General features: G+C 43.8%; 2 protein-coding genes across 3 annotated transcripts; both read left to right on the top strand.

Annotated features, from left to right (window-relative positions):
- Window positions 1-16,399: 16,399 nt before the first annotated feature.
- fam171a2b (family with sequence similarity 171 member A2b) lies at window positions 16,400-26,225 on the top strand (the record flags this gene model as incomplete). Its single annotated transcript, XM_080542587.1, is given in 9 exon segments — window positions 16,400-16,426; window positions 16,428-16,566; window positions 19,015-19,242; window positions 20,014-20,106; window positions 20,917-21,075; window positions 21,730-21,909; window positions 22,831-22,944; window positions 24,221-24,347; window positions 24,695-26,225. Coding segments are annotated over 9 exon segments (2,598 nt in total).
- Window positions 26,226-33,844: 7,619 nt separating this feature from the next.
- On the top strand, window positions 33,845-53,134 carry grnb (granulin b). Of its 2 annotated transcripts, XM_080542027.1 has the most exons (23): window positions 33,845-33,926; window positions 34,484-34,601; window positions 35,328-35,471; window positions 36,929-37,066; window positions 37,557-37,670; window positions 39,169-39,316; window positions 41,529-41,638; window positions 41,960-42,140; window positions 42,370-42,482; window positions 42,781-42,961; window positions 43,166-43,278; window positions 43,570-43,747; window positions 43,984-44,096; window positions 44,647-44,827; window positions 45,468-45,559; window positions 45,880-46,027; window positions 46,514-46,611; window positions 47,158-47,397; window positions 47,987-48,214; window positions 48,664-48,930; window positions 49,269-49,505; window positions 50,140-50,397; window positions 51,273-53,134. In XM_080542027.1, exons 2-23 carry the CDS (start codon window positions 34,599-34,601, stop codon window positions 51,402-51,404), a joined length of 3,417 nt encoding a protein of 1,138 aa, XP_080398153.1. In that variant the 5' UTR covers window positions 33,845-33,926; window positions 34,484-34,598; the 3' UTR covers window positions 51,405-53,134. The 2 variants fall into 2 exon arrangements, with proteins under 2 accessions (XP_080398153.1, XP_080398154.1); XM_080542028.1 differs by lacking the exons at window positions 41,529-41,638; window positions 41,960-42,140; window positions 42,370-42,482; window positions 42,781-42,961.
- The last annotated feature ends 18,955 nt before the right edge of the window (window positions 53,135-72,089 follow it).

Below are 72,089 nucleotides of genomic sequence, written 5' to 3'. Positions count from 1 at the left end.
ATACACACACACAAACACACATACAATGCGCTGACAGTGTAATTTATATTATTTTACATTTATTCTAATTCGTAGTGTACCGTACATGCCCCATCCCACTTCACAGCCTCTACCTCATTGATTTGATTGATTAGGATCCCCATTAGCTGAATAGCCCCCAAAGCTAGAAAAAAGCCCTTCATCAATGATAAGCAAAGAAGAGCCAGACTGAGATTAGCAAAAGACCATAAGGATTGGACCATAGAGGACTGGTGTAAGGTCATCTTCTCTGATGAGTCAAATGTTCAGCTTTGCCCAACACCTGGTCGTCTAATGGTTAGACAGAGACCTGGAGAGGCCTACATCCGCTGTGCAGGATGGAGGATGGGTGGTGATCTGAGGGTGCTTCAGCTGGAATCGGGCAGATTTGTCTTTGTGGAGGACGCATAAATCAAGCCACGTACAAGGTTGTCCTGGAAGAAAACGTACATCCTTCTGCTCTGACCATGTTCCCCAACTCTGAGGTTTGTTTTTTCCAGCAGGACAATGCTCAATGCCCACAGGTCAATCAAGGTGTGGATGGAGGACCACCAGATCAAGACCCTGTCACGGCCCGTCCAATCTCCAGACCTGAATATTATGTTTGTGTTGTGCTAATAAATGTAGATCCACACAGGTATACAAACTGAGCTCCGTTTACTGTCAACTGCCATTCATTCTGACAACACACACACACCGTCGTAAAGCTCTAACGGACGTACAGAACGTGACGTCGTAAAGGGCAACAAAGTGCTGCAATGACAATGACACTGTCGTACATAACATTTCCCCCCCCTTTCCAAAACTCAAACAACTAAAGTAACAGTCAAACAGGAGTAGGGCCTGAAGGCCTATGTGTGAAATTTAGTGACATAGTCCTGGAGGTGTGCAGGGCGAGCCCGTTCCCGCTGTGGCCTATCGACCTCCCCCCTGGGCTGTGACCCTGCGAGGAAGCCAGGGTTAGGTGGAGGAGGGTGAGGAAGAGGAACAGCAGGTAGAGGCTGAGCGGGTGGAGGCCACATAGGCAGTGGCTGCGGCAGAGCCTGGGGCGGCCTAGCTGCCCTTAGCAGTACAGGACTCGAGGCCTTTGAGACAGTTCTATCTGTCTCTGCTGCACCGGCTGCTGGTAGCAGTGTGGCCATGGCAGGCCCAGGAGGACCAGGCACCCTCCGCAGTCGGCTGGCGTGCCAGCGGGATCCGTCGCTCAGCAGGAACGTGGCTGGCCCCAGCTGACGTGTCACCTGAAGGGGCTGAGACCAGAAAGATGCCATCTTGTTCATCTCCCCCTGATGTGTGGCCACTGTTGCTTGAGCAGCATCTCGGGTGCTGCCTGCTGCAGGTGTCACTGCATCCCGGGACCTGAGTCTGTTCAGTGGCAAGTCCATCTCACGGCCAAGCATGAGGGATGCTGGAGAGGTCTGCGTTGTTGCATGCTGACTAGCTCTGTAGTGCAACAGTGTTTGGTTGAGTGCGGCCTGGAATGTGCACCCCTGGAACAGATGTGCTCGGATCCCATTTTTAAGGCTGTGGTTGAATATCTTCAAAAATCTAAATCAAACTCCAACCCTCCATCCACCCCCACCCTTATAAACCCACAATCCCTAATAAACAACTTCTCAAAATCTTTTTGCCCTGTCTTGTGCATCAGTCCCACATTCTTCCTGACCAATCCCTCAAAGACGTTCCACACCGTTATCCACTTTCCCTCAAATCTTGCTAAATTTCTCCTCAAATAAATTGCATACCTAGCCTGTGATAATACATAATTTAAACACCATATATTCACTCCCCTCCTCTTTCCCTCTACCCCAAAAACCACCATCCTCCTCCACTCCTGCATCCCCACCACCTCCACCCCCCAGTGCTTCTTCACTAGTCCTTTCAACCTTTCTTCGAATCCCTTAATTTCTCTACATTCAAAAAGCATATGCATTAAGTTCTCATCCTGTATCCCACACACATCACACTCCCTCGAAACTGTTCTGTCTACCTGATGCAACACCACCTTAGTATAAACCATGTTATGCCTGAGCATAAAATCTAAATGTGTACATTCTAAACTATTATATTTTAAAAATAAATTCCTCCATATGTTCTTCACCTCCAATCCTGGGAACACCTGCCTCCACACCTTCTCTGCCGCAGGCTCCTTCACTCTGCTCTCCAACAGTGCCCAGTAGCACTCCTTCACCTTAACAGCTGAGAAGTCCCGCACTGTTTCCCCTTTCCCTAGTCTTAACCTAGGTAACTCTGTTTGCTCCTTCCCTCTTAACTCCCTATCTAACCTACTCACCCACTCCCCTGGTATACTCTGCTTTATTTTATTATACATGCTCACTATTTCTCCCCTTCTCATCTCCTCATCTGTTTCCCTAACAACTTCTATAATTGCCTGCTCTGTGATAGGAACCCTGGCACTACCTCATACCTAAAATCCCTTACTCTAATCAGTCCTGCCCTCCAGAAACTCCTAGATTCTAACATTTTCCCCTCTCTTCTTATTACAGGGTTCAATAAAACTGGAACATTTAGTATCTCCCCTCTCTTCTCACACTGATATCCTACCTCAGGCAAAAAACTACCCCAGGCTTTAAACACCTCTTTATAGAATTCCGGCACCCTATCATACATCCGTGCTTTAAAGCACATCAAGCTGTGGTCACGCTGGTTTATGAAAGAGTTAAGCGGGGGAGGAGCTTTGTTATGCAGAATTTTATGGATGAGACAGATGTTTTTGTATTTGATCTTCACCACAGCTTTACACCAGGAGAGGCAGGAGGAGGTAGACATCAGAAAACGGGCTCATTGTCATGTATGGGATGGAACAGGAAATGGTGTCATACCTTTCCATGCATTACAGCCAGCCCGTCCAACAATTGTGTACACCTGTCCAATCTGCTCAGATCTCAAGAAGTAGATGGGGTCACAGGTTGATGTAGAATTGGGGGAAGTATTTTCTTAACACTAGAAGAGTGAGGGGTCATGGTGACCCCTGTGAGTATTTTTTTTTTTATATCTTTGCACTCGATAAAATTTCAGGACCCTCCTTTCATGGCTTTTACTAGATATCTGTGTTTTACCACCCAGTATCCTTACATTTTCAAAATCACTTCAGGATAAGATAGTAAAGCTGTTTTGCAGTTTTTTTGTGTCGGAGGCAGGCTAAAAAAGAAGCGCCCTCTAATGATCTTTGTGTGTAAATAGCAGATTTACATTCTAAGGCGGCTCTACTAGTTGGTAAAATAGGCACGGCTGTCGTAGTGTTAATTCAGTGGTTCCCAAGGCTGCACCCTGAGGAGCTCCTAGTGTGGTCAGCTGCAGAAGTAGACACAGTGGGGGAAATAAGTATTGAACACATCAACATTTTGTCCAGTAAATGTATCTCCAATGAGCCTATCCAAGTGAAATTTGCACCCAATTGAACATTTGTGGAAGCATCTGAAGATCCAGATTCACAAGAGGGCACCCTGCGATCTTCAAGATTTAAAGACAATCTGTGTAGAGGAATGGGCCAAAATCACACCTGAATACTGCAGGCGATTAGTTACTTCATACAGAAAGCACCTTGAAGCTGTCATTACAAACAAAGGCTTCTCCACTTAGTATTGAATTCATTTCAGTTACCGTGTTCAATACTTTTTTCCTGTTTCATTCCACTTTATTCCACATAACTTTATTTACGGACTTAAATGTTTAGATTTTTTGTCTGGATTGTTTGAGTTAATACCAAAGTCTGGTGCAAAGTTCACTTGAATAGACTCATTGGAAATACATTTGCTGGACAAAATATTGATGTGTTCAATACTGATTTCCCCCATTGTATGTGACACATTCTACTGCTTTGGTCCTCATATCGGCAACCAATCAAAATGTTCAGACTTTTCTTTTGAAACACGGAACTACGTTTCAACGTTGTTTGAGAATCACAACAAAAGAAAAGAAAGGAAAATCATTACGTCGGATCCCGCTATGAGGACCAAAGCATTAGGGCATGTCACATATTGAGCATGAGTTCGTATTAGGGATGGGACGATACATACAACTCACGATACGATGCACCTCTCGATACAGGGGTTCACGATACGATACAGTCACGATACGATATCATAAATAAAACAAGATCAGTGTTTCCCCTAGGTTTGCTGCCTTGGGGGGGTGGCCAGCGTCATGTCCAGGGGTTGGAGGAGACACAGACAGGACTGACAGACAGGTCCATTAGAGGAGGGTCAGACAGACAGACAGGTCCGTTAGAGGAGGGTCAGACAGACAGACAGGTCCATTAGAGGAGGGTCAGACAGACAGACAGGTCCATTAGAGGAAGGTCAGACAGGCAGGTTCATTAGATTAGGGTCAGACAGACAGACAGGTCCATTAGAGGAGGGTCAGACAGACAGACAGACAGGTTCATTAGAGGAGGGTCAGTCAGACAGACAGGTCCGCCTGTCGCCCCCACACTGCAGAACAAGGCTCTACTAATCATGTGTTTAACAGGCAGCATTAACACACACACACACAGACAGTCACACATTCAGACACATGCAGACACACACACACACGCACAGACACACACACACACAGAGACACACACACACAGACACACACACACAGAAACACAGACACACACACATGCACACACACACACACACACACGCACACACTCTGACACTGCTTCTAATAAGAGGGAGACATAGCAAGCAAGACGTGTGTGCATGTGTGTGTGGTTAGGTGTGTGTGTGTGTGTGTGTGTGTGTGGTTAGGTGTGTGGGTGGGTGTCTTGACCATCTTCAAGGAGGCCAATCAATGCCTCTACATCTCAGGATCTTACAGTAACTTGTTAATGTTCACCATGGTAACCAGAGACAGGGGGGGGGGGGGTGAGAGGGAGAGAGGGAGGGGGGGGAGAGGGGTAAACTATTTCTGTATAGAATATTGTATTGCAAAGGCGAGGGAGGCTGGGAGGTGGAAGATAGGTAGGGAGAGAGGGAGAGAGGGAGGGAGGGAGGCTGGGAGGTAGAAGATAGAGAGGGAGAGAGGGAGGGACGCTGGGAGGTGGAAGATAGGGAGGGAGAGAGGGAGGGAGGGGGATAAACTCATATTTCTGCACTCATTTCTATTCTATGGAGTGTGGTATTCAGGGGTAGGTGGATGTGGGAGGGAGGGATGGAGAGAGGGATGTGGCAGGGAGGGGTGGATGGAGGGAAGGAGGGAAGGAGGGAGGGAGGAGGTCAACAGTTTATCTATCCTGGTTTTCAGAAGTGTGTATTACAGGGTTCTGTACATGGCTTTGCTTTGATCCTCCTTATTGGAAAATGATCGCTTAAGACCACAGGGACCAGGGCTGCATATAGGGGGCGCAGAGGCCTGGGGTGTGTGTGTGTGTGTGTGTGTGTGTGTGTGTGTGTGTGTGTGTGTGTGTGTGTGTGTGAGTGTGTGTGTGTGTGTGTGTGTGTGTGTGTGTGTGAGAGAGTGTGTGGTGTGTGAGTGTCTGTGTGTGTGTGTGTGTGTGTGTGTGTCTGTGTGTGCGTGTGCGTGTGTGTCTGTGTGTGCGTGTGCGTGTGTGTGTGTGTGTGTGTGTGTGTGTGTGTGCCCATGGTTTTATTGCATTATGTCTGTGATGGATGTTGATGTGTAGACACTGCCAGTGCTGTGATGCATTATGATGCATATATGTATAAAATCATTATCATTAATTCTAAGACATGTGGTGATTAACCGGTTTGCGTCCTAGAAAGGTGATGTGAGCTTCTCTTCAAATAAGGTAGGCCCAAGCAACAATTGAGTTGTTGGCAGATATTACAATTGGACCACGTTTGGTAGTGCATATGGGTTTTTCCTGCATAGAGAATTATGAGGCGGCCGCCTCCGACAAAACTGCAATTGCGGCACTGCACCGACGTGGTGGCGGGATAAGTTAGCTTTCGTTTTCGCTAGCGAAATAGCTGATAGTTGATGTTGACTGCTCAAGGAGAATACATATTTGAAAGTACAGAATGCCTGAGAGCCTTATATTGCATTATATTACATTATATTTTGATTGGTCATCTGGTGCCTGAATATTCTGTTTTCCTTTTAGGTGGTCCTTTTCTGATATTGTTGGCTTAGGCTATGATAGAGCGTCTCTTCTATCATGTAGCCAATCATTTCATCATTCTTGCATTGTGTTTTTGTTAAAAAATGGCATGGGATATGTGTATTGAGAAAAGTATGTGTGTGTGTGTGTGTGTGTGTGTGTGTGTGTGTGTGTGTGTGTGTGTGTGTGTGTGTGTGTGTGTGTGTGTGTGTGTGTGTGAGAGAGAGAGAGAGAGAAACAAAGAGAGAGCGCTTTTGGCATCAGAAGGTTTTTGTAGGTAGCCTACTTCTCTAAAGAGCATTAGCTGCCAAGTCTCACGCAATCGCCGTGAGACTCACGCATTTCAAACAGTTCTCACGCTCTCACGCCGCATCTCTATTTCTCACGGCGATAAATAACAATTGATTGTTAAGTTGAAGCTTTCGCTCTATTGTTTTGGAAGGACAACGCAGGTGCATTCAAGTGGAAACTTTACGCACCTGCTCGAAAACTTTGTATCTATTGTTTGGAAGGACAACGCAAGTGGATCACAGAACGCGCTATATGACCATCGTTTCGTGAGTAGAACAAAGCTGAAATGCCCACGCTCTGCTCTGCCCTGGGACAAATTGTTTGATACAATGTTTGATGTTTGATGGAAGCGCTTGTGAAGTGTTGATAACGTGGATGTCTGTCAAAGCCGACAATTGAATAATTGGGGCGGGAAGGAATTCAAGCGCTTAGTACCTCAAGCGCTTACGTAAAAGCGCTGCTTTTCACCGTCAATATAAAACTGTCACGTTGTTCCATGCAATAAAACAACATTACGGCTCTATCTATCTAAATAGAGGACTTGTGCGACGTAATGGACGTCGAAAGTAACACAAAACCGGACGAAGGTCCAATTCAAAATGCAAATGAAACATTAACTAAATTAATTGGGACACGCAGAGGGAATCTGAGTGCTGAGAGCCCACAGGTCCACAGAGGACGCCATAGCGACGACTCTCCACGCCACTCTATCCCACCTGGAGAGGGGAAACAGCTACGCGAGACTGCTCTTCGTGGACTTCAGCTCCGCCTTCAACACCATCCTTCCAGACAGGCTAGTGACCAAACTACTAGACCTGGGTCTATCACACTCTATATGTGCGTGGATCAAGGACTTCCTGACCGACCGCCCCCAGAGGGTGCGGGTGGGCCCCCACACCTCCACAGCCCTCAGCCTCAGCACTGGGTCCCCCCAGGGCTGCGTGCTAAGCCCCATCCTCTACAACCTCTACACCCACGACTTCACCCCCGTCCACCCCAGCAACTACATCGTAAAGTTTGCAGACGATACCACCGTGGTGGGATGTATCTCGGGGGGGGACGAGGCGGCGTACAGGGATGAGGTAGAGCAACTGAGCAAGCTGTGCAAGGTTAACAACCTGCTGCTAAACAAGTCAAAGACCCAGGAATTCATCGTAGACTTCAGGAGGAAAAAGTCTGAGATCCAGCCCCTGCTCATCGACGGAGAGAGCGTGGAGAGAGTCTCAACCCTCCGATTCCTGGGACATCACATGCGGGATGACCTGGCCTGGAAGGACAACACAAAAGGCACCATCAAGAGGGCACAACAGCGGCTATACACCCTGAGATGCCTCAGGAAAGAACACAACAAGCAGGAGATACTGGTGGCCTTCTACCGCGGCGCAGTGGAGAGCATCCTCACCTACGGCATCTGCAACTGGTTCTACAGCTGCACAACAGCGGAGAGAAACGCGCTACAGAGAGTCGTGAGAACAGCACAGAAGATCACCGGCGCCCCCCTCCCCTCTCTGGAAGAGCTGTACAACACACGCTGTCTCAGGAAGGCCTCCAAGATCTCCAGGGACCCGACCCACCCTGGGCACGTACACTTTATCAGGCTGCCCTCGAAAAGGAGGTACAGGACCCCGGCCGCTAAGACAAACAGACTGAAGAACTGCTTCTACCACAGGGCCGTCAAGGCCCTGAACACAGCAAAGGCCTAAGTTCTGGGCCCAGGACAGTCTGGACGGATTGTATGGCAGCTAGTGCTGAGGCACAAACATGTACATTTCAAGCCTGCAAACTGTGACACTTTAAATAACGTGAAAAAATACTTTTGTGCAATATGACAACCCTAGTTGACTATCTGTGCAGTATAGTACAGTGGATTGTGTACATAGCCTTTATTTATGTAAACCAGCTCCTTACCTTCTTGTGATTTTATTCTTTTTCTAAAAGTTGTTTTTTTTTCTTTTTTCTTTCCTAACACCAGGGGAGCCACCCCTCCTAAATTTCGTTGTTTGGTACCTGTACTGTAGCAATGACAATAAAGTCCATTCATTCATTCATTCATTCATTCATTCATTCATTCATTTGACAAGAAAAATTAAGGAAATAAAAGCTCTGATGCAAGAGAATGATGTTGAAAATGTTGTCAATCGTATGGATGTGTTCAATACAAATCTCAACGAATTCAAACGACTTCATAAATCAGTGCAAGTGCTTCACCCTGAGGAGGAGAAAGGGTACGACCGGACGGACTGGTATGAACCAAAAATTAAACGTTTTATGGAATTTCAAGATGAACTTGATGTATGGATACAGGCTGCAATGGATGTTCAACCTAAACACACAACTGAATCTCTGCACCATGATACTGTTGGGCCTCATGACAGTGTCTCACACTGTTTTTTGTTTCTCTACTGTAACATAATCAGGTACATTAATAATAATTATTAATAATTACAATTTACAATACAAATACAACAATTGGGGGTCCCTCAAAAATTTTTTGACAAAATCACCCACCAAGCCCTCATTCTGACCCAGGAAAAACCCTGGTATGTACTGTATAACATGATAGCCATCTATGAGCAATGCACTGTATATAAGATGATGACCATGGGTCTTTCTGCTGCTGACCATGGGGCTGAGTCCTGTTGATGGGGCCAATTTTTCTTTTAGAGTCTGTAGGCTACTGTATTTGTTTATTAAGATTTCATAAATATGATATATTGTCTGAATTGTTTTCTTGTTTTATAAAATGTAAATTATTTTCATTTCTTGTGCTGGTTTATTATGAACAACATGTAAAATTGCAGGAAACTAGCACAAATAATTGGGTGGGAGAGAGGGGCTGCCGCTGCCAAAACGTGCACAGTTTTGGGTCGCTCCACCGGCAAAAAATCTCACTCCAAACTTTTGGTGAAACTTGGCAGCCCTGTTAATCATGTAGATGTTCAGTAGATCAGTCAAAACTATCTTTTTGGGAGTTTACAAATATTAACAAACAAAAAAGTAACCCTACATTATGCTGGCTGGCTGTTGATGTCATAATGGGTGATCATAGTGGAGTTAGAGTCTTGGGTGTGCCAACATTCTGGAAGACAGGCAGTTGCAGAAAGATGGCACCTTGGTAAGTACTGTATCCACTTGTCTTCCTTATATATATATATATATATATATATATATATATATATATATAATAACATCTGTGACCAAGCCATTGATTGGATGTTTTTGGGGAAAAAATACAATTCTATCTATTTTGACACTAAACAGAGAATATTCAAGTTGTTCTGTCGGTGTAAATTAACATTCCCAAGACCAAATAATTGGTAAACATGAGTTTCTCATGAGACTTTCCTTAACTTAGGTGGCTGATAAGGTTCAAATGGATAGCTATGTTTTCAGGTTATTTATTATCTGATATGGCCCATACGCAACATTTAGTTTTACTTTAGGCTGACTAGGTAGGATAAGGAGAAGTTTGTATACTTGTTTGGTTACACATGAGTGGATTACTTGAATACTCTTGTTGGCCTCTAATAGTATTTTTTCAACACTGAAAATGTTTATGTATGTAAAGCCTACTGTAGTTGTACTACATAAGCGTCTTTGAGTGTCTAGAAAAGGGCTATTTAAGTCTAATGTATTATTATTATTATTATTATTATTATTATTATTATTATTATTACAATGAATTTGAGGAACTTGTTGCAGTAATGACACTTCCTCCATCTTTTAGCAATAATAACCATGTCATTTTGACAACCCAGAAAATTATAAATTGTGTTTACATTTTGCTGGGTTGTCATGGTAACATTAGGCAGAGTGACATCATTGGAGGGTTCCAAGGGTGCATTGGGTGCAGGAAGGTCCTGACAGAGTGATGATGTCATATAATGGGGTTGCCAGGTGATATTCTAGAAGGTGAGAGTAGAACAACAGATGGTTTTAGCAGTTGGTACAGAGACACTGAAGAGGTTACGTGAGTACGATATCTTTGGATAATGATTATGTAACAGGTTGTAAATAGGCTAACTAGTTTGGTGATGGTGAAATTCCTGCTAAAAATGTGAATGTTAGTCTCAGGAATGTGTTCAAACAGCGACATCTACTGGTAGTAGAACATCTATGAAGTGATAATTTATGAAGTAATAATTTATTACTGTAACTTAGTTGGCACTGTGTCTCGGATGTGATGCTGCTGTTGCTGCAGTGTGAACTATTGATGGGTATATAGGCCCTAGACCTCATGGATTTAAAGATGTTAAAAAAATGGAGTCTGGGTGTGGCTGCGCGGGTGCGTGTGTGTGTGTGTGTGTGTGTGTGTGTGTGTGTGTGTGTGTGCGTGCGTGCGTGCGTGCGTGCGTGCGTGCGTGCGTGCGTGCGTGCGTGCGTGCGTGCGTGTGTGTGTGTGTGTGTGTGTGTGTGTGTGGGGCGGGGGTCTGGATGTGGCTGCGCGGGTGTGTGTGCGCGCGAGCGCTGACTCCGCTGAGTGTCAAAGTCTAGCTCGTTTATTGTTTGAAAGTGATCCAAAGTGTCAATGCCAACAGAGATTCTTATATAAAGAAGCTTTTTCTTTACCACCCGACGTCCTAGACATATTTTTTGAAGGTAGAAATACGAAAAGGAGAATGGCTTTTTGGCACGTTGCAACTGATGCTTCAATCACAATGTCACGCAATATCAACGTCAGTCACTTTGGAAGTTCAAACAGCCTCACAGTCATCCATGAACTCATAGGGGACAAGTCATTCTATAATAATTATATATAAATATAAAATACGTCATTTCACATTCTCTTCCTTGTTCAGATGTTTGTAGAAAGTTATAGAAATGCCAAATAAGAAGAAGAACCAGGGAGATGACTTCAATGTCCAGTCTGCTGACGACATCACCTTAACCGAATCTCTGGCCCACAGAGCAGAACCCAGAGGTGTGTGTGTGTGTGTGTGTGTGTGTGTGTGTGCACGTGTGTGTGTGTGTGTGTGTGTGTGCGTGTGTGTGTGTGTGCATGCGTGTGCGCGTGCGTGTGCGCGTGCGTGTGCGTGTGCGTGTGCGTGTGCGTGTGTGTGTGTGTGTGTGCGCGCGCTGAGTAGAGATCAACGTGAGTCTTGTGTGTAAATTACCGGAGAGTCTTGAATTACAGATTTGCGCTTTAAAAATGTGCCTTGACAAGTAAAAGTCTATGGGCTTGACGGCCCGCCTGTATTAATAGAGTGTTTTAACTTTTTAGGTTAAATTATTCACTTTAATTGGTCCCAGAAGGCCTTGCGGCAAGACGTCATAGAAGTTGACAGTTTAGTTTGTTGGTTTTTGAGAAATGCAAATTGTAACGTCCAGAATTAAAGTGAACATCCAATAACTCGTTTATTGTTTGAAAGTGCTCAAAAGTGTATGCCAACAGATTTTTTAATATAAAGAAGCTTTTGCTTTATAACCCGACGTCCTAGCCATCATTTAGGAAGGTAGAAATACAACAAGGATACAGATTTTTGGCACGTTGGCACGTTACTTACTTACTTACTTACTTACTTACTTACTTACTTACAACTGATGCTTCGATCACAATGTCGCGCAATATCTATACGTCAGTCACTTTTGAAGTTCAAACAGCCTCACAGTCATCCATGAACTCATAGGGGACAAGTCATTCTATAATAATAATATATAAATATAAAATACGTAATTTCATATTCTCTTCCTTCCGTTTCTTATATCGTAGTCATGAGCATGGGCATGAGCATGGGCACTCAGAGGAAGCTGGAGGAGAAGAGGGAGAAATGGAGGGCCCTCCAGAAATGGAGGGCCGTGGCCAAGGACTCTGAGCTGGAGGCCGAGGACTCTGAGCTGGAGGCGGAGAAGGCCAGGAGCACTCAGAGGAAGCTGGAGGAGAAGAGGGAGAAATGGAGGGCCGTGGTGGAGGCCAAGTGGAGGGCCGTGGCCAAGGACTCTGAGCTGGAGGCCAAGGACTCTGAGCTGGAGGCCAAGGACTCTGAGCTGGAGGCGGAGAAGGAGAAATGCAGGGCCGTGGTGGAGGCCAAGGACTCTGAGCTGGAGGCCAAGGACTCTGAGCTGGAGGAGGAGAAGGAGAAATGCAGGGCCGTGGTGGAGGCCAAGGACTCTGAGTGTATGCCAACAGATTTTTTAATATAAAGAAGCTTTTGCTTTATAACCCGACGTCCTAGCCATCATTTAGGAAGGTAGAAATACAACAAGGATACAGATTTTTGGCACGTTGGCACGTTACTTACTTACTTACTTACTTACTTACTTACAACTGATGCTTCGATCACAATGTCGCGCAATATCTATATGTCAGTCACTTTTGAAGTTCAAACAGCCTCACAGTCATCCATGAACTCATAGGGGACAAGTCATTCTATAATAATAATATATAAATATAAAATACGTAATTTCATATTCTCTTCCTTCCGTTTCTTATATCGTAGTCATGAGCATGGGCATGAGCATGGGCACTCAGAGGAAGCTGGAGGAGAAGAGGGAGAAATGGAGGGCCCTCCAGAAATGGAGGGCCGTGGCCAAGGACTCTGAGCTGGAGGCCGAGGACTCTGAGCTGGAGGCGGAGAAGGCCAGGAGCACTCAGAGGAAGCTGGAGGAGAAGAGGGAGAAATGGAGGGCCGTGGTGGAGGCCAAGTGGAGGGCCGTGGCCAAGGACTCTGAGCTGGAGGCCAAGGACTCTGAGCTGGAGGCCAAGGACTCTGAGCTGGAGGCGGAGAAGGAGAAATGCAGGGCCGTGGTGGAGGCCAAGGACTCTGAGCTGGAGGCCAAGGACTCTGAGCTGGAGGAGGAGAAGGAGAAATGCAGGGCCGTGGTGGAGGCCAAGGACTCTGAGCTGGAGGCCAAGGACTCTGAGCTGGAGGCGGAGAAGGCCAGCAGCGCTCTGGCAAAGGCGGAGTTGGAGAGAGCGAGGGAGGAGGTGGAGGAGGGCCGACAGAGAGAGAAAGGCCTCCTCCAAAAGCTCAACGATATGGAGGAAGAAAAGAGGAGCCTCGTCTGTGACAACTCCGACCTGGAGAAGGAGAGGGGCCAGGCCCTCGCTGCCCAGCGAGAGACTGAGGGGAGCCTGGCCGGGGTCAAGGCGACCCTCCTGGAGACCGCCAACGCCACCAGGGAGGCAGAAGACCACATCAAGGCCCTGCAGAAAGAGGCCCTGGAGGACAAGCTGGCGGCAGCTGAGAAGGCTCAGGTGCTTGACAGAAAGGTGGAGAAAAGCAGACAGAGAGAGAGAGACCTCAAAAGAAAAGTCCATGTTACGGAGCGGGAGAGGAGGAGTCTTGTCTTGAGCACAAGAGGAGTCTTGAAGGAGAGGAGCCAGGCCCTCGCTGCCCTGCGAGAGACTTCGGAGATCCTGGCCGGGGTCAAGGCGACCCTCCTGGAGACCGTCAACGCCACCAGGGAGGCAGAGGACCACATCAAGGCCCTGGAGGACAAGCTGGCGGCAGCTGAGAAGGCTCAGGACCTTAAGAAGAGCTCCAGCCAAGAGAGCCTGCTGTCCACCAGCTCTTCAGAGATCTGCAACGACACAGTGGATCAGTTCTCCAGGGCCATCCTATCACTGGGACCCGACACCTCCACAGCCTCGGTCACACAGCCTCAGAGGGATGCTAGTGGGAAGAAGAAGAAAGGGAAATTCAGGACATTCTGTTCAATGGTGAAGCGCAAGGTAAAACAGAAATATACAGTGAATTTATAAGAGAGCCACATTCCACATAATTTCACATTAAGGAAATGTAATGTAAAGGTAAAGTCTTACCAGTTTATCGTAAAACAACAGACAAGCTATGCATTGTTGTTGTAGGAATACTGGGGTTTTAAGAGATATGTTCTGTCATTGATTCTTCTTCTGTAACAACTGATATAGTGCAAGAGGACCAACCAGGCTGGTGTCCAGCCTCCAGCCCCAGGACAGGAGGACATCAATGATGGTGTCCAGCCTCCTGCTGAAGGACAGAAGGACATCAAGGTAGGTGTCCAGCCTCCAGCTCCAAGACAGGAGGATATGAAGGTAAGTATCCCGCCTCCAGCCACAGGACAGGAGGGCATTGAGGTTGCCCACGACGATGGACACAGCAGAGGTAAGTCAACATGTAGAACACATCGACCAAGGACATACTAACCATACTAATGAAGTATTCTATTCTGTAGCTATAGGCCTGGTGAAGCTCATATGAACTCTCTCTCCTCTCTCTAGCGGCCAGCCCAGTGACAGCTGTGACGACGCCTTGTGAGGGGAGCGGAGCTTCAAAGCCCAAGAAGCGTTCCCGCCTCCAGCGGATTCTCAAATCTGTGAGGAGCCTTGGCAGCTGCTGTCCACGCAGACAGTCTCCGTCCAACGAGACCCAGTAACCGTCTTCACGACGATGGACACAGCAGAGGTAAGTCAACACATAGAACACATAGACCAAGGACATACGAACTAAACTAATAAAGTATTCTATTCTGTAGCTATAGGCCTGGTGAAGCTCATATGAACTCTCTCTCCTGTCTCTAGCGCCCGTCCTCCAGAGGACGCTCACAACTGCAAACAGCCTTGGCCGGAGCTGCTGTCCACCGTGAATAAAAAATAATTTGGATTGCATTCCTTTTGCTTGTGCATTTTTCATATCTTATGAACTTGTTATGCTGAAGATTGTGTAACTAGATAAGTGATCTTAAATATCATAGCTAGAAGCAAGTGCGATTACAGCAACAAATATAGTAGGAGGAGAGAAGCGATCTACAGAGAGTCGTGAGAACAGCACAGAGGATCACCGGCGCCCCCCTCCCCTCTCTGGAGGAGCTGTACAAAACACGCTGTCTCAGGAGGGCCTCCAAGATCTCCAAGGACCCGACCCACCCTGGGCACGAACACTTTGTCAAGCTGCCCTCGAACAGGAGGTACAGGACCCCGGCCGCTAAGACAAACAGACTGAAGGACAGCTTCTACCACAGGGCCGTCAAGGCCCTGAACACAGAAAAGGCCTAAGTTCTGGGCCCAGGACAGTCCGGACGGATTGTATGGCAGCTAGTGCTGAGGCACAAACATGTACATTTTCAAGCCTGCAAACTGTGACACTTTAAAATAATGTGAAAAAATACTTTCTTGTGAAATATGACAACCCTAGTTGACTATCTGTGCAGTATAGTACAGTGGATTGTGTACATAGCCTCTATTGATGTAAACCAGCTCCTTACCTTCTTGTGATTTTATGCATCTATGCTTTTTCCAAAATGTGTTTCTTTTTCCTTTCCTAAACACCAGGGGAGCCTCCCCTCCTAAATTTCGTTGTTTGGTACCTGTACTGTAGCAATGACAAATAAAGTCTATCTATCTATCTAAAAGAGGAACTGTCGTTCGGGATGTAGTTTCCGCCTGTGAGCCTTTTTTGACGCGCGTCTTACCATAGCCTGTGTTTTAGCCTGGTCGCGACCAGGCTAATTATATCTGACTCAGAAAAGGAGCTCAACCAAGCAGTGAATTATTTGAGCCACATTGATGGCACCGAACGCAAGCTAACATTTTCGAGGCTTAGAACTTTATCGAGGCTTAGAACTTTATCGAGCTTCGTGGAATACCCCCCAGGTTAGACTACAAAGACGCATTTAAAGTGGCACCACAAAACCAACCGAAACCGTTACAATACCATTGATTGCACCAATATAAACCACCTGCCAATGGAAACCATTAAGAGACCTTTAAGAGCTCGTGGTTTCTAATGTTCAGCAGGGCTTGTATTTATCTGTGCGGTCGTGCGTGTGTTGCACGGCGCATGCACCTTTCCCTTTGTATAATGCCTTATAACAAGGTAGGTGTATAGTATTGTCTCACTGCTTTATTCAGAGTGCCCTCGTATTTTCAGACGTACCATTTTATACCACTAGAGGGCAATGCAAGACAATGCGTTCACAGAAAACAGTCAAAGCGAAGTCAGCAGGGCTGCAGATCATCGAGCATCCTTATGTCAGTGAGGAGTGGGCATCCGAGATTATGTGTGCGACTTGTCAACAGATCCACCCCGCGAGAAATAATGGATGTATGGCCGCCTGCGATTTTTGAATGAGAGATGTAGTTTTTCCAACGATGATGACACCCATCTACATCTCACGTTTGCTCCTCTTTATCTCTCTATCTGCGGTCTGGGTGGAACAAGAGGCAGAGTCCAAATCTCTTCCAGGAGAATTAGATCCAGGAGCGTTTGGTAAGATATGCCATTATGGGATGCGACACAATGAGGAGGGGAGAGACTGGGGAGTGGTTGCCTTTTTATTATTGCTTTTGTTGACAATTGTGACAGCAGGCTAATCGAAAACATTGATTTGTATCTATACATAGCACGCGATCCAATCGTAGTCGTTCGCGCAATCAATTTGATGCAGGGATCGGTGACATTGTAACAACTAAAGAAAGGATTGAAGCGATCGGTGACATTGTAACAACTAAAGAAAGGATTGAAGGCAGCGATCCGCACAAATGGGGGGGGGGAAGCCTGTTCATGTGATATGAAGCCTGCTGGGCCGGGCCATAGCCTAACCCATGATCAGTAAGATTCTCCCAAATAGGCCAATGTTCTTTGGCAGGAAGACAAGATCAGACAAAATCACATAGGGCCTACCCCGAAGTATTTATCTCAACCCCATCTTTTTACAGGCCATCGTTCTGTGATGCTCAAATATGTGTCTCTTGTCTTTAGAACAATGAGTGACTTACTGAAGCCAAGTCTGTTTATATAGACAAGACGATCAGCTGTAGCATCCACAAGGAGAGCGTAGAAAAGGAGATTAAATGTGTTCACATCAGCTCGCTTATTCATAAAAACGTGTCATATCGTGAGCTTAGAATGATACGGTTCTATCTCCGTTTAGAATGATAAGGTTCTATCTCCGTTTAGAATGATACGGTTCTATCTCCGTTTAGAATGATAAGGTTCTATCTCCGTTTCGGGTAGTTCAGAGATATTGAGCATCAAAGTTTTTACATTCCATTATGTTATGTGAGATGGAACCTTTGTATTTTATGAATTACTAACTAAAAAATGTCAACATTTAAAAAATAACACCACACAGGCATCAGATTATGTAAACAACTCAATTTTGACAAAAATGGAGATGGAACCTTATAATTCTAACGTCATGATATGTAATTAGCCTAATTTAACCGACAGTAATGTTGCAGAACCGTACACTCAACTGGACACTGAAGAATTCTGCATTGTGTTTAATGTGTCAGGCTAATACAGATGACATTTAGCCTGATCCACACAGTGTGTAATTCATTTCCACATTCTGATTAATTCTGAAATTGTGTAACTGTTATTTCACCCAGACAGATTCAATGTTTTGTGTAACTTAGCATTTTAGCTGATTCTATGAGGGCCACAGCAAAGGGGGGTAATAGTTATGCATTCATGTCTTCTCGGTTTCTTATAATGTATTTACATTTGTAGAACATTTCTATCAAGTGTCCAGGGAGCTGAGTATCAGTGGAGGAAAACATGCATTAATGTAATAAAATGTCATGCTCTTTCAATTTCAGGCAACAAGATGTGAAAACTGTGTAGGGTGAATGCTTTTGCATGGCAAGCTTAGCACACTGTATCAGACAATAGATAATTGTTTTCAAGTCTTGGTCCTGGGGGTGTAGTGTGTGCAGGCTTTGTACTAACACAGCAACCCACCCACCCGATTCAACTAACCATGGTCACGTTGAGAAGTTGAATCATGTGTGTAGTGTTAGAGTTGGGACAAAAACACACTGTTGCCCTCCAATATCAGGAGTGAAGACCACTGCCTTGATCCGTCATATTGTATGCATCTTTACACACCTAAACTGACCGGCACTTAAACTGACGTTTTGAATTCATGGGAAACATCTCAATGCTAGTGTGAAGTACCATCGATTAGTTCAGTTCCACTGACCGTGTTTGAAAGGTGCGGTAATATTTCACAAGGCCCAAGGGGTTTTATTATTGAACCGATTATCTCAGGGGACAGCACACACACACACACACATTAGCACATTATCTCAATGGCTCTAATCTCATTAACCATATTTGCTGTGATGTAGGCCTATCAGGAGGGTTGAAATAGAGGTTAGAGACTGGGGACGGTTGCTTGTGATTTAATATTGGAAATGTAAATCTAGAGTCTGTTGGTGATTCCTTGTATCCATGGAAACACTCAGGGTCTAGCCAATATAGTACAGTGTTAGCATAACCAAAATGTTCTGAGGGAAGATTTACTGGAGGAGCTAGTGTCTCCTCAGTCCCCAGTGTCTACATTACAATCTTGTCTTAATCCAGAGAACGCTATTTCAAGGGATGCTTGTTCTGTCTGACAGTGGTTGTGTTATGTATGTAGGGAGAGAATAGCAGAATTGCTTAAATTCAATGTAGAACGGCATATGGCCAGGCCTAGCATGTTACAGTAAGTGCCAACACTACTTGGTGGATGACGGCATAGACTGAGGGCAAATATGAACATGCACCAACACCAACCTGTTTTCTCTCTCCTTGCGTGCTTGGGGGGGAAAAACAACCCAAATAAAGTGCTTTGTCATCATACCTCTGCATGTTTATTTGGTCAAGATGATGCTATGGTAATGGAGCCAGGAATTTGACAGATCCAAATGTGTTTTTAATGTCTTACAGAGGTCCAGATTAGAGTTCAGATCTTTGACAATATCGACCTCTCACCTTTGGCGGACGCTGAAGTGGAGGTACATGGGAACCAGTCGGTCTTGGCCTCCAGCAAGGCGGGCAGTGACGGGGTGCTCAGGGTGACCTTTCTGTACCGCCCAGGGACTTTCGTCATCATCACAGCCTCCAAGCAGGATTATGTCACCAACTCTGTCCCCTGGCACGCGAGCCGCATCCCCTGTAAGTGAAACGCTCTAGTATTGAGCTGCATCTGCTTTCAAACAATGTAACCATTGACTTGTTCACTTCCCCTCTCCACTCTGGGTTTACTCCCCACTAGGGGGCGTTATAGCTACCACCTACCCAGTTGTCATTGATCTGCAAGGGCAGAAGAAGGGGATTACTTTTTAGAATGGAATGCTGCCATGCTGTAATCACTGATTATCACTGAATGCTGTTATATTGCTGTAATACTTATTTACTAATGCTGTATACGTACACTATACTACTGTACGGTAATCTAATATTAGGAAAAACTAACCTTTTCAGTACTTGTGTGTCTCTGATGGCCCTACTAACACAGAAACTGTGGAATAAAGTAATTCGGTCAGTTTTTTGTGGGCTGTGTATTTCAGAAAATGTGATTCAACAAGCCATTCAGATTTGCCTCTCGGCCTTACCTCACACTGGGGTAGAGTCTGAAACCGAGGCGGGCTAGAATGCCTTTAGATTAACATCTGAGTGGTGTTTCGGGGACCCCAGAGACCTACATTAACTTGTGGAAAAGACCATAATAGGTTTCCTTTAACATAAATCATTTTGATAGCTGGAAAGATAGTTTGAGAGTAATAGGGTTAGTATGGCTAATACAACACAATTACTTATGGAGCACTCCACAGGGACTCCCTCGGGCAGATACAGGACTTCCATTGCAATCTTTTGGAAATATATGTATAGTTATTAACTGTCATAGTTGATACTGTATTGACTTTGGTGTCATCTCTCTTTCAGTGTACGCATCAGTCAGCCTTTACCTTCTAATCCAGAGGCCAGGCACGCTCATTCTGTACGATGACGTCATCCAGGTGTTGCATGGGTCCCCAGGTAAGGAACCCATTGTTTTTTTGAACAGTGTGTGTCTTATGTTTTGTTTTAAATCCCCACCTCTGTAATATCACCCTATATTCTTATAAGGGCGGTGTCATCCTGTACAATGTACACACTGCAGAGTGTGAGAAGGGAATGTTTTTCAGTACAGCTTTTTGTTTTGGTATTAAATGAACACTGATGTCTAAATTAGGTCTAATGTCCAGGCCACACAGCATTCTTTGCTCAGAATCATTCTCCTGCTAATAAATAGAGTGGTGTTATATTTTCACCTCGCTCCTCTCTCCTGTCTCTTCTTGCACTTTGAGATCTCTAGAGGTTTTCAGCACAACACAAATTATTTCCTGCTGCTGTCACCATAGCAACAACTGCAGTGGAGTACTTTTTTGCAGCGGCCACATTTTCGGAGTTCATTTCAGAAAGTCATAAACTGAAAGCTCTTAATAGCAATATAACATTGTTTTGTACCCCATGCTTTTATGGCTAAATAGTCTCAAAATGGAGGGAGTCAAAGTGGTTGGATAGTGCTTCATGTTTCATATCTCAATATGAGCATAGAGCAAGATACTTACCTGGCAGGGGAGATACCTTGGTCAAGATGGAGGTTCACCCAGGGCGAGGCTTGGCCATTGCACGCCTGGCTACGCTGACCACTGAGAATTCCCCAAATGTGGGAATCTCGACTGCATATTTTGTGTTAGTGGGGGACTGCGTTCGCCCTCTCCCCTGATCATTTAAAATGTCGTTGTACCTGTTACAATGGCAATAAAGATCATTCATTCATGGTGTACATTTGCTCCTCTGTAGGTGCACGGAACCAGCCATTGGTCCAGCTCCAAAGGAAGTCTCTTCAACTTCTGCCCAGTTCCAATTACACCGAGCTGACCGCCGTGCTCACCACGGCCAGGAGCCAGTACGAGATAGGGGGGTTCCCTTATCTACTGGGTCAGGAGACCAACAGCACAGGTTGGCATCAGTGACAGTGTATAGGCCTACAGTACCCCCCCCACACAAGTATTGGAAAGACAAAGCATTTTGTCTTCTTTTAACACTAACGCCAAAAGTTTGGATTTGAAATCAAACCATTACTATGAGGTTAAAGTAGGGATTCTCAGCTTTAATTCAACGTTTTCATTTTTAACCATTTTCGAAATTACAACCCTTTTTATACATATTACAATACATATCCCCCTATTTATACATATCCCCCTATTTATACATATCCCCCTATTTCAGGGCACCAAAGTATTTGAATATTGTCTCAGCGGGTGTTTTCGGTTTGTCTGTCAACATGAGGACCAAAGAGGTATCAATGAAAGTCACGGAAGCCATTAGAAGGCTAAAATATTAGAAAAGTCTATCAGAAACATAGCCAAAACCTTAGACTTACCAAAATCAACAGTTTGTAACATAAAAAAAAGCACTATTGAGTTAATACCAATGTCTGGTCTAAATGTCATGTGAATAGCTGCAATGGAAATATGTTGAATTAAAACAGTTGTTGATGTGTTGAATACTTCATACTACTTCCACCACTGTGAAGGTTCATGGTAGTGGCATGACTCCTAGCTGTGATATGGATGGCGGGGGCAGCACAGAACCATGACGTTTTGTGTTCAGGGGCTGAAACAGGATGGACGGATCTGACAGCCTTGGCCGTGGTCAGCGTGCAACTCTTTGACGGCGATGGCAACGCTATCCAGGTGTCCGACCCGGTCCACGTCTCCGTACCCCTGCCCTCTGACACGCGCTCCAGGATGGCCACCAGCATCCCTGCCTGGGTTTACCAGCCCAAGACAGGTACACAAAACGCGCATCTTCGTTTTTACAGCAAAATGATTGGAGGGTTTGGGGGTTTTAGCAGCACCGCTGATGATCTGCAAGACCTGTTAATACTATACTACTAATATATACTACTATACTACACTACTATACTACTAAAATAATCTCTGACTATTCTGGGCATAGAGAAAGATGCATACCACCCCTGGGTAACCTTATGATACTATTTCACTCTTCACAATACCATCGTGAGGGTTGTTGTGTAACTTAACCGTCTCCATGCTTGCTTAAAGCACAACACAATGTTTTTCTGGTTATTTACTGCAATGAGCCACCCAATTCATCTTTGATTATGTTGCTCCAAAATAATTAAATGCCTCTTAACTGCCAAACAGTTTTTTCCCCTCTGCTATAAGGACTCTCAACACCTGACTCACTGCACTAACCCTGCCAGACGTACTGCACTTTATACATTGTAAATATGTTCTTGTTTTGTGGTTATGTGTGTAGTACATGTCCATGTGATAGTTATGTGCAATGTGTGTATGTTTTTTTGACACTGCTGTATTGAGCTTTCCACCTGTACCGAAAACAAATTCCAACGACCTAGGTTGTGTGGTCATTAAACGATTCATTCATTCATTCATTCATTCATTCATTCAAGGGGATAAATAAAGTTGTATTGCGTGATGTCGGATCATTTACTTACACTAATTTTAGAGCCCACAAATTACAAGTAATGGCTTAAAACGAATACATTTCTTAACTGTTAGTAAACTGTTTATGAATTGTCATATTTCATTAACTAATATATTTATTAACTCCAGTAAATATATGCATTGTATTTATTAGACATTTTATTTCTGAGCAGTTTATCAGCAGTCCCAAGATGTTGCATGATAAAACCTACGCATATTGACTTAGAATTTTGTTTTGCAGGTCTGTGGGTCAGGAATGGGACTGGGTACATAAAGAAGGAAGGCACACAGCTAACTTGGAACGTGGTTGTTCCTCAGTTGGGGTATTGGGTAGCAGCCTTCCCTTCATCTGCAGGTAACTTGTTCTATATGTCTTGGCTCTTGTCTTTTTTAATTTTATGTTATTTGTTCCTTAGTGCCACTATTCTGTTCTGTTCTGTTCTGTTGTAACTATTTCACTCGGTGGTACTCAGGGTTCTCCTTATGAACAGGACAATGTTGTATTGCATTATCAAAACCAGAATTGCGTTTACTCGTGTGAAAATGCGCAAATAGTTTTTACCACTAAAACACTGAATTCCCTGAGGAATAACACTTTGACTTTCGCTACTTTCATTACTAAATATATAGTTTAATTTGCCTTGTAATATTTACATAGTAGCGCCGAAACAGTGTGTTCACAGTGTGGCTCAGCGTCACTGTTTTGGGGAGAACCCTGGTGTTGTAGAGTACCATAAGGAGATACCAGTAAAAGATTATGATGTTCTTCTTCAACATCGCATGCCATGCAGTGCATAAATTAACTATTTGGACTTCTTTGAAAGAAGTAGATGTAATGTAATGTTGATGTAATGTAATTACATGATGTTGATGTAATGTTGACATTTGAATTCATCAAGGGTTTATGCATGCAACAACAATAAGGGCTTCTCACTGATTTGAAATATGCGCATGTAATTAAGTCATGCATTGATGTCAATGGGATATTTGTGCTCCAATTTGAGTTACGCGCACTAATCTCAAATGTCTCAAATTGCCCTAAGTTGGCATTTTCCTGAGACGCATTTATTCTAACTTTTGTGGGGTGACAATATAATGTACGTAATGGACTTATATAGCGCCTTTATCCAAAGCGCTTTACAACGGCCTCTCATTCACCCATTCACACACACATTCACACACCAATGGTGGCAAGTTACCATGCAAGGCGCCGGCCCCGCTCACTGGGAGCAATTTGGGGTTCGACGTGTGGCCGGCTGGGGCTCGAACCGCCGATCAGACGGCGGCTCTACCTCCTGCGCCACAGCCCCGCCCCTACGTTGCATACGTTGCTGATGTCCCAACCTCACCCTAATCAGGGTCAGTCCCTGGCTGTGTTTCACTCCAGAAAGTTGCTCCATTCCTTTACCCGTCATTCACCCCCTGTTCACAGATCTCATAGCATTGTATGTACAGTAGGTGAAAGCAATATGGTAGTACCATGATGGAGCCATAGCTTACATCTACCCAGCTGTCACAGATCCTCAAAGCGGAGGAAACAAGAATAGAGGGGAAGGTGACAACTTTAGAAATGGAACAGAGCCTTTAGAATCATGAGTTCTAAAGTAGCATTGATGTGCTTTGTCTTCCAGGCGTGGGCCTGGGTTACCCGGGCCTGAGGGACATCACGACCTACCACACCCTGTTCCTGCTCTCTATCCTGGGCTCCCTGGCCCTGCTGGTGCTCATCCTGCTCTGTGTGCTGCTCTACTACTGCAGGTGTGGGGAGCGTAGACGCAGGTCTCACCTTTGGGCTTCTACTAACCTTGATGCTACAGTATAGAGATATTAGTGTGGTGATGATAACTGTGACTACGATAACTGTCTGTGACTACCTTGATGCTACAGTATAGTGATATTAGTGTGGTGATGATAACTGGGACTATGAGGATTATGTTGATGATGATGATGATTGTGATATTATTTTAAATTATTTATATGATTACGGTGTCTGGGATGTATCTGTGTTTTAAGGTACTACAAGAAGAAGTAGTAGTATGTTTTATTGTGTTGTTTTGTGTTAATATTGTGTGTAACTGTTTATCTTCATGTGTTTCTGTTTCCAGACGGAAGTGTCTGAAACCGAGGCGGCAGCAGGGTAAGCTCCATTCTTCCACCCTGAACGGGTCCAAGCGAGACCAGGGCACGTCCACCTCCCGTCTCAACCTGATCTGTGGCGGCCACGTCGAGTCCGGCCCCTCCAACAGCGCCGGAAAACCAGACTCGTCCCCGTCGCAAGACTACCAGAGCTCGCGGGAGGAGTTCGCCAAACACGTCCCTGCCCACAAGCTGCGACAGTCGAAGGGAAAAAGGGGCGAAAGTTCGGGACCCCAAAGGGGCGAAAGTTTCCCCATGAAGGTCACACGCGCCACCGACACCAACAACCTGGACCCCCCGCTTCTAAACGAAGGTTACGCCCGAAGCTACAGCCCCATGGACGACAAGGAGTCCGACAGCCACCGCTGCCACAACGCTAACGACAATCGCGGTTACACCTCCGACCCCCCGTCGCCTCCAAGGTGCTTCCAAGAGCACCTGTCAGACAAGTCCGACAAGCCCCCCGAGTACTCCGCGCAAGCTGCGGACCACCTGACCCGGCCCACGTCCCTCAACACCCAACCGGGCCAGATCATCTTCTGCAGCTCCATCGACCAGATGAAGGAGAACATGTACCGAAGCATGGTCCCCACCTTGGTCATACCGGCACATTACATGCGCCTCTCCTCTGAGTTCCAGGGGAAGGATGGGAAGGATCGACAGCAGCAGCTGGATGAGGACGGGAATCCGATGGCCGCAGGTCAGCAGCACCACGCTCAGCAACAGGCCCAGCAGCAACAGGCCGGCTCGCAAGGGGATGACTCCGAAGGGTCTAGCTGGGCCACGGACAGCTCTGGCGGGCCGGTACGGATCCCTGTCCTCTTCAACGACTCCACCATGGCCCAGATGAACGGCGAGCTGAAGGCCCTGACGGAGAAGAAGCTGCTGGAGCTGGGGGTGAAGCAGAACCCGCGGGCCTGGTTCATCTCCCTGGACGGACGCTCCAACGCCCACGTGCGCCACTCCTACATCGACGTGGGCAACGACCTCAGCGGCGGCGGAGGCCTCGGCGGTCCCAACAGCGCCATCCGAGACAACCTCCGAGACGCCATCCGAGACGCCAACCTGGAATCGCCGCAGGACGCCCACGACCGCAAGATCGCCGCTATCCGAAAGGGGAAAGAAGAGGAAAAAAGGTGGGGCACAGGTGGGGGCACAGGCGGGCGCAAGGGGAACAGCAGTGGTGGTGGTGGTGGAAGTAGCGGTGGGAAGACCTACTCCAAGTTGGCGTACGCGGACCACAGCGAACCCAGCAGCAGCGAGGGCCGCCCGGTGTCGCCAGAGGAGAACTCCCTCACGCCTCTGCTGGACGAGGGGCCCTCTTCGCGGGGGTCCACCATCACCAGGAGAGGTCGCAGCCGCATCAACAGCGCGCGAAGCAGCAACAACGATTCCATGACCAGCCCCGAGGACGACCCCGACGACAAGGACGAGAACAAGAAGAGCCCGTGGCAGAAGATCGAAGACAGGCCTCTTATTGTTTTCCACCCCAAAAAGTAAGGTTTTTGAGAGCCCATTCTTTGGAAAATCTTCTCTTTTTTTTTACCTTGAACCTGGCAGTTATATAGCCATCTGAAGAAAAATAATAAATAGAATGAGAAGTATTATTTGATGATCAAAGATACAGTAAGCACAACCATGCTTGATTTAGTATGTACTGTATATGAAAGCCTCTATTGGTGTCCATCGCGATCGTTCATTGTTTCTCATTGTCTAAGCACTCCCCTTTTCTATAATACCTATTGGGTTTCACTGAGAAATATGTACGGTATCTCTCCAAATCTGTTCTTAAGATCGCTGCCATTTAATTCAAATTTTAGGTTTTAACTTGGGAAATAGCCATCTTAAAGAATAAGACACCGTTGGTTGTATCCATAGAGAACTCACCCATTTTGTTGCCATGAATAGAATTTACCCATTATTGTGAATAGACTTGGAATTTTATATGGGAAAGACATTTTGAAGACGGGACTACTTTTCTCCTTCCATGGACTTGAGGTTTGTAAATGTACACGTGTCACCTTGCCCTGGAATTTCATCCCTGGATTTTTTTTTCCATTTATTTTATTGTTTCCTATCGTTATATTAATTGATAGTGTGAAATGTTTTTCTGAGCCGCATTTAATGGGTTGTACGTACTATGAAATGTAAATGTGAAATGTGAATTGCTCCTTCAGGGATGACATTTATTTCCAGTTCTTTATGTGTTGTATTCATATATTGTGTTTCGAATATGATAGTAATAATTTGACATGTCAGTCATCATGCACACACCGTATTCTGTCATTTTGGGTCTTGTTCATCATGTTGTAGTGATTTCAAATCTTGCCTACATCAGTATTGAAAATAGGAAACATGTTGTCTACCTTTAGCTCTATACTCCCAACAGTTTGGATTTAAAATTTAACAATTTTGAGGATTGCATGCAAATGAATGTTTGAAATAAGCAGATGGCACCACAACCCCCCCCCCCCACAAATATCCTGTCTAGTAAAAACCTCAGCACCCTACTCTATAAGTGTTTTAGAATATAGCTGACACTCTTAGCTACTTACAATAAGTGTTTTTATCTAAAGTAAGTGAAGAAACTACACAACCATCACAAGTAAGACTTTCTCTAGTGTGTGCGTGTATATCTGAAAGGATTGAATAGGTGTAAGCAAAATTGTGAAAATTCCATCTAGCCTATCAGAAGGCAAGGTGGAGCCACCATCTTGATTACCAACTGTATCCAATCCTTTTAGATCTTTGTAATATGGGGTTGTTATTGGACAAGACCTGGACCTGTATCTCCTGTAAGTGCCTTCTTTCACAGAGGGTTAACTGACTGGCATGGAGGGCCTTTTTAAAACGCAGTTATGTCACCTAAACTAGTATGTTAAGATGGACAGGCACAAATATGTAATCACACTGCATTTGAAGAACACACACATCGTTCTCTACCAAGAGCATGTCTGCCAAAATTGATCAATGACACTTTTGTGCTCAAGATGTCCATAGTAGTATCCTGTCTATCCTTTTCCTCTGAACTTGTAAATGGTTTTGAGTTTAATAACTGGTGACCCAATCCTGACAACTATATGAGATTGTGTGTGTATGTACTGTATGTGCATGTGATATGTAGAATAGATTGTTTTTATTTAAATGTTTGTTATATGATAATCCAGGATGTTGGCACACTTATGAAGTATGTCAAATTCTGTTCTTGCTCATGTTTAGATGGAAATACACTGAATTTCGCTCTAATATTACAAATTCACTTCCGGTCTTAAATGTTTACAACTACAACATACTGACCACTATGCTCTCACTGTAGCTAGCATCACCACTGCCTATGACACTTAACAACTGTGAACTATTGTAAATTGTTGAAATACAGCCATCGTCAGATGATGCAATAGATTTCCGAAACTGGTCAAATACGATTGTGAGAGAATAAGTAACAAAACATAATGAAAGATGATACACGATCCCAGAGCAGTGTTCCATAAACATAACAAACTTAAGTTGCAGACGAAGTTACACTTAATCTTTGACAAAATGGAAAGAAATGTGTTCCTTTTACATCAAGGCTTATGAATTGTTTTATTTTTGCTATTTCGAAGGGTTGATAGAACATGTTGATACTGTATAGGCTCCTTACGCTATAGCCATTTTCCAAATGGATCTCTTTTACCATATTTTTGTTGTCATACTAGCTACAGTTGATGACCCTATGTGTTTGTAAATGCAGTGAGAATTTAAATGTGATGTGATTTTCAAATGGCAAGAGAGATGTGTTCTGGGAGGAATTTCCTCCACATTTTGGGCCTACTGCTGTTAATGTACCTCTTGGACTGGATAGGTCATGTTTTTTAGTGCAGTTGTGGCTTAGTTTTGTTTAACAAAATGACAAAAAATAAGAAAGAACAAAAACAAACATTCTAAAGGTTTAATGTTAAGCCATTTTTGTTGTGCATCTTTTTCCAGGTATTTGAATTTGTGGTATGTAGTTGGTTACATTACACAAGTATGATTTAATTTATTTTAAAAGGTGTGAACTCAAGTTGACATCAAAGCTCCTTAAAAGGTAGACTCAACAATATGATGTAACCACAAAATAGCTGGGGTCGACTATAGAGAGATACTTAAATTATCAAAATTGTATCCATATAAAATGCCAATAGAAGTCAATTCTATTTTTCTTTCATCAATACTGATGAGTTCATCAGTATTTTAAATATATTTTACATTTACATTTTTGGCATAGCAGGTGCTTTTATCCAAAGCGCCTTACAACAAATACATTTGTACAAGTAAGTGAATCATCTATCCATCAATCATCGTAAGAAAAAGTAATCTATGCTATGACCAGGGGCCGTTGGCAGTTACAATGCTAGATTTGTATTTATTTGTCTATAGTAGAGAAACTGTACAGGGGGGTAGTGGGGATAAAGAGGTCTTTAGGAGGGACAGTTAATCATGACAGCAGTGGGCAGCTCGTTCCACCAGCGGAGCGCCAGGACAGTAAAAAGTTGTGATCGAGTAGGGCGACTGCTGCATCCATGTAGAGGCGGCGGTGCCAGGCGGCCAGCCGAGGTGGAAGAGAGGAGTGGCCGGGCAAGGGTTAGGGGGCTGACCATCACTTGCAAGTATTGCATTTTGGAATGTTCGTAAGAGCAGTTGATGCAGAGGAAGTGTAGTTGAGGAGAAGAAAGAGATACGTTTTTAGGTCATCATCTAGGAAGTGGCCAAGCTGACCTAGGGGGGTGATAGATAACAACAATGTGTGATAACAAGTTTGGGGGGGGGGGTTATAGAAGGTTATAGAAGGTTGAGGTTAGAGGTTATAGAAACAGCATGGAATTCGAAGGTGGATATGGAGAGGTGTGATAGGGGAAGGACATTATGTGACCACTTAGGTGAGCTGGGTCCTGTGCCTCCCCCTTGACTAGGGAGTCTAGGCAGAAGTAGGCATCAGAGAGAGCTGCCAAAGTAGCTGTGTTTGGTGTCTGGTGTAATCCATGTCTCTGAGAGAGCCAAGAGGTGGAGGGACAGGAAGCAGGCGTAGGCTGAGATAGCCTCTGCTTTCCAGACTGCTAAAGTCCTCCTGCGACAATCAGGTTGTGGTCAGTTGAGCATGGTGGATAGATTAGATTAGATTAGATTAGAAGGGTTGCAACGGGGGTGTAGTGTCTGTGTCCTCCTGTGGGAAGAAATAACAGGAATATCACATTGTGATATTTGCAGGTATAGATATGGAGGGTTTGTGGGCAATACAAGAAGTAAGTAGCGCTCAATACAATCAAAAGAGTAGTGAAAAAAAGAATAAAATAGAATAAAAAATACTTTAGCCTTCCTCTCAGGCCTTCCTCAATGCACTCCACAGATTGACTCCTTTTCGTTTTTTGGCTCAACAGTTTGTCAAGGCTGTCGCTTTCAGGCGAGAGACGGGCTTCACCACTCACGCCAAACAAATGTGTTTAATAGGAGCCTTTGCGTTTCCTAGGCGGCGAATTAGCCATGCTCATTCACACGCTCTCTCGGCTTGGGCGGCAATACCTGAACAATCTTACATTTTTGGAGCGGCGCCACTTCTGTTAACCAATCACATGACTAGGATGTACTTCATCCTTCCTTCTTCCCTACCAAACATACACACATAGCTAGCATCTTCTCTCGATTGAGTGAACCCGGCGTCACCACCCCTGCTACAGCTTGCTAATCTGAAAAGGCCTTTATCATAAAGCAAGATGATTCACTCAGCAACCTTTCTTGTCACGACCCTATTGTGTTGCACTGCTGTGCTTGTGTGGCATCAGAATTGCACTGCCTGTGTGCAGTTGTTTAGCTGTGAATTGGAATTTGGATCAGTCTAGCTTTCGTCAGGATGCTAAATTGACAGATTTCCCCTGCTGAATTGGGAGTTCTTGTCAGTCCTGACATCACTTTTTGCGGCCTTGTGTGAGTTTGTCCCTACTGTAGGTGTCAGGCTTTGGTACAATATGTATCAACTCTGTTTGTACCAACTCAGCTGTATGAGAACATAGTTTTACATGAAAGCAAAGTCACATGCTTTGTCATGTAAAGGAAAGCTGTCAAGGCAATCAACATGAGAAAGGAAAAGACACATTAGGTTAGTTTCTTTGTGAGAAAAATAAAATACTTCTAATAAATCTGGTCAGTTGTTTGTAAACTGTAAATTGAAGACAAGATAGAAATAAACTTGTTTGCATTGTCACGTCATGGTGTCTTTTTTAAGTTTGATAATCCAAGATTCAGTCATGTCGAGCTGTAGGCCTACTGTATAAAATGTATATTGTTTATTATTTTGGGGAGGTTTTTTCAAGAAGAATCCTTCCCAGTGGTAGATTGTATACTGTAAATTGATGTAACTAAGGTTAATTGGTTAACTCACAGCTGACAGAATTGTATTCAATACAGCTTCAGCACCTGACAGGTGGAGTGGACTCCAAGCTATTAGGGAAACCCAGCTGTGTTAAGCACACCAATGCCTCTCTCTCCTCTCTCATATGCTCAGTCTCAGGCTGTTATGTAATCGACTATTCTGTCAATTATTCTTATGATTAATCAAGTAATCAGAGAGAAAAAAAACTTACTGACACTGCTTTTTAAAAATACATTATTGAGATATTATCAATAATAATAATGTTATTTTAGGTAGGCTATAGCCTTTGCAGCTTTTAACCTCCCTCTTGTGTTCACGGTCAAATCTGACCGAATGACTTTGTTTGTAATCATAAATATTGTGTTTTTCATCCCATTGCCTCAAGACCTTATGTTATCCTCCACCCTAGGCCCCTGAGCATATACACTTGATTGCATTGAATTGCATTGCATTTTGGAGGATTTATTGAACTGTGTCACACCTATGATGTTTCCGGTCAGAATTGACTGCCATAGGAAATGAATGGGTAATAAAAAAAAATAATACATCCCATACAACAATGGAACGGGAAGAATCTCAGCTACAACACTAACTAAATAATTCCCATCTCCAGTACACACAGCCTACATGGCAGGCATTTTTATAATATACAGTAATGTACAGTAAACACTATCTTTGAACTTGCTGCAAAATTATAACCCTGGTGTCATTCTGTCTGCCACCCCTTGATTCTACTTGCTTTGACTGTTCAAATGAACATGTTCAACCATCAAAATTGGATAAGGGGTTCCAGAGATATCACTGTGCAAAACACACCGGTCAATTTTGACCGAAAGTAGCAAAGTTGGAAAATGAAACAAACAGAAGAGGTTAACTATAGACATAGGCCTACACTTAGAACCAAGAACATATTTGAATGTGCAATTTTCAGCACCCTCCGCAATTTAAAAGAAATTCTAATAGAGGATGTTTAAAATGATTTAAGTTATTCTGTGAATTGTTTCAGTCCTCGCTCTCAAGGCACTGCAGAGGGTGGTGTACTACCAGACCTTTTCTGCATTGTGTCCATTCCTATATCCATATGGAGGACCAAGTCTGTCAAAATTAACAATAAATATATAGACACATAAATGAATGTATGAACAAATAAATGAATGAATACACACGTAAAAGAATAAATAAATATAGAAATGTATTTCGTTATACTGTGTGTATTCATACATTTATTTGTTCATACATTCATTTATGTATCTATATATTTATTGTTAATTTTGACAGACTTGGTCTTCCATATATACAGGCATTGGTCACGGTGCATTCAATGATGGGGTGCAGGTGTCAGATCTCCCATGTAAGAGGGTGAGGCGAAATGCAAGACAACAGCACATAACAGTCAGGTTCTCTACTAATCTACTATTTTCAAATAAATATTGTATTATTCGACATTATCTGTTGTTCTTTCCGTCTGTCAGGGCGACAAGCAAACTTTGTCCATTATTATAACATGCCAGTGTGGGTGATTGGGTCATACTATGACTCGATAACAGACAAAGTATTTCCTTCATGTAAGGGCTACCATCTGACAAGGTTGACGCTACCTAAACATGATGGTAGATTGAGTATGTTGCAGCAACATGTCTGTGTTTGTTGAATGAATGAATGAATGAATGAATGAATGAATGAATGAATGAATGAAAGCTTTATTTCGAACATGTGAAAAAAGAAATAGTTATAACAACAAAAAACAACAACAAAAAACAAGACAAAACAAAACCAAAAACACTATTTACTTAACATGTCCGAAAAGGAGTAGGAAGAAGCATAAGCTTATTTAATTTAATCATACCCCTTCTCCAATACTCAGAGATTAATAATTAATAATCTACAGTTAACTTCAATATTAATATAATATTTTTTAAGTTAAATCAAATTTATTTACGTATTTACATATTTACCAACAATAGAAAACAGATAATGTAAATAAACAAATAATCTGTGAGAGAAAGGATCTGTACAGTAACAAAACCATCAACGTGCCCCTGGTAAAACACCCTAGTCACGTGACGCGAGAGTCTTATGATCATATGATGAGTCATATGAGTCACGTGATCGGTAGACGACAGGAAAAAACAGATCAAACTACCACCAGCTGGGCCCGGTAGTAGTAATGACAAGTTCGGCTCTTGAATCGGTTCTTTCGAACTCGTTTAGTTAAAGTATTTGGATTTCCGATTCATTTGATTCAGTAAAAAGCCCTACTTCCGACAACAAGTGAGTGGAAAACGTCCAATAAAACAATTCACCGTAAATCGGAAAAGACGCCTTTTCAACATGAACGTGACCCTCAAGTTCTATGAAAGTTTAATCTACCAGCTACTGCATCCGAGTGCAATAATTGTTTAGATTTTGAAGCATACATTACACATTTTGAAGCATCTTTATTCACGTGATACACTTGGAAATATACAACTATGAATTAATCAACATTTATAAAATAATTTAAAAAAAAGGATTCAAGTACACAGGAGTCAAGAAAACATAAATGATTGGTCATCATTGTTTCGGAAGTTAAAATAAATAAATAATACACATTCTGAACGAATGAATCAATTGCGAAGACAATTGTGAATCGACTCATTCGAATCACAAAAGAAAAAAGAGTCTTTCGAAAAGACCGATTCGTTTTCGAACTGCACATCACTAGTACCCAGTAGCCAGCACTTACATTTCTAGCTCGCTTCGAACAGGAGGACACACCATCATCAGGACATTCATATATTATATGAGTTTGGACCTGTGTATCACACGTTAAGGTAGAGACCATTTTCTCCAGTGACTTTTACGAGTAAAGACATTTTCATTGAGCTTTCATGCAGCCTCTCTCTCTCTCTGTCTGTCTGTCTGCTGGGTGTCACTGTGTTGTGTGTGATCAGCTGGTCTGCTAGGATGCTAGCTAGCTGTAGGTAGTGACTATCTATCTGTCTATGTAAGTTGCCAGCCAACCCCTTATTACATTTACCCTCCTAAATTTCGTTGTTTGGTACCTGTACTGTAGCAATGACAATAAAGACCATTCACATTTCGACTGAGTTATCGTGTAGGTGTAAAGCAGTAGCTCGCTAAAACAAAATGTCATGTAATAATAATACTAATTGAAGCTATCTAGCTAGCTATAATAGCCTGATTGTATGTGGGCTAGCCAAGGAGAGATAGAGTGTTTAAAGCAAGCAGGTCTCCTGTTAGTTAGTGATAATACTGCAGGTCTCCAGTTAGTAATCATAGGCTAATAGCTAAGCATTTCCTTTAGAAGTGAACTCTTCACCACTGGTCATGTGAAGTGATGTGTTTGTTTTCTTGTTCTGTTTTTAAGGAGGCAGGCTTAAAGGCTACACAGAAGAGCATGCGTTGCGTTTCTCTGCTGGAGTAACACATGATCATCTGACCCCATTTTCGCATTCAGCTCTCATCTCAGAAGTCTGCACAAGATGGTAAGTGTGATGTGTTCACTGTGTTGTTTTATTTGACAACAATATGACAATATGACAACCCTCGTGCACACAAGGTTCAGAGATAGGAAATGTTAGGATATGTATAGCATAGCATAGAGTACAGCACAGTGTTTTATTTGTATAGTATAGTATAGTGGATAGTGTATATAGCCTTTATTTATGTAAACCAGCTCTTTTCCCTTCTTGTTTTTAGTATTTTTTTCCTAGCACCAGGGGAGCCCCCCCCTCCTAAATTCCGTTGTATGGTACCTGTACTGTATTAATGACAATAAAGACCATTCATTCATTCATTCATTCATTCATTCATAAGGGAAGGATGTCGAAACAGGTAAGGGCACTCATGTTGAAATAAGTAGGTAAATTATTTAGCAGTAAGCAAAGCACTGGCTTTATCTTATTATTGGGCAATAAACCGAGTCTGAGATATGATTGTCTATGTTTAAGTTTGATAGAGCACAGAGGAGTGTTTGCCTGGAAAGAATATTATTAGGACAAGATTTCAGAGCTGAAGTAAGTCTAGGCTGGCATAGAATGGCAATGCTGCCTATCTACAGCTGATACGACTATAGTTGACTGAGGTATTCATGTGTGACATTGGCATTGTAACCCACCGTCCCTTATTGATTCAGTCTTTTATCAGGGCAGTTAAACATTTGTACGTTTTATTTCACTAACACACACACACATGCACTCTTGTTTCTCCAGACACCGCAGTTAGGGGTGGTGGTGTGTCTGGCTCTGTTAGGACTGACCTCGGCCCTGATTTGCCCTGATGGTGGAATGTGTGACGATGGGAACACTTGCTGCAAGACCTCTTCTGGTGGATATGGCTGCTGTCCCCTACCTAACGTGAGTGACTGGTCAAACAAGGGTGTTTTAGTAGGATTGTGGATGCATGTACGTTATTTATGTCCGTGTTCTTGCCTTTTCCTAAAATGCAGCACCTGTTGGATGACGATAGACAATGTTTGATTGGTCACATGACACTAACCAGGTCATGGAGGAGAGAACCTGTGGCAGGAATACCAAAATCCCACCTCAAAACCTACCTGTTCTCCCGTGCTTACAACCTCCCCTACTCCTAACCATCTCCCCTAACCCTGCCACCCCCCCCCCGGACATGCTTACAACCTCCCCTACTCCTAACCATCTCCCCTAACCCTGCCGCCCCCCCCCCCCCCCCCCGGACATGCATACAACCTCCCCTACTCCTAACCATCTCCCCTAACCCTGCCACCCCCCCCCCCCCCTGGACATGCATACAACCTCCCCTACCCCTAACCATCTCCCCTAACCCTGCCACACCCCCCTCCCCCCCTGGACATCTCCCCTAACCCTGCCACCCCCCCACCCCCACCCCCCTTGGACATGCATACAACCTCCCCCTAACCATCTCCCCTAACCCTACCACCCCCCCTCCCTGTTCGTTAACTCTGTGTTCTATGTGCTCATGTTATCTGTTGCTTGTTGTTTCTGTGTTTTCCGTTTCTCCCATATTGTCAGCATCTTTGAGCCTCGGAAAAGCGCTATATAAATATAATGAATTATTATTATTATTATTATTATTATTATTATTATTAAGAGAGGAACAAGGTGGTCAAACAGAGGGGCAAGAGGGAAAGAGGAGGGATGTAGCCATTAGAAGATGGGTACATTGTGGCCATGAAGGGACGCACATGGTCAGCAACAAAACTCATAGGCTGTGGCATTCAAGCGATAATTGATTGGTATTAACGGGCCCAATGTGTACCATGAAAACATTCCCCACTCCATTACGCCACCTCCACCAGCTTGGACTGTTGACAGGTGTACTGGTGTTCCTAATTAAGTGTTAGGTGAGTGTACTTTGCAAAAGATATTTACAGTCAGTTATTTTCTTTGTGTTGGTGAAACATTTGACTACTTGTATACCACTTCAGAGTTGCCATTATGAATCTACATGAGTTTGTGTTCCAACTCCCCACCAGGCTAGGCTTTAACCTGCACTTTTTTAGTTTGTGTGTCACAATATCTACCAGTTTAACCATCAATTTCATGTATGGAAAGAAAACATGAAAATGGAACAAATGGAACAAAAAAACATGAAAAAAACAAAACATGGTTGTGTTGTCAAAAGCCCATGCACAAAAGATTGAGGTGGAGAACCATGGCGGACGCCCTATTCTCATCATCCCCAAAGGGGCGAATAGGATTAAGTCAAATAGACAATGTTGTCGGGGTTCCATTCATTAAAATGGAGTGTTTATAACACGATCCATTAGCCTGTCAGACCATTCCTCTGTGTCATGCCTGTTATCCCTCTCCAGGCTGAGTGTTGTGAGGACCACCTACATTGCTGCTACGAAGGGACGGTGTGTGACCTGGCCCACTCCAAGTGCCTCAATAAAACCGTCTCTCTGCCTTGGGTGAAGAGAGTTCCCGCCAAACAGTCCGCTGTCCCTCAGGTAAATACAGTACAACTTTACTCCAGACCAGGGACAAAGTTGTAGTTAAGTTTTGTGATTTCATTATTTAGCACCTGATTTAGCCAGATGGTTGAGGGTTGAACATTTCTCATTGGGTTATTTCCTAAAAAGTTAAATCGAGACAAAAAACATGAAATAGGCTACTCTAAGAAGGAAGTGAGTTGTAGCCACATGCTCTGATGCATATGAATGTCATGGGCTCGGCTGGTTATGTTGGCAACACGATTATCACAGGCTGTTCATTAAATTGTGTCAATTAAGTATGCAAGCTTTAACACATAATTATTTGTATATTTTAATGTGGTTCGTGATTAACTGTGCCAGGTAGAGTGTAGAAACATTCTTAGGTCTATTTAGCTATATTCCATGTTATTTAATGCATGACCACATTGTCACACTATGACTAAAGAATGTCCACATCAGTGGCCTGTGGCATCTCATTGGTATTGGTGTCCTGTCACCACGTTAGGTGGCGGAGGGACTACAGGCCGTCCTCTGTCCTGACGGGGAGTCTGAGTGTCCGGACGACACCACCTGCTGTCCGCTTACCGAGGGCTCCTGGGGCTGCTGCCCCCTGGCCAAGGTACACACATCTCTCACTCCTGTATTACTTATGTTATCGACGAGTCTCCCCCAGGAAGGAGAAGGGATTGTCAAGATCGTCGTCATTTTTTTTTTATTGCATGTTTCAGGAATCTTCTGGAAGTTTCATCAGGAAAGCATAATGAGTGTGATGCAGTTTGTCTTGGACACGGAGCTGGGTGGCCTTGCCCAACTGTCGATAGAATGGTTGGTCTTAGCGTAGCATAGAACATTGTTTGTCATCCAGTCAAAAGGGTCTGACTTATTTCTCTACGTTACTTCTTATATTCTTCCTCTAATCCCTCTCTCCCGTATCAACGTCATACAAAATTTGACCATTCCGATTTCTACACCATGTTCAATGAAAAATCTTCTCATTGGTGCTCTTTACCATCTACCACAACATCTCTCTTAGTCGGAACACAGTTCATCACATGATTTCTCATGGAACACCGTCTTCTAGCACGACGACTGCCAATGGCCCACGGCCTGAGCATGGATTACTTTTTCCTGCTACGACTGGTGGATAGATGAGTCACTCACTTAGTCAAATGTATTTGTTGTAAGTCGCTTTGGATAATGGCGTCTGCTAAAATGCCAAAAATGTAAATGTAAGTATCACAACATCGTATTACAAATCGGTCACAAGGTGGAAGTCATGTTTCAGCATGTTGGTGCTAGCACTTTCCACTTGTTCTGCTGACTGTGGCGGGGTGACGCAATACACAGCACACGAACAGGCTTCCCTATTTCTGATGAGAAGTTCACATAGTCAGACCAGTCTTTTATCAGTCTTCAGTCTTTTACTTTTTTGAGTGACTTTAGGACAAGGCATTACAAAGGTCCATCCCCCCATGGGATTTTCTCTCTCTGATGCTCTATTATTTGCCGTGGGACCTCATTCTTTTGACAGACTACACCGACCAACTTCTGTTTTGTTATGTAGAATGTTTATGCACGTCATTGCTTTGCTGCAGTTGGTCATTAAGTTAACCTTAGTAAGCATTTGGGTAGTCACGTCACCTGATTTCTACGTTGTAGACAGATTAGACATTGCTCTGGACTGACTCATAGTGATGGCTCAGGAGGTTTTAAGTAGGATCAGCGAGTTGGTGGAGGGTACTGCCACCCCACATGTGTTCAAAGTTCTGGTTTACCATACTTGGCCTTCATTAAGCCATGAGAAAGATTGGCAGAAACGGTTGGCTTCCCCCCAGTGCTTATGCGCAACACGTTTCTGATTCAGAGCTTCGCCATTCAGCTGTGTTATTTGCTGAAATTAAATGATAACAAATAGCGTACTTTCAAAAAAATCACTCAACCGAGGCCAGATTTGAGTCGTTGCGCTGTGCACAATAGCTTGGGAGGGAGGTTCCAGAACAAGGGACAAACGTAATGTTATGATGATGATGACGTAGACAGATGAGCATGACCTAATGGCTCACTAACCACTAACCCCCCCTACTCTGAGGTGCCCTAACCACTGTTCTCTCCTGAAGGCGGTGTGCTGTGAAGATAAGACGCATTGCTGTCCAGAGGGCACCAAGTGTGATGTCACCCACTCCAAGTGTCTGTCGTCTCTCGGCTCCTCCCCCATGTTGGACAAAGTGCCTGCCAGAAGAAGAGAGGCTAGGGAGAATCTGCCAGGTAATGTCATGTGACACACGTAAAAATCAGGTGACCCATCAGGTTTACACAAAATGGGTAATACACTTACATTTGGCTGTGCATACATCATTTTCGACAAGATACCCCAATTCAATCAAAAAATGTGTCATTTCGGACTAATTTGATAGGCGGCTAACTATTGGCCAATACAGGTGGACACTGCTCATACAGAGGCAAATAATACTTTCACTCAAATAATACCGACGTGCTGAATGAGGAGGGGTGATACGTTTCGTGTCGCAAAATGCAGTTGTCTTTAAGATGACTTTGAATTAAAACACAGATGAAATGGGTGAACATTCAGGTTTGTGAAAGCTACCCAGTTCATACCTGGTCCAATTCTCTGCAATTGCTTCTTTTTCTTGTCTCCTCCTTACCTTTTAAAGAAATGAAAGATGAGAGCACTGGATAGGGTCTCTCTCTTTCTCTTTTCTTTCACCTCACTCAGCCTTTAGTACTTTAGACATACTGTGTAGAGCAGGGGTGGCCAACCCGCGGCTCGCGAGCCGCATGTGGCTCTTTGCCTGTCTGTGTGCGGCTCTTTAATCCATTCATTAAAAGTGCGTGGCTCACTCTCTGTGTCTCGATAGACATTGTTTTGGTATGGCAATCTATGGCACTCGCCATACCTGGATTCAAAAAATAAAAAATAAAATAAAAAATGTAATCTGAATCACGTTGGGTCATTTTGGTGATTTTATCCACTCCACACAACGGTAACTCAAAATCCTCCCGGCTCCATCTCACCCCACCAGCCAGGCGCTGTAGTGGAGCGCTGGGTTGCCAGACGGGATTTGACCATTTCCAGCCCAACCAGTCTAAAAGCTGCCAAATTCACCCGACCAGTGTGACCAAAAGTAGCCCAATCTGGCAACACTGGTGGAGCGGGACATCGGTTCCTCAATAAACAAGCCACAAGTAACGTTAATGTTAAAATCTTGTCCATGACCATGATTCTCGTTCATTCAGGTGGGTTAAACAAATGGTATAAACGCTATAATACTGTTGGTTCAAATGTAATATATTAATGAACAAGTTCATGTCATGTTCTGTCAAACATGTTCTAATGTTATTTTAGTGAACAAACGGACCTAACGTCACCCGCGATTGTGAAGCTAACTCTAACAAGCTAGTTAGCGAACATTAAAGATTACAACAGCTAGTTTATGTAAATGTCTCTATTCTCAATAATTTCAGTAATAATTGTACCAAATTGGGGCCAGTAAAACTAACTTGTGTGTAAGTTATATGTGTGTGCAAGCATGTTTTGATATTGTCAATCGTCTCACTTTTAGTAGGTGAGCTGTAACAAAAATATGCCAGGGAAAAAAAGGAAAATGGACATAGCTAAATACCTTTTGTGGTCAAAGGGCAGCAGAGACAAGTACAGGGACACAGGTGAGGTCTCACAATACTAGTGTTTTAACAGTGCAGTTAATTTAGAGTTGAGAATAGCTAAATCTGTAATGTTTTGTTTCTACGGAGATTGAACCAGTCTGCCTGCTAGGAAAGATGTAGATTACCACCTACATACTGTAGTTGTCTCCTTTATTCATTACCTTAATGTCATATAAGTCAATTGTATAGAAACAACTCACCAAAATTGACTATTGCACAACTGATTTGGCTAAAACAAATCCACCAAGGGGGCCTCAACCCCCCCACTCTGTACCTTGCCATACCGTGGCCTTTGCTGAAATGACAACACTGGTCTCATAGCCTATTGGAAATGTATTGCGTGTGTGTGTGTGTGTGTGTGTGTGAGAGTGAGAGCTTTTGTGAGCCCGCATGTATGATGTGGCTCTTTCTGGTACCCCAACATTATTTTCTGGCTCTTAGTCTCCAACTGGTTGGCCACCCCTGGTGTAGAGGAAAGGGGGATATATTGTACAAAGCGTATTCATGTCATAACCTGTGGTGTATATACCTATCCCTCACCTGTTTAGGCAGGCCAGTAGTCACTGATAGCCACCTTATGTTCCTGTTTATGTTCTGTTTATGCTGCCCCTTTGGGGAGTTCCTCTGTTTTTGTGTTGTGTTTTAATCTCTTTTGATATTGCGCTTTTCTTTTCACCCATTGTATACCTTATTTATGATGTAAAGCACCCTGTGCATTCGTGCTGTGAAGGGCGCTATAGAAATAAGGAAAATCATTTTACTTACTTACTTACTTACTTGTTCCTCTCAGCAGCTGCAGGTGGAGTGTCGGTAAGCTGCCCTGGTGGGAAGAGCCAGTGTCCAGAAGGGACCAGCTGCTGTCTGATGAAGGATGGAGAGTATGGCTGCTGCCCCTACCCTGAGGTACGTGGCCCTGGGTCATCCTTACATAGGAGGAGATCCACAGTTCAAGTGTCTAATGCTCAGGGGAGCATAAAGGCCTCTCCAAAGACAGTCTGATGTAGAATTACTGTTAGTTGTATTCAATGTTTGTCCTGGGAATTAGGTCAGGGGCCTTAGGTTGAGTTATTACTGCAGAAGAGTCTGGTTTGCTTTGAACATATTTGTTGTTGTTGTTGTTGTTGTTGTTGTTGTTGTTGTTGTTGTTGTTGTTGTTGTTGTAAAATTCCCTTTACACAAATATGTGTGACTGATGAGAGCTTTTGAAAATGTGATCATCAACAGGCGGTGTGCTGCAGCGACCAGCTCAGCTGCTGTCCTCACAACACAACCTGTGACCTCAAGGAGGACATGTGCATCTCCTCTACAACACAAACCCCACTGGGCAGGAAGTTCCCTTCTACCCCCAACCATGCTGGAACACAAACCCCACTGGTCAGGAAGTTCCTTTCTATACCCAACGATGGTGAGACTCTAACCTCATTCCAACCCCAAACATCTGCAAGACACTGCAATTTTAGCCACAAAATTGCCATGAGTCATCTTCTCACGACATCTACAGTCCATAGTGGCTGGAAGTGCGGGTCATCCGTACTTTAGACATACTGTAGAGGAAAGGGGGATATTTGTACAAAGCGTATTCATGTCATATTAACCTGTGGTGTGTTTACCTATCCCCTGCCTGTTCCTCTCAGCAGCTGCAGGTGGAGTGACAGTAAGCTGTCCTGGTGGGAAGAGCCAGTGTCCAGAAGGGACCAGCTGCTGTCTGATGAAGGATGGAGAGTATGGCTGCTGCCCCTACCCTGAGGTACGTGGCCCTGGGTCATCCTTACATAGGAGGAGATCCACAGTTCAAGTGTCTAATGCTCAGGGGGGTACATGAAGGCCTCTCCAAAGACAGTCTGATGTAGAATTACTGTTAGTTGTATTCAATGTTTGTCCTGGGAATTAGGTCAGGGGCCTTAGGTAGACTATTACTGCAGAAGAATCTGGTTTGCTTTGAACATATTTGTTGTTGTTGTTGTTGTTGTTGTTATTGTTGTAAAATTCCCTTTACACAAATATGTGTGACTGATAAGAGCTTTTGAAAATGTGATCATCAACAGGCGGTGTGCTGCAGCGACCAGCTCAGCTGCTGTCCTCACAACACAACCTGTGACCTCAAGGAGGACATGTGCATCTCCTCTACAACACAAACCCCACTGGGCAGGAAGTTCCCTTCTACCCCCAACCATGCTGGAACACAAACCCCACTGGTCAGGAAGTTCCTGTCTATACCCAACGATGGTGAGACGCTAACCTCATTCCAACCCCAAACATCTGCAAGACACTGCAATTTTAGCCACAAGATTGCCATGAGTCATCTTCTCACAACGACATCTACAGTCCACTTTAGACATACTGTAGAGGAAAGAAGGATATTTGTACAAAGTGTATTCATGTCATATTAACCTGTGGTGTGTTTACCTATCCCCTGCCTGTTCCTCTCAGCAGCTGCAGGTGGAGTGTCAGTAAGCTGCCCTGGTGGGAAGAGCCAGTGTCCAGAAGGGACCAGCTGCTGTCTGATGAAGGATGGAGAGTATGGCTGCTGCCCCTACCCTGAGGTACGTGGCCCTGGGTCATCCTTACATAGGAGGAGATCCACAGTTCAAGTGTCTAATGCTCAGGGTAGCATAAAGGCCTCTCCAAAGACAGTCTGATGTAGAATTACTGTTAGTTGTATTCAATGTTTGTCCTGGGAATTAGGTCAGGGGCCTTAGGTTGAGTTATTACTGCAGAATAGTCTGGTTTGCTTTGAACATATTTGTTGTTGTTGTTGTTGTTGTTGTTGTAAAATTCCCTTTACACAAATATGTGTGACTGATAAGAGCTTTTGAACATGTGATCATCAACAGGCGGTGTGCTGCAGCGACCAGCTCAGCTGCTGTCCTCACAACACAACCTGTGACCTCAAGGAGGACATGTGCATCTCCTCTACAACACAAACCCCACTGGGCAGGAAGTTCCCTTCTACCCCCAACCATGATGGAACACAAACCCCACTGGTCAGGAAGTTCCTGTCTATACCCGATGGTGAGACGCTAACCTCATTCCAACCCCAAACATCTGCAAGACACTGCAATTTTAGCCACAAATTTGCCATGAGTCATGTTCTCACTCACAACAACATGTACAGTCCATAGTGGCTGGAAGTGTGGGTCATCCGTACTTTAGACATACTGTAGAGGAAAGGGGGATATTTGTACAAAGCGTATTCATGTCATATTAACCTGTGGTGTGTTTACCTGTCCCCTGCCTGTTCCTCTCAGCAGCTGCAGGTGGAGTGTCAGTAAGCTGCCCTGGTGGGAAGAGCCAGTGTCCAGAAGGGACCAGCTGCTGTCTGATGAAGGATGGAGAGTATGGCTGCTGCCCCTACCCTGAGGTACGTGGGCCTGGGTCGTCCTTTTGTAGGGGAAAATTATTACTTTGATAAAACATTTTGTCAAAAGTGTAGTGGGAAGACATTTTGTCATACTACTTATCAATCAGACTGTCTGGGCAGGATTAACATACTTAAAACGACCTCAACCTCTTCTACAATGGAAACCAGTTTCTCTACTTGAAACTTGACTTTGGTTAGACAACACATTTAAATGATCGCAAAGACCAAATTGCTCTCTATTCTCTTAGATACTTAAATAATTCTATTACACTTCCATAGGAGAAGACCCATAGTTCAAGTGTCTAATGGTCAGGGGAGCGCATAAAGGCTCCAAAGACAGTCTGATGTATAGTTACTGTTAGTTGTATTCAATGTTTGTCCTGGAAATTCGGTTTGACAGACCATCAAGGGCCTTACGTTGACGTATTACTGCAGAAGACTGGTTTGGTTTGAACATATTCGTCGTTGTTATTGTTATTGTTGTAGTAAAATGCCCTTTACACAAATATGTGTGACTGATGAGAGCTTTTGAAAATGTGATCATCAACAGGCGGTGTGCTGCAGCGACCAGCTCAGCTGCTGTCCTCACAACACAACCTGTGACCTCAAGGAGGACATGTGCATCAACTCTACAACACAAACCCCACTGGGCAGGAAGTTCCCTTCTACCCCCAACAATGGTGGAACACAAACCCCATTGGTCAAGATGTTCCCTTCTACACGCAACGATGGTGAGGCCCTAACCTCATTCCAACCCCAGACATCTATATATGAAGACAGGCAGACACTGCAATTTTAGCCACAAATTTGCCATGAGTCATGTTCTCACAACAACATGTACAGTCCATAGTGGCTGGAAGGGAGGGTCATCCGTTGGAATTGTCCATGTTTTTATAAAACAGTGTCCATCTGGCGTAATGCAGTGAGGACTAGAGATTTTTGAATAGATGGAAACTGGATTTGACGTTTTACCTTGTTATTTACTTACCACCACATTAATATATACAGTAGTTTCTAGGGCTGTCAAACGATACAAAGAATGTATTGAGTTGATCGCAGGTTTTGCTGACTAATGACTAACTAATGGCAATTTTGATTTGGTCAGATGGTTTAATTATCGCAGTCAAATTATTGCAGGAATGAAAGCGTTTACTTGCTGACAGCCATAATAGTTTCAAAACTAAGTCATGTTCAAGATTAAAATAACGGTTAACAAACTAAAGTCTTATATCTATCAAATATAATATGAATTAACTGTCTAGCAGAATCAATTGGCAAGCTGTGCACGTTTGATATTATCCCTGGGTACCGTATATATTGGGTACATGTTTTTTTTATATCTTTTTATGTAGTTCATTGTGTCTCTTTCAGTGGTTTGTCCTGACGAATTGTCCATGTGCCCTGACTCCACAACGTGCTGTCAGCTGGGGAACGGCACCTACGGTTGCTGTCCCATGCCCAAAGTGAGTGTCTGTCCTGCTCTCAGCATAATGACTCACAGCACATTCACAATGATTCACTTGTCAACAGGAAATCAGTCAGCTACTTCAGCAGTCTTCCTCTGGTCCTGACTTGCAATGTTTAATCCTGCTTATACCGCAGTTTTCGTGATTAGGAGTTATTTTTCTATTTGTTAGTCATTCATATTCATATTGCTTTCTACTGTACCTATCCAATCCTTTCAGATCTAGTGGGAAGGGTCTAGGTGCCTATGTGAGTGAGCTGTAGCGAGGTACAGGAAGTGATTGTTATTGGATTAAGACCCCTGTGTTGTTCCCCCCAGGCCGTGTGCTGCTCAGACCACCTCCACTGCTGTCCAGAGGCCACCACCTGTGACCTGGCCCACAGCACCTGTGTGTCTGCACTCGGCCAGACCTCCACGCCCACCAAGATCTACAAGGCCACAGTGACCACGTCCCTACAGAGTAGAGGTCAGAAAGACTGACATCAAACATTAGTGCATTATGCTTAGAATGGACTCCCTTAAAGTTGAGGGAACTGCTTAGAGACCAGGGCATGCATTTTGACTTGATATTCTTAGCCACTCTTATTTATTTAGTTATTGATTAATTGGTTGATTTGATTTATACAGATCCACCTTAGCTGTTATGTATACAACAGCTACTCTTCCTGGGGTCCTCACTCACAATGTTTAATGATGCTTATATTGCAGTTGTATTGAATGTAGACAGACTTTAAACAGATTATAAAGGGTTGCATAAAGCATTCATAAACTCATGAAAAAGGCCTACGTCGATGCTTAAGTAATTTATTCATACTATAACAGGTCATTTACATTGTGTTCTTTGTCAAATGGGGCATAACCATTTTCTACCCATAATGTATCATGACATTAACATATACCAGCAGATATCAGTGTGTGAGACGTGTGTTGATGTTCTCTCTGTGTCCTCCAGTCAAGGCCGTGCCCTGCAACGACACTGTGGCCTGCGCCCAGGGCAGCACCTGCTGCAAGACCCTGCAGGGAGAGTGGGCCTGCTGCCCCCTGCCCAAGGTACTGTGTGTGGGTGTGTGAGTGTGTGGGTGGGTGTGTGTCTGTGTCTGTGTCTGTGTCTGTGTCTGTGTGTGTGTGTGTGTGTGTGTGTGTGTGTGTGTGTGTGTGTGTGTGTGTGTGGGTGTGTGTGTGTGTGTGTGTGTGTGTGTGTGTGTGTGTGTGTGTGTGAAAGAAAGTGTGTGTGAGGACGTCTATCTGGCAGAAGTGAAGATGGCCTGCACTGCACTTAGATAGATAACAACATGTTAGGTTAGTGTACATTTGATCAGGGCAAACTGTGGAAGTGCACTGCAGTTCACCCTAGCAATCAGAGCAGATGTTTCTAGAACATTGGGTAACCTTTCCTTTTGGTTCTCAAAAAGGTGAAACTTTTAGTGAAGTGAAACTTTATTTATATAGCGCCTTTCGTACACGGATGCAACTCAAAGCACTTGTGACGGTAATAATCTTAATGCATCCCATCCTGAGCCACTGCAGCTGTGCCTTGATGCACTGTGGGCGGTACATAACCCTAACTCTACCCTGACTCCTCCTACCTCCCCGCAGGCCGTGTGCTGTGACGACCACCTCCACTGCTGCCCCCACAACACGGTGTGTAACCTGGCCGCCAGCACGTGTGACGACCCCTCCGGCTCTGCCCTGATGCCCTGGCTGGAGAAGCTGCCCGCCTTCAGCTGGGTGTCCCCGAGGCCCAACAGCCAGTGTGACGGGTCCACGTCCTGCCCGGGGGACGCCACCTGCTGCAAGACTCCAGACGGAGACTGGGCGTGCTGCCCCATGCCCAAGGTACCCCCTACTGTCCCCTACTGTCCCCTACTGTCCCCTACTGCCCCTTACTGCCCCTCACTGCCCCTAGGGCTTGACATTAAGCTTTTTCAGGTACTTGTCCTTGTTTGGTCAGTTGAGTGACCTTGTTTGGTCAGTTGAGTGACTTCCTGGGCTGCAGTTTGAATTGAAGGATTCCCATTAAGAACATGCCGGTGCAGCGGATGCCAGTGGGTTTGTATGGTGGGGGTTGGGCAAGGGCCCTTTAAGCCTGAGGCGCAGCTGTGGTGTAAGGGGCTTTCACGCATGATTTATGTGCCATTGAAATGTAATTAATCCCTTGTTCTGGGGAGGATTTCAACATGTTAATTCTTTAAAATCATTCATGCTGAACATCTTACTTTTTTTTCTTCTGTGGTTTGACCTAATTTGATAACATAATTAACTTTAACTCTGATAAAGGTCAAATGTTTTGTTTTATTACATCAGACCAGTTCAATTGTACTCAATCATATAAATGATTATATGTGCTTTACACCAAGAATCCAAGTTGAATATTTAGGTGAACGTAACGGATACAAATCTCTCCATCTGTGTGCCTCTCCCTCAGGCTGTCTGCTGTGACGACCACACCCACTGCTGCCCCCAGGGCACCGTCTGTAACCTGGAGGCCAGCACATGTGATGACCCGCTGGGCTCCGTGCCCTGGGTGGTGAAGGTGCCTGCTCTCACCCAGGTTCTGGACAACGACAAGTGTGACGAACAGACCATGTGTCCTGGGGGCTCCACCTGCTGCAGGCAGAACTCTGGAGACTGGGCCTGCTGTCCCCTGCCTCACGTGAGTCCCTTCCTACTGTAGATATGAGAGAATAACTGATTCTGTAGTTCTGTTTTATGTGATATTTTTATATCCTGTAGTTCTGTTTTAAATTGTTTATAACATGTGAGGCCGTATTTCCCTGTGGATTTACTTGCCCAGGGACTGCTGATGTCATTTAACTACCCAGCTAATTCAGGGAGAGTCAATGACTGTCCATTGTCCCTTTTAAATCAACAAACAAATAAAGAAATAAAGAAATTCAACGGTGGAGGAGGACAAATGATGGGAACTTGCCTCTGGGTTGTTGTGTCCTTAAATGACTGTGGCTGTGTTCACACTGTGGTCAGATAATTCCGTTAAGTCCATCTAAAGAATAAATAATAATGATGACGTTCTGCTTCAAAGAGACTTCTTATTCTTTCCTGTACAGAAGATAACTATGCTAACGTCCCCTGCTTGTCCCCCAGGCGGTGTGCTGCGACGACCACGAGCACTGCTGCCCCAAAGGCTACACGTGTGACGTGACCCAGCAGACCTGTGACAAGCCCGGGGCCCTCAGCCTCCCCTGGGTCCGCAAGATACCCGCCCTGAGAAGCTTGCCCGCTCGCCCCGTCACCGCCTCAGCCAGGCCAGCCAAGAAGAAAATGTGCGACCCACACACAAGCTGTCCCAAAGACACCACCTGCTGCTTTATGAACAAGGCGGGCAAGTGGGGATGCTGCCCTCTGCCACAGGTAAGAACGCCAAGTCCAACGGGTGTGTCGTCATGATCGAAAAGCACAACACCTAATATTGTAGACATCCTTAAGAAAATGGGCAAATTAAATGTACTTTACTGCTGGTGTACTTAAATGGACACAATCTGACACAAACAGACGAGAATGAGGCTGTTCGTTTTGAAATCTGGCTTTTTATCACCTTCCCCCAAAACCAAAAAAGATACAGCTTTCAATGGTCGAAAAATATTGATATACTCCCAGCCTAGCGCTCACCTGAGAACACAGAATATGTTGCAGATGAAGTACGGTCGATGTTGATCACTCTGTAAACGCCCCCCCCATCCCCCCCCCAGGCAGTGTGCTGTGCGGACGGAGACCACTGCTGCCCCAGCGGGTACATCTGTAACACCCTTAAGACCTCCTGCACCAAAGGCCGCCTGGCCATCCCCTGGTACAGGAAGGAGCAGGCGCTGGTCCAGGGCAGTCCGGCGGTCGCAGACACGAAGTGTGACGACCAGAGCAGCTGCGCCTCTGGGGCCACCTGCTGCAAGCTGGCTACAGGGGAGTGGGGCTGCTGCCCATTGGTCAAGGTGGGTGAGGCCTCCTTTTGTTGGGTTCAGTGTTCAGTGGTAAAGGACCGCGTGTGTGTGTGTGTGTGTGTGTGTGTGTCAGCACCAGGGGAGCAATTATCCTGCCACGGGATTTTAAAGCCGGCGATACCATGTGGCCATGGGGAGAGCCGCAGGGCGCTGCATAATGGCTGCAGGGTTCCCACGGCTCCTTGAAATCCTTGAAAGTTTGTGAATTTGAGAAAAAGAAATCAAGGTCTTAAAAGTTAGACATGGGTCATTGAAAGTCCTTGAATTCCCCTCTCTCTCTCTCAAAAGAAATAAAAAAGAATATATATATTATATTCAAAATGTATTTTTTTTAACTGCGTGTGGGAAATGGAGCTGGTCAGTACTCCACAAGGCCAATTACCGCGAGTACCCCCTCTGAGACTGTACCCCATCTGAGACTGTACCCCATCTGAGACTGTACCCCCTCTGAGACTGTACCACATCTGAGACTGTACCCCATCTGAGACTGTACCCCATCTGAGACTGTACCCCATCTGAGACTGTACCCCCTCTGAGACTGTACCCCATCTTCACTTGAGACTCTCCAGCATCAAGCAGTCTAATAAATGTCTGACTAACTTCCCTCCCTGTGACCTTCCTGAAGGCCGTCTGCTGTACAGACCATGAGCACTGCTGCCCCCAGGCCTACAACTGTAACATGGAGACAGGCACCTGTGAGAAGAAGGCTGGCCAGCCGCTCCTGCCCGCCGTGCCCCTGACCCTGGCAGAGCCCCGGCAGAGCGCTGCTGCAGAGACGGGAGGAGACGTCCAGTGTGACAGCACCGGAGAGTTCCGCTGCCCGAATCAAGAGACCTGCTGCAAGACCTCAGACACTCAGTGGGCTTGTTGCCCTTTTGCTAAGGTATGGTAACTGCAATACGTTTACTAGTTCATATGTTTATATAAGTACACAGTTACATGCTAACTCCCCCCTGTCGATATACCCCCCTGTGAATAGGCCCTATAGTGTATATAAGTTACATAATAGATACATTCTCAGATTCCTACCGATCACTTATGCCCCTATTCATATCCCCCCCTATTTATGTCTATTTATGTCTCATTCTTGTTTTTTATTATCTTAGGACTGTGTTTTGATTGTTAGCACCTAGGGTTTTCATTTAAATGTTGTTGTACCCGTACAATGACAATAAAGATCATTCATTCATTCATTCATAAAAAACCTAAAGACTGTTTCCGCTGGTAAAGTCTTTCATGATTGGTAACTACATGGTGTGAAGTGTCACTATGTTGTGCATATTGTAATCAATCCCAAAGAAACACATGCAATTCACAGATGATTTTTTTTTTTAAATGTTACCGTTTAATTTCCTGATTCAGTGACTGAATGCAGTTGTGAATTTGATGCACAAGCTTAGATGACTAATAATCAGGGTTCCCACGGGTCCTTGAAATCCTTGAAAGTTTGTGAATTTGAGAAAAAGAAATCAAGGTCTTAAAAGTTTTTGAAAATAGACATGGGTCATTGATTGGTCAGTGCTTGAATTCCCCACTCTCTCTCTCTCTCTCTCTCTCTTTTTAATTGTTGTCTATGAGCGGATAGTTCCTATTATATAAATTCTCATCTAGATCCGTCTCAAACTATGCCGTGTTGGGTTCTTGAATTTGAGGGAATTGACTCTTGAAAGTCCTTGAAAGGTGCTTGAATTTGATGTTTCAGAAGGTGTGGGAAGGAACCCTGAATAATATTGCCTCTCTTCTGCGTCCCCTTCACAGGCCGTATGCTGCACGGACTCCAAGCACTGCTGTCCCCTGGGATACGTGTGTGACCTCGCGGCAGGTGGTTGCACCAAGCAGTACGAACTGACCTGGGACACTTTTCTTCATGGACAAAAAGCAAGAACCTAATGGACTCTGAGCCGAATCAGGATGCACTGATCAACCGGTTAGCACTCCCGACACGCTAACAACGCGCAGCATATACCACAAGGGACAACACAAAACATCTGTCATTTCTATCTTTCTTGTTTAACTTGAAATTCTTTACTTGCCTTCCAATGGCAATAGGAGCAGTCCTGGATAATGGCTCAGGTTGAGAATTCAGCACCTCCACCTAACGCCCTCTTTGGGAGCTGTTTCTCATTTCACTGCAGACACACTCCCAACCAATTCTAAATGTAGCCCTATTCCCTAACCCCTAGGCACTTACTTCGGTCTGAGAGAACTTGATGGGTACAAGCAGTATGGCAAAAAAACAAGGATCACACTAGTCTGTTAGAATTCTAAGGTGGAGCTATTACCATATTGTGTAAACTTCCTCTTAGAAGTGTCCATGCCAGGGGTAGGGAATATAGCTTGTCTTTGCAACTGTTCATTTCAAAGTATTCAGCTTGTGAAGTGCCATTTCACTTCTCTATGCAAGTGAGAAACGTGAATGTACTCGAATACATCTTTTAGTTGGGGTCAATAACATTAAATAGTCACTGGATAAAATAAGATTGGAGATTTTCTTTTTAAAAAGGAGCCTCAAAAACAGACTGATCTGATGTCTTCGTTGATTCGCCCCAACATACGCACAGTAATATACGCACAGTATTGACTGTTTGGAGTGTTGCTGGAAGCGCTGTCGTTACAGGGCAAATGAAAGCGTAACTGTGATTTAGAATTTAGTTAGATTTTATTTGATCTTTGCTCACTGTCTCTATTTTACGTCACTATCTGGCAATTGATAGATGGCCTAGTCTCCCCTGAACTTGTTTGTTTCATTATGAAAAATGCTATCACTTCAAATCATACTCAAATAATCATGACTGCAGCAAGTAGTCAATGTCGACTGCCCACATTTGCTCAGTTCATTTTAAAACCAATTAGTTCCAGAGTTCCTATTGTTAACTTTATTGTGTTTGTTGGAATGCATTACAATCAACATTTTATATGAAGCAATATGATAATAGGAACTTATGATTGTGTCTCATTTACCATAATAATCATCATTGATATAGATTATGTAAAGTACATTTTCATTTACCAATTACAGTATCATTACTAATTCACATTGGCTGACTTTGAAACAGGGCTGTGCTTTTTACATTTTCTGGTAAAAACAGAAGTATATGACACATTCTATATGCATATGTGGTGCTTTTACAAACCTCTTGTTGGGAATTATATATATTCATTTATCATCATTTATGGTTTGATATGAAGACATTATAATTGACTAGTACTCTGTTTCTACCAGCCCTAATTTGCACCCCTTTCTAAATTGATGTTAAAAATCAATGTAGTAAGAAAGCAATTATTAGCCATATAAAATCAGCAATTTTAATACATTCCTGGCCGAATTCCCGATGTATTTATTTTTTACTTGTAATCAAAATAGCAAATCAACCAGGTTGCCAAGTTTTGTTTACTTCTGATTTGTAACTTTGAAGGGATATTACACTCTAAAACAGACATGCCTCATACAGGCCTTCAGGACTCTTAAGAGGTATGATGATGAACTAAGAGGATGTTGTGTTTTGGAGTGTATCCCTTTAATTTCATGTGATTTTCTTATTTGGTCAGACTCCGTTGATCGTAGTTTTCTTTGAAAATATTCACATTAAAGAGTTTGAATTTTTCACCAATGAGTGTATGCCAGCTGAGGTTAAATAAAATTGGTAAAAAAAAAGGTTTATTGTTTTTTAATTCAGTGTTATCTTTCATGTTTAGGTGAGTTTCTAAATAATTGTTCAGAACTACATTCATGATGTAAATTACTTTTCTGATAATGCTTTATAATATACAGTGCCCTCCAAAAGTAATGTAGAACAGTGAAGCGTTCTTTCTTCTTTTGGCTCTATACTCCAAAAGTTAGGTTTTGAACATTTGGTTGACGATCCTTGGCATGCAATAACTGCCTGACATCCATATCCGCATGCCTAAACCATAATACCAATTCCACCATGTTTCACAGATGAGGTGGTATGCTGTAAATATTGGGCAGATCCTTTGTTCTCAAAACTTTCCTCTTAAAACTCATTCTGGTACATGATCATATTTGTCTCATCATTTTAGCAAACTATAACCGTAGGTGACCATCGTTAGTTGTTTTCACCTTGCAGTGAAGCCTCTTTATTTTGGCTGGTGACGTATTCTGTGGATGGTAGTCTGCCACATTCACGCCTACCTCTTGGAGAGTGTTCCCTCTGTGGGACGGTTGTTTTCAGGGTTCTCTTCATTATGGTGAGCATACTTCAGTCATCCACTGTCGCAGTCTTCCTTGGCCTACCAGCCTGTTTGCGATTGCCGAGTTCACCAGTGATTCTGGCTACGCTTCTGATTGTTCACCCTAGTACCGGCTTCCTTGACTTTCATTGAGACTTCTTTGGTACTCGTGTTGACAGACACCAACAGCAAACTTAAGGCAAACACAAAGCCTAGAATCAATAGAGACATTGGAGACACAGCTTGTGATAGAAAGTAGGCAAATCCAAACGATCTGCTGCAAACATTTATTATTGTCTGTTCACTAGACATTATCTCAATGGTGTGGATATATTTTGTTGGTGACAGTGTTACATCACTGCACTGCATATCACAGCTTGGAGGGAAGATGTCGGACAAGAACTGGCCTCAAGTTGACACCAGCTACTGTCAGGTTCACTCATCCATAGGACAATTTTGTGAAGATTGGCGGCCCAGTAATAAAACCTGAAACTTGTTGAGCCCAGTCCTCCCTGTGTCCTGTCTCTTGGTAGTAAGGATCATTTAATTATTTATTATAATATATATATATATATATAATTTAATTAATATAATTATTATTATTGGAGTTTTGCCCTCCCAGATAAATGAGATCATCTTATCCAGATCAAGGAAAAATTACTTGGTGGAGAAATAAGGGGAGACTTTGGTATAATAAGTATAATTATCTGGGTGATATATTCACTTTAATGGAATGCACTCTGTAAACCAACCTTCACCTTTGTTCTTCAGGATATGATCCTTGGGGAAATCCTAGGAAAGGAAACCCCGTACTCCCCTGAAAGTTGTTATGACGACGGACGTAAACAAAGAAGTGTTAGACGAGTAGAGACATGAACAGTAACAGAAGCCCTGACCCTGCACTGGCAGATCACAGCTGGCAACTTGTGTCCCAGTTACAGTATGTTCCTGCTTCCTCTGTGACAGCCAGACATCTCCAGGACACTGAGATCGGCTCTTCTCTACTGCCCTCTGGTGGGAGTAAAGAAACATGGACTATTAGTCAGCCTTAGATGAAGACAATGGGTTGAAGATGGTGAGGCCTCAAATGGGTCACACTGTGGGTCACACTATGGGTCACACTATGCTCTATATGGCTCTTTTGTCAGATATCTGAGGTGGTGTGCAAGCCCACTTGGGTTAAACCTGGAAATATACCTGGAGTTTTGATTGTGAAATGTGTCATGGAACCCTATTGAGTTTTATTTTAGATACCGGGTACTTATAAAATACAAAATCCTTGCTATTGCATTTGAACATATAATAAAGATTAATTTAAATGTATTTGACCACAACTCTAGGATGGACCAATGATAATGATCCTTGGTAGTCTGTCCACATCCAGACGGCCCTCAAGTGCACTGACAGAACCCATTGACATGTTAATGACCCCAAAAGTCCAATCAGGAAGAGTGTTTCCCTAACTCCCCATCCCAACTCTGGCATGTTGCTAGGCCCCCTGGGAATGTGTGAGTCCTACAATGGGAATTCCAGGCAGCATATTGATATTGAGTGATGGTGGGTGGGAGGCATTGTTGAAGCAATGCCAACAACCAGACTTGAATGGCTGACATTAGATTCAAATGTTTAAGATTCCTAGGGGGTATTCCATCAATGTCGCTGAAGGACAATCCAGGCTTCTTTTTGATGAGTCTCGTGAGACTTATCAAAATAGACCTGGATTTTCCTTTAGCAACGTTGATGGAATACCCTTCTGGACTAAAGTATTTAATCTCTTTTAAAAATAATAAAAAATCAGTTCTTAACAAAACCAGAATTCGGCCAGACTTCTTGATCTGGGAATTTGAGACCGATCCTTATGCGTAGTTGGAGCTCTTTGTCTCTTTTGAAGTGCTCTTCTAAAGGTCAGTATGACATTTTACTTAATTAGCATTTCCTCAAGGTTTTTAAGGGATACGACCTTGAAATACCAAGTGTAGCTTACTTATGTATTTATCCAAAGGACATCCTTTGCAGCAACGTTAAGTGGTGTTGCATTGTCTATGTTTTCGACATCAGAGTACAAGAACCAAACATGACACAGGAAGAGACTTATGCACATACTGGCAGGCGCTGGGAGAAGATAAGACTGTCTTGATTGCCTTTTCATTTTGTCATACACAAAACGTCAGATCAGTTTGTGTTCATAATATTGGAATGTGTTGTGAAATCAAAATCAAATCGACCTGTACACTTTGTACAGCGTTAAAGTAGCAGAATGTAAAGTATCTCAGTGTTAAAGTAGCAGAATGTTAGATTTGAGCTTTTAAAAAGCTATTAATGCCCATGGAAAATGTGTAGGACGCTCATGATCAATTCTATACGGGTCTTTGGTGCCTGGATTGGGCAAGTAACTTTCTAGCTCCATATGCTGTTCAACAGATTGTATTTTTTCTCATGTGTTCTTATTCTTTTACTACAATTTTTTTTTGTGCTGTTGCCACTTGATCAGTTAAATCCTAACAATATTGAGATACAGTACACCCCTTTCTGTGTATGTGTACGTGTAAAGAGTGGGTGGAGGGAAAGGGTTGCAAGCTTGCTCATATAACTCACACACGGCCCGCCAATCAGAGAGGCCTGTCATCAAAAAGCCGGGGGCTGCAGTTGGAGACAGAAACACACACACACGCAAACACACACCCACACACACACACACACACACCCACGCACACACATACACACGTAGGACAGAGTGAGGTATAAGTAGCCTACAACCGGTTAAAGGGTTCCATCGGTCTTTACTAGTAGAAGGGGATCTTCACACAGGACAGGAACAACTTTATTCCTCTTTGGTATGTACTATACCTGTTCTATTCACATTCGGACTGCTTACTTTTCTCTGTTTTAGTTATGAGTGTTTATGGAGGCAAAAGGCAGTGGGTGTTGTTGGCTTAACAAGAATGAAAAGACCAAAGGATAGACTAGGATAGAAACTAGGAGAAAGGATAGACTAGTGAAATGTTGCATGGGGAGAAGGCCAAGTATTTCACTTTAGGTGCTTGGAGTTGTAGTAGTCGACCAAGGTTTGAGACCTAGGATTGAGACCTAGCCATTAAGATTAAAGATGGACACTAGATGTTGGTATATAAAAATGATAATAAAAATATTGTGAAAAAAAAAGAAAGATGGACACTAGCCTAATGGTTGGGGGATGTTAACTGGATGTCAACACTACATATTTTCACCTACAGTAGGCGCATGCCAAGTACAGTACATTACACAGGATTAGTTTTTACTAACTTCCGCACCTTTGACTGGAACTATCTACTGTATGTCCCTGTGAAAGAGATGTTTTTAAATATGAAACATTCACCATCTTATTTGTGTAAAAAAAACATAGGAAGCACTTAATCTTGTAGGACCAATATTTCAGATCGGCCTACCTTTAGACTGGCACACAACGTCCTGAGTAACTAGGGACACAGAGCGGTGTCTCTGTGTTTGAGGTGACTCATCTTAGAGACGCTGGGGAAAGGATTGTTTTGATCTTCGGCCTCCATCGTCAATATGGCGGGTCGCTAAGAACGAGAGACTCTGACAGCTGGGCGGCCTGGTGGAAGGCATGTCGGTAGTTCAGTGGGTGCCAAATCCCTGCGTGCTATTTATATATACCCCCCAGGCCAGGATCACTAACAGTGTCCGTTCATTCACACCCAAGCATGGCAAATGTCATCAGATTAAAATGCCTGCCGAATGCAATGCTAACTTCAGCATTTCCGCACAGTGCATTATGAAACGTTGAATTATGTCTATTTAATTCCATTGGGGGTTTTTCGGATATCGTATTACCAAATGATACTAGTATGAGAGGTGTCAGGAGTGAACACAGTTTGGTCAGTTCAAGGTAGTGCTCTTGCTCTTGACCTGTGATTGTTTTATGCCATGGTAGCATTCCCAAAACTAAAAGGTTTCAGTCTACTTTTCCTTTTTTCTCCTCAGAACTTAAATTGAAATATTTTGGGGGGGGCAAAAGAAATGGCCATACCCAGAATGTTAAACTCCAACACGCCGTTCATTCAAGTAAAGGGAGGCTCAGTGTTGTCCTTCCTAAGAGAGGAGAAAGGTGTCGAAGGGGAGGAGAAGAGGAAGGACCCCCTGATCCAGACCACTGTCTCCCCTCTGGTTATGGAGCAGGGCACGGCCAAGCAGGTGGGCCCAGGGGGGCAGGATGACACCGACCAACTCCCATGTGTCTCCATCATCGCCCAGGCAGAAGGTAAGATGAACACATGAACATCGGACAATGGGCACGACCATAGCTAAAGATGGATGATGGACGTATAGGTTCAATATGATGAATCCAACATTAGCTATCAACATTAGAAGTCCCACAGAGAGAGACATGTATCTGCATGTTATTATGGACAGTCCTAACTGGGACACCTCTGATCCAGAATAAAACTGTCTATCCTAGGTGAAAGCTCCCAAGAGTTCAGCCCTACAAGCACAGCGTGCACTTACTCTCGATCTCACCTGCTCAAGAGACACAGGTACTTTACCTGTCTCTGCCTCTACCTGAAATAAACAAGATCCAAACAGTTGATTTTGTTGAAAATAGTTTGCAAAATCACTTAAAGTTAAACATTTAAACATTAAACATTTTGGTTAATTCCCTTAAAGGTCCATGGCCAAGCAAGCTCCATCTGAGACTGATACTGAGGAAGAGGAGGATGTGGGCGTCCGAGAGACCCCACACCACACCACAAGGAAGCATCGCACAAAGCCACTGGAACGACGACGGAGGCGTCAGGAAGGGGAGGGGCCTCCTGTCATCCAGGGTTTGTGGGTGCAAGAGATTGATTGGTCCAAATCGTTGGGTGATGAGGTGGCCCAGGCCTATGATATCATCCCTCTACCTGTTGACCACCCACAAGTCCACCATCGCAGCCATGGAGACTGCAGTCTGAGTCTGGAGGGCGTGTCTAAACCTTGTGTACTTGGGGATGTGTCCGTATCCCGCTGCAGCTTTGCAGGTGTGTCAGAGTATCGAGAGGGCGCGTCGCTGTCAGACAACTACCACAGACTAATGGGTCTGTCTGACTCTTCCAGCGACCTGGGGGGGGAGTCGGACTATTCGTGCCATCTGGATGGTGTGTTTGATTCTCTCCGTATTCATAAGGGCGAGAAAGACTCCTCGTGCAGTTTCGGAGGAGCGTCTGAGTCTCTCTGCAGCTTGGAGGGTGTGTCTGACTGCCTCTCCAGTGTCATGTGCGTGTCGGACAACTTCCTGGTACGAGGGTGTGTGTCTGAGTCGTCCTGCTGTCTGATGGACGTGTCTGACTGTGAGTCCGCCTGCTGTTTTGGCCGGGAGTCAGGATCATCAGGATCATCGTCCTCCAGTATGGAAGATGATGATGTGTTCAGTTCACTCTGCAGTCCGGCAGGTGGGTCTGACTGTACACACTTGGAGGATCTCTTGGAGGATTCCAAACCAACCTGCAGCCAAGGGGGTGTGTGTAGCGTTGAGGAACTGCGGGGCACGGTGACCAAGAGGAACCGCCACCTGGTATCCCCTTTCTTCAAAGAGCTGGTGAGAGAGACCTCGGATGGGAGCGAGGTCAACGCACATACCAACGAAGGACTCCTATTCCACAAGGTAAGAGGAATTTACATTTGTTTATTTACCTCAACTAACATGATAAGATTGATTTGATGACTGATGATGATTCCATGTCCACTTAAGTAGAATTGCATTTTATATGTATATGTAATATGAATACTGTATATATTGTATGTGGGCTACTTTTACATTTACATTGACATTTTTGGCATTTAGCAGACGCCTTATTCCAAAGCGACTTACAATCAATACATTTGACTAAGCAAGTGAATCATCAGTTCACCAGTTGCAGCAGGAAGAGTAATCTAGCTCAGGCTCTGGGCCATTGGCAGTCTCTGTGATAGAAGAAGAACGAATATATATATATTATTATTGTTTTTATTGTTTTTATTTTTATATACACACAACAGGTTACTTGTCATACAAAATGTGACTAAATTCCTACTCTGTGTGTTTGTGTATATTTCAGTTGCTCCAGCCCAGTCAGTCTGGATACAGGGAGGGTAAAGAGTACCACATCCTTTACCACATCCAGAACGGCTCGTACGGAGATGTGTTCAGTGTTCAAGACAGAAGTACTGGATTCGAGTGTGCTGCCAAGAAGGTAGGACAAGTACAAATGTGTCTCACATCGTCGCCTAGATTAATTCAACGCAAGGTTAATTAATCATTATGAAAAACATTTCAGTTCTTGATTAATTAAATAATCAGAATTAGACTCTAATCTAATTAATTTAATTTGGATTCAGATCACGTGGTGCCAGACCCTTGGCTCTCCTGTGAATGTTATGCTGTGATGTGAAACACAATGGAAAGTGTGAAAGCCAGTAAAACCTGACCATAATCTCAAGAATATGTTTTTGTTTCCTACATAAGATCCCATTGAGTCATTTCAACTGTGAGGAAGTGAGCACGTGGAGCGCTCTGAACTCTCCTCGCGTGGTTGAGCTCTATGGGGCCGTGAGGGAGGGCCCGAATCTCACACTTTTCATGGATCAGAAGACAGGTGAACACCCTCTGTTCAGTTAATATGAACTTGCATTATAGTCACTTACGCCCCCCCCCCCAGGTTGTTTCTAAACATGTTTACACTTGCATTATAGTCACTTACACCCCCCCCCCCCCCACACCTCGCCCCCAGGCTGTTTGGCCCAGCTGATGAGAGAGAGGGGCAGTCTACCTGAAGACCTCGCCCTGCACTACTTTTGGCAGGTCCTGGGGGCACTAGAGCACCTGCATCAGAGACACGTTCTGCACCTGGACATCAAAGGTATGCCAGAGAGTAGTAGAAACCAGACTAGGTAGCCCCGCGGTGGCGTAGCGGTCTAAGCACTAGCCACTAGTGCAAGCTGCCCACCGGGGACTGGGATCGAATCCCGGTCTCGCCAGACCCGGATATGGCCGAGGCACACAGGGAGCGGCATATTGAGCGGCCGCTCCAGAGGGCGGTATAGGACTATTTCCGGACAAGGATCCGTCGCGCAACAGCGCCCCCGGGGTGCCGGAATAACGGTGCTGGGCTCGAGGAGCCAGTCAGCTAGTCTGCCTGGCGATCTCCTCTGGGGCTGCCGGCCACGGGGTCGTGCTGCGGATCCTACGCAATAGGCAGGGGATAATTGGATGCTAGGTTGGGTTCAATTGGATACCAAATTGGGTGAAAAAGGGATAAAATCTGGAGAAAAAATAAAAAACAGACTAGGTCCCCACAAAAGGTCTGGTTAACCCAATACTTACACTTACACTAACAGATACCTGCCATGGTGAAGGGTTCCCTTTGCTTCTCTACATCCATTCTCTTCATCCTTCCCCTGACTTCTGTTTCTACAGCAAACCTTTTGTTGACATACTGCTGTAGCAATCAGTAGTGATTGTTAGGATATATAATGAAACTATACCTGACCCTATTGATCAGATGAAGCTATATGTATTTGACCCCCCGGAAAAGGAGAATGTTGCTAGAGCAAAACATTTTAAGCTACTGTAGTCTCCAAGCAAAACATGCATGCAGAAACGATAGTACAAGTCCATCATAATTCGCACCTCTGCATGTTACTATACAAAGCAATACATGTACTTTAAAAAAAACTATGTTAGCAACTTAACTACAGTATAATACTTCAACTTGGTGGCAGTTAGACAGTATTAGTCATTAAGTGGTAAGGGTAAGTTGTCTGCAGAAGGCATGTCCTAAAGCCGACTCGAACCCACAACGTTTGGGTTGCACACAAAGATTTAACCCTTTATTGCCTTTTGTGACAGCATGGGGAGGGCAATGTAGTTGACTGGGATGGAACTTTCTATGAGCTGGGAAGGCATCAGCCAATTGGATCAAGGCATGGTCTTCTTCAATAAGTTAATCATAAGCTGCTTTCAGGTGCATAACGCCATCTGCTGGTTTCAATATGCCTTTCTACTCTGATAGATACGCAGGGTGCAGACAGAGTAATGAACGCATTTCACTTATGAAATTTCACGTATGCAAAACACGTCACATGTTCATAGGACTAGGCTTAAAAGAGGCGAGCTATGCGACACTCCACCATGGTTAAACAGCGTAACGCCACTGGCTATGAGAGTTATACTTATGGGTCGTCCCACCCACTGTCCCAGCCTCCACCCGCCCGGCCGCTGGCCTCCCTGCCTTATATTATAGTATTTTATGCTGTTTAGGCGGGGAGCTATAGGCCTACATTGCGGTGCCATCCAATTACGCCAAACCTAATGTACCACCATTTCAATAAACAATATTTTACCGACCTAAGTGTCCTGACTGAACCTTCATTCAGTCTGTTTACCTCTGTCTGTCTCTGTCTGTCTCTGTCTGTCTCTGTCTGTCTCTGTCTGTCTCTGTCTGTCTGTCTGTCTGTCTCTGTCTGTCTCTGTCTGTCTCTGCCTGTCTCTGTCTGTCTCTGTCTGTCTCCGTCTGTCTCTGTCTGTCTCTGTCTGTCTCTGTCTGTCTGTCTGTCTCTGTCTGTCTCTGTCTGTCTCTGTCTGTCTCTGTCTGTCTCTGTCTGTCTGTCTCTGTCTGTCTCTGTCTGTCTGTCTCTGTCTGTCTCTGTCTGTCTCTGTCTGTCTCTGTCTGTCTGTCTCTGTCTGTCTCTGTCTGTCTCTGTCTGTCTCTGTCTGTCTGTCTGTCTCTGTCTGTCTCTGTCTGTCTGTCTCTGTCTCTGTCTCTGTCTGTCTGTCTGTCTCTGTCTGTCTCTGTCTGTCTGTCTCTGTCTGTCTCTGTCTGTCTCTGTCTCTGTCTGTCTCTGTCTGTCTGTCTCTGTCTGTCTCTGTCTGTCTCTGTCTGTCTGTCTGTCTGTCTGTCTGTCTCTGTCTGTCTCTGTCTGTCTGTCTGTCTGTCTCTGTCTGTCTCTGTCTCTGTCTGTCTGTCTCTGTCTGTCTCTGTCTGTCTGTCTGTCTGTCTGTCTCTTTCTGTCTCTGTCTGTCTCTGTCTGTCTGTCTGTCTGTGTCTGTCTGTCTCTGTCTGTCTCTCTCTGTCTGTCTGTCTGTCTGTCTGTCTCTGTCTGTCTCTGTCTGTCTGCTCTGTCTGTCTGTCTGTCTCTGTCTGTCTCTGTCTGTCTCTGTCTGTCTCTGTCTGTCTCTGTCTGTCTCTGTCTGTCTCTGTCTTTTTACAGTCGACAACGTTCTGCTCTCTGAGGACGGCAGGGACACTTTCCTCTGTGACTTCGGTCTCTCTGAGACACTGGACCAGGATGGACAGAGCACCAAAGCATACAGGGGTGAGTGTGTGTGTGTGTGTGTGTGTGTGTGTGTGTGTGTGTGTGTGTGTGTGTGTGTGTGTGTGCATATGCATACACGTCTTTATAATAATGTGATTAATTAATTTGTATACCGTCGTCTCAGAAATACAAACCAATATTGTGCATTTGACTGATTCACTTCAGGCAGAAGTGACCATCTTTTCATTCAACATTTATTTTTTCCTTGACTGAGTCAGCCTTCAATGATGTCAAGTAAATATGAATGAAAGGCTGGCATGGCACCACCAGTCACCTGAACACCTATCTGTCTATGGTCCTTCCAGGGTCAGGGTTCCCTGGCACCGAGACTCACATGGCGCCTGAGGTGGCGCGAGGCGACCTCCGCTGTGCCAAGGCGGACGTGTGGAGCAGCTGCTGCATGCTACTGCACATGCTCAATGGCTGCCACCCCTGGATCCGCTACTACTCCCACCCGCTGTGCCTCAAGGTCAGAATTATGACTACTAACTACTACTACACCTGAAATGGAACGCTGGGAAATGTATTCTATTCTATTGTTAACAGAGACATTGGTGTAATATGTCTTTGTCTTATTAATAACAATGACTGATAGGGGTTACAAGTAATAACTCACACGGAGACCTGACGTGCAATTAACGATCACTTTACTGAACTGACTCTTACTCAGGTATCTTACAGGTTCTATGACTGCATCCAATTCGGTAGGGAGCGCCACCTACTGGTTAGGCGTATTAACATATTTCACAATACATCACTATTGGTGCCATTCTTGGGCAAAGAGAAGTCAGTCACACTTTACATTATTGGGATAGTTCCCCTAAATGACAAATTACTTATTTGGTTCCTTATATTGAAAAGGAGTCAATGAACAGGGAAAGACTTCACTCCAAACTTTGGTTCTGTTTATCTGGGCACTGTCACTTACCACTAACTGATCTAAAAAAACATGTAACAAAAATGTACAATTGTCAATAATCCCTCAAAATGGTTCATAAAGGATTCATAAACAACAATAACTACATTATACTGTAGTAATACATAATTTATCAATGGTTTCTAAAGTAAATACATAATTTATAAAACCCTTTATGAAGGGCACTCTTAATGTATAGTGTTACTGAATAGTCCTTACTGCAAAATCCAACTTTGCATTATTTAGTGCCGTAATCCAAGGAGTGTCAATGTAAATAAATGTGAACTAGTTTTATTGTTTCAAAAACACATAAATACAGTTACAGTACAATTGGTTCATGATTACAGGGAATTGCACTGCTACAAAACATGAAACAACGTGGCACACTTTGGTGTCTCAAACCTTTTGATGACAAAATATTTCATAGTTCATTCGTAGTGTCAGGTTACACCTTAACTGCTCCCCCCCGAGACATTACCACCCCCAAGCACTACGTCTCCTGAGACACCTGCGTTTACCCTATACTATGCCTCCTAAGACTCTACCGGCCACCTTGTACTGTCTCTTCAGTGTCACCCTTGTACTGTCTCTTCAGTGTCACCCTTGTACTGTCTCTTCAGTGTCTATAAAATAAAATAAAAATACTTTTTCACGACGACTGCCAGCGGCCCCTGGCCTGAGCTAGATTACACCTCCTGCTAGAACTGGTGAATTGATGATTCACTTCCTTAGTCAAATGTATTGATTGTAAGTCGCTTTGGAATAAGGCGTCTGCTAAATGCCAAAAATGTAAATGTAATAGTGAACTCAGGCCTTCATACAGGGTCCTGAACCCTACACAGAAGGCCCTGAAGCCTACAGACAAAACTAGCATAATGTCTCTAACAGATTACTTGATCTCAAAACACACTAATCTCAACACCCCTCATTGATAGTTATCTTTATCCACTGTTTAGATCGTCAACGAGCCTCCTCCTCTGTGGGAGGTGCCCTCCCAGTGTAACCATTTCACTGCTGAGGTCTTCAGGGCGGGGCTACAGAAAGATCCAATCAGAAGAGCCTCAGCCACAGAGCTGAGGAAGAAGACCACCAAGGCCTTAAGAGCAGGTACGGTATTGTATCACTGGTGGCCTTAACACTAGAACAGCCACGACTCACCATGTGAGTAAAGAAAATTGTTATATCTTTGCACTCGATCAAATTTCAGGACCCTCCTTTCATGACATTTCCTAGATATGTGCGTTCTACCACCCAGTATCCTTACATTTTCAAAATCACATCAGGATAAGCTAATATAAAGCTATTTTGCAGTTTTTCTGTGTAGGATCAGGCTAATTTACAAGCGGACAACTAGTGGTCGTTTGTGTAAATAACAGCTTGAGCATTGTAAAGAGGTCATTTGACCCCCGAGGCGGCTCTTTTAGTAGGTAAAAGGCATGGCTGTTCTAGTGTTAAACTACACTGGAGCACTTGCATATCCTGTTTTAAAAGTGTATGTCTTTGTTACAATGATTTTGTACTGAACTATCTTTATTGGCCATTTTAAATATAAAGTATATTTTTGTTGTGCTCCATTGGTTTTACAGTCTTGAGTTAATTGATCACTTGTGTGTCTGTTTATGAGATGCAGGCCTGGGTTGAAAATTGAATTACCTCAAAAGTGCAAACCCACCCAGTGCTACCTGCAAGCTAAAATCAACTGCACCAAAAGTATTTGAAAGTACAGTATATCAAATACTTTTCAACCCTGTTCTTATGTGTAGTGCCTATACTGTATGTGTTTTTTATGGGTGTGAGGGATTGAGTAGGGATTTTAGACTAGAGAAACAACGTTGCCCTTTTCCTATACAGTGGGCGGACTCAGTGGCAACTCTGTTCCAGGTGGCTGTGAGAAACTGGTCAACAGCGATGCTCGGAATGGAGACACACTCTGCACGAGATCCCCCAGCATTCCCTCTGCCCCGGCTACGTCAACAGCCGCCTACTCAGCACCCACATTGCATTGGGTGAGCCCCTGGAGAGCGAGGGCCGTCGCCGAGGACAACAGTGGTTCAGAGGAGGGCGAGTCAGAATCTGACAACAATTCTGAATTAGAGACAGATGATTCTCTGGATACGGACTCGGACTTGGAATCCAAACAGAATCCCCTAGAGGTAAGCCACTTGGCAGAAGACAAGAACTTGGAATCGGAGGCCGATTCTGAAGTGGATATTTATCTGGGAGAGGGGGACGATTCAGAGGAAAGGCGAGCGTTGGAGAAAAGTGACTGGGACTATGAGGGGGATTGGGAAGAAGAGGAGTCGGAATGGGAGTCTTCCTCTCCCACTGAGCTTTTCCACGCTCTCCAAGCCCACTTCCCAGTACTGCGGACAGGCCAGCGTGGAGGTGGTTATTCCTGGGGATCAGAGCCAGAGTTGGAATACCTTAGAGAGGGTGAGTCAAGGGGGTTGCTGGGGGTTGTAGTAATATTGAACGAAAGCAGCTCAGTATACTGCATATTCCTCAAGTAGAATAGCAAACTGTGATATTATTATTTGTTGCTTGTGGAGTTGTGGAATCTCTGGGGTAGTCAGGTCAGAGTCAAGGAAATGGAGTGTTTGGACATTTTGTGCAATTGCAATTATGGCAAGATTAAAACGAATACTGGTACAGTATGTTTTGAAATCACATGACGTATTGTAGACGTGTGGTGGGGAACCTTGGGGTTGGGGACTTTGGCTCTTGACTCCCTGCAATAGGTAACTCAGTAGTGACTTCCTTATTGGATGGGTTCCTGCTGTGCTGTCTCTCTCCAGGTGTGACTGTGGGTAGCGTGGCCCTGACCCCCTCCCCTGAGCCCCGGGACGACCCCCCGTCCTGTCTGAGCAGCACTGGTACATCCCAGATAGACCCAACAGATAAAGTAAGCAAATGTGGGTGTGCACATTCCTATATAGTCATTAATTTACTCATGTCATGTTACCAGGTTTAAGCTCTTCTTTCGGTGGGTTAAATCGGTCCATAGGATGGACAAAAGAATGTCTTGGTAGTGCCAGACTCCAGAGTCCAAACAAGTCCTGTCATTTTCCTCTGATCACTCTACACATCACAGGGAAGAAGTGGAGAGCGAGGTGTTTACACTCAGCTCTCTACTACAAAGGGAGTTGATTATTTATTTATTTGTTTATTTAAAAGGGACAATGGACAGTCATTGACTCTCCCTGAATTAGCTGGGTAGCTAAGTTACATCAGCAGTCCCTGGGCAGGTAAATCCACTGGGGAAATACGGCCTCAGGTGTTATAAATAATTTAAAACAGAACTACAGGACATAGAAATAGCACATAAAACAGAACTACAGGAAATAAAAACATCACACTTTACACGTCAAGAAAACATTACATCAAATCTGGTCATGTGATCTGGTTGTTTACAAAGGAATAATGTCAGAATGTTTACTTCTCTGGTCAAACAATTTAACATTAACTTAACATTATGACCACAAACTGTTAATGTCGAGTCCTGGTAGATCTTGCATTACGCCCACCGTCATGCATTTTAAATAAGAGTCAAGTTACCTCAGAGCCAACAACCTCAAACTCTTAGGTTGGCAGGTACAGTAATCACCCCTCTGAAGTGTGTTATCTTTACTCTACTACTGTATGAGTGAGGCCTGACAGTATAATATTAGCAGGTAATGAATGGACTTTATTGTCATTGTAACAGGTACAACGACATTTAAATGCAAGCCCTAGGTGCTAAGATTCAAACACAGTCCTAAGATACTGTAATAAAAAACAAGAATGAGACATACATAGACATAAATAGGGGGGATATAAATATAAATAGGGGGATAAGTGATCGGTAGGAATCTGAGAATGTATCTATTATGTAAACTTAACAACACCTCTGTTTACTCCAAAGGACTCTGATCACGGGTCTGATGACCTCAGCTCCGGGGTCTTCTCCTCCTACAACAGCCAGACGGACGGACAGAGCTTCAACCTGGAATGGATGGCCTCCACCAATCAGCCGCCATCCCTTTGCTTTGAGGGTAAGTGAGCTCTCTGGATAGATAGAGGTTGTCTGTTTACACTCTAGGATCAGTTTGTCCTCTCCCAAATCCTGCTAACCATTAGGAGAAAATCCCCAAACTAGATCAGTGCAGCCTCATAGGCAACTACATTCTATTCCTGAGGTATAACATGTTTTTCTACCGGCTGGTCATCCCTGGTCTTGCATAGCCATACCTCCAAATCATGTTGTTCTCACGACTCTTTTGGAGGTCTGGAGGATTTTTTATTTTTTTATTTTAGCTGTTCTGGCTTGGGTTGAACTGGACAGAGCTGGAGAATCTGCTCGCAATTACATTGGATGCTACATTGCAAGAACACTCCCCCCATATGCCCGTAGAATGGTTGCTTGTTGCTATGTGCGTCATCTGCACATAAAAACAAGCAACCATTTGAGCTGCAACGTTTGCAGGAAAAGTGCTATACAAATAAAAGTTATTATTATTATCTGACCAGGTGTACTATTTTGCAGAGTTGTTGCCTATGCTAGCTTGCACCATTGACGAAAATTTAAGGAAACCTGAAGGAAAAACAGAATTCCGTTTTTTTCAGCTCCTCCCAAGCAAAGTATTTGTCATGTATGTAGCTACTTAATCCAAGGGATTTAAGGTCAAGTATGATTGGTCAGCCCTGCGGTGGCGTAGCGGTCTAAGCACTAGCCACTAGTGCAAGCTGCCCACCGGGGACTGGGATCGAATCCCGGTCTCGCCAGACCCGGATATGGCCGGGGCACACACAGGGAGCGGCATATTGAGCGGCCGCTCCAAAGGGGGGTATAGGACTATTTCCGGACAAGGATCCGTCGCGCAACACCGCCCCCGGGGTGCCGGAATAACGGTGCTGGGCTCGAGGAGCCAGACAGCTAGTCTGCCTGGCGATCTCCTCTGGGGCTGCCGGCCACGGGGTCGTGCGGCGGATCCTACGCAATAGGCAGGGGATAATTGGATGCTAGGTTGGGTTCAATTGGATACCAAATTGGGTGAAAAAGGGATAAAATCTGGAAAAAAAAATAAAAAAAATAAAAAAATATATGATTGGTCAAACAATCACTGTCCTGTGAATGCTTATTCTAGGTGTTGACATATGGATCGAGAACATTGGCGGGGAATGTCTGAGAATCCGTGATCGCCGCCAGGTGAAAGTGGGCCACGTTGCCATAGGGATCAGTGAGCAGGTAAGACTGCGCTTGCATGAAAGCATTTTGTTCACAACCATAGGTGTTTGATTCACTGCATTGCAGTTCAACAAATAATAAAATTAATACCTATCTTTACTTTCACTGTCAGTTAAATCCAGGTTATTATAGATGGGTTCCATCTTTGATGACTGAACAAGCAGGCATTCTAAAGGGTTAAATGGGTCTGGATGGTTTCACTGTGCCTCTGTTTGACTATCTACTGACTATCTCCCTAATAGAGTGGTTCCAACACTGTGTTATGGCAACTAAGACCCAATAAAGACTTTCGATGTTTCTTGTCACCCTAAAGTACAAACCGAAGCAGCAAAAACGTATATTTAAAAATGCATTACATAATTTTGGCATCATCAAATATTGGTTCTTGAGGGTTCATGATATAATGTTTTGCAATTTCTTATCTCATTAGACCACACAGTCCTCAGTTTAAGGCCAACCAACTTTTGCAAAATAATATTTTGCTCATGGGTGAGGAGAAGTGTGTCCTTTCCATCATGTCATTTCTTGACAATATTTCTCTTTATTTAGGGGACTCTTTTTGCTTTACACTGAAAGGATAGTTCAGGTTTTTGGATGTGAGACTTGCTGAGGTGCATCAATCATATTTGCGTTCTTGAGCGTCCGTTGGCTAGGCTCAGGGCTAGGGAACAGAAACCCTCACTCTCAGTATAACTACTTAAAAATGAATATCTGTTATCAATATATTAATGTATAACTTAAATAAAACAAAATCATATTTTGGTCATACAATTTAAAGAAGGATTCACTTTGACAAGTGTAATGCCATTAGTAAATATGTCAAATAAAATACACTGAGTGGGTTTTTTTTTTTTTTTAAACTGATTATCTGCATGTTGTTACATTATGTTTCACGTTTCACATTAAGATTTCTGCCAAGGCCTTCAGTCTGGAGACTCTGGACAGGAAGCTGGTGTCCTTCCAACAGGAAATAGAGGAGTCAGGCTCGTGGCTTCGCTGCATCCCTGCCCCCGACGGATGCCCACTATGGAGTTGGAGGATCACAGAGGGAAAGCTGGAGATTCGGGAATGAGACTAATAGCATATAGTACATGTATGCATTCATCCATTTTGTTGGTTCAGACATATCAATTGTTTCCCTGATGTGACCACAGTACTACTCTGACTTTAAAATGATGAACTGTCAGAATTGGTTTCTCTATATTTTACTACTCGATCTTTTCGGTTTGTAAAGCGTCTTTGAGTGTCTAGAAAAGCGCTATATAAGTCTAATGTATTATTATTATTATTATTATTATTATTATTATTATTATTATTATTATTATATATTTGGATTAGTACAAGGTATGATATAATAGTTCAGTGATAGGCTACTTGGCTGGTCATCCACGTGTAAGAAATTATTTCAATGAAATAAAACACATTAATGAGTGCAATATTTAGATTTGATTTAAATATTTATTTTTGTCACTTAGAAAATATTAAGTTGAAAACATATGTTTAAGACTTAAATCATGTATTATGTATTATTAACCTTGGCTCAGATTGAGCTTTTGGCTCAGATTTATAAATTAAATCTGGGTAAAATGTGTAATCCATATACAGTATATTAAAAAGATGTATACATCTGTCAAAAATAAAAATAAAAAGGCATTTGTAAATCTTTAAACATTAAATAAATATAAAAAATCTTGTAAACACATTTAATTTATAAATCAGCTTAAGCAGAGAATGTGACTCGCTGATCTTTATGACATGTACAGTTGATAAGTAGAAGCTGGCCTTTGTGATACATTCCCCATTGGCTTCACAAAAAATAAGAAACTTAGGCATTGTAAGTAAGGCATTGATACTGTATACGTTTCCACTGCAAATCCGGATCTGCTACTTCTTGGAGAGTGGGTGGTGATGTATGTAGGTGTAGATTAGAGCTTCTCAGAAACATAAAGAACCTAATACTCCTCCATGCACCAGTGCCACAGCTATCATCACTCCATATTATGTTCTGTAGAGAAATGTTATGGTTTGGCCCAGATCTATAAGCACAGAGATGTTTTGGCCTCTGAAGACAGTTTGAGAATTGATCACAGCCAGCGGTATTTCATCCAAATGACTTTCCAAGATATACAATGCAAAATGCATAACTATCAAGTCTTTGTACAGTACAACACTGTTGATATTCTGATCACTGACACAGTAAAAGGCATTCAGGCATAGCAAAATAGACATTTTGTTCATTTGGTAATGAACTAATTTATTAATAATATTTTGAAAATGTAAAGTTGTTCAATGTTGGGTTAGGAGGAGTAGGTTTTAATGTCTGGATCTCCATCCCTCGTCACGAGTCTATTTACCCTTCTTTTCTGTCTATCTACTCTTCTTTTCTCTGTCTATCTACACTTCTTTTCTCTGTCTATCTACTCTTCTTTTCTCTGTCTATCTACTCTTCTTTTCTCTGTCTATCTACTCTTCTTTTCTCTGTCTATCTACTCTTCTTTTCTCTGTCTATCTACTCTTCTTTTCTGTCTATCTACCCTTCTTTTCTCTGTCTATCTACTCTTCTTTTCTGTCTATCTACCCTTCTTTTCTCTGTCTATCTACTCTTCTTTTCTCTGTCTATCTACTCTTCTTTTCTCTGTCTATCTACTCTTCTTTTCTGTCTATCTACTCTTCTTTTCTCTGTCTATCTACTCTTCTTTTCTCTGTCTATCTACTCTTCTTTTCTCTGTCTATCTACCCTTCTTTTCTGTCTATCTACTCTTCTTTTCTCTGTCTATCCCTCGTCTTAATCACTTTGAACTCAAGCTGGGAGGGGATCAGAGTTCTGTGCAGCCTCCTTAGCCCAGTGTGCCTGCAGTGCAGCGACCGCTTCATCCACCTTGGAGCTCAGGGAGTCTGGAGCCTCCAGCATGTGGAG

The sequence above is a fragment of the Nansenia antarctica genome (genome assembly GCF_963989245.1).
Source record: "Nansenia antarctica genome assembly, chromosome: 11".
Lineage (NCBI taxonomy): Eukaryota > Metazoa > Chordata > Actinopteri > Argentiniformes > Microstomatidae > Nansenia > Nansenia antarctica.
This window is presented reverse-complemented; position numbering and strand designations above follow the sequence as displayed.

What these genes read in the sequence shown, in the direction of transcription:
- grnb (XM_080542027.1), top strand. An exon ending in CCTTTCTATACCCAACGATG is followed by an intron (nt 42,141 to 42,369) that starts GTGAGACTCTAA and finishes TGTTCCTCTCAG; the next exon opens with CAGCTGCAGGTGGAGTGACA. An exon ending in CCTGTCTATACCCAACGATG is followed by an intron (nt 42,962 to 43,165) that starts GTGAGACGCTAA and finishes TGTTCCTCTCAG; the next exon opens with CAGCTGCAGGTGGAGTGTCA.